The following is a 70,938-nucleotide window of genomic DNA, read 5'->3' as shown; positions in this document are numbered from 1 at the left end:
AACCATTAGATCATAAACCTACAATAATATGTAACAAGTGGAAGACACAGATAGGCCTGATTTACAGAGGTGACAAACACCCACAGTCTGCAAGTCGAGTTGTAGGCATCATTGTCCATTAGATCCGTGGTGAATCTCTATCTTGTCATCCCCTGATTGTTTCTCATTCCATGGATGGTTTTTCTGGGTTTAACATGGCCCACAGTTCCCACGGTTGAATCCAGAATATCCTCCCCCAGAAATGCTACGATATGACTTCCTGATATAACCACGTGAGCCCCCACAACCATATGAGCCTCCATAACCAGCCCCATAACCACCCCCAGCTCCTCCGCCATAACCACCCCCGGCTCCACCCCCATAAACAATACTGCTACCTCCCCCATAGCCTCCACTGTAACCTCCTCCCAAACCACCACCGTAACTACCCCCAGAAGTGATTGAGCCACTGAAACCTCCACCGGAACCATATGAGGCCCCAGCTCTAATTGGCATATTTGGTAAGGAGCTTCCTACGAAGCTGTCTTGAGGACAAGTAGCCATAGTTGGTCCCGGGAATCTCACAACAACTGGTGGCGCAAAGACCACTGCAGTCGAATCTCCACATGATGAGATACACGGCTCGTTGCAGACGTCAATGTATGGACGTGGGCATATATCGGGAATACAGTCCTGTGGTGGGCAGTAAGACATCTTCTGTGATGGAGGGAATCCTGAAAAAACAGGCGGGAGTAAAGAAACCATGAGATACAGTTGAGATTGGAATAAGAGATTCACGGTTTGAGTTTTAGAGTAAGGGGGAGCGAGATCGGTAGGAGGGCTTTGTTGAAGGCCACATATCTGCTCCGGTTTCTTCCTTCTATTCCTTTTCACCCATTCCCCTTAGGCTTCAAACGCACACACATACACACACACAACTCCCAACAATTTCAAAACGTTAACTTTTCACTGCTTCATGCAACCATTAAGCTGTACAACACCCTGTGAAGTCAGTGAGAGCTACTTTTAATTCAGATCTGCTATTTCAGCTTGTATCAGCTAAAGATCTGGATTGAAGATGAAAAGTTCTACCCATAAGACTTTAAGTTTTGCCATAGTGGGTCCGCTCAGTGGTCCAACTCATCCAGTGTCCCATCTCTAATGCTGTGCAGCACGACACTCTTCAGAGAAAATGATAGGAGCCCTGATGTGGCCCATTATGGAGGAAACTGCTCATAAGGAGAATTTCTTCTTACTGTCACTAACCTAGGGGCTAAATTTGCCCTGAAGGGAAATTCATATAAAGCACTTCCAGCTTCTCAAACTTTTCAAGGTCTTGATCGTCCACTAAACTGAAAAGAACAATCAAGCTGCTATTCAATTGTTATATTTCAAAACTGATCTCCAGCCTTTTATGGTAACAGCAGGGTCAGATGATCATCTTGGACAAACAGCTGTGAGTCAGTGAAGTCAGCTGATGGGCTGGCAATTGTATTTGTCAATGAAGAGTCAGAATAAAACTGTCCATTGCTAAAGTAGCCTAACGCTGAGATTTTTCATAATTTTCTAATGGATTTACATGCACTGCCCCCTATTATATTTATTGCAAATGGGTGTCCCAATCCCATAAGTGGATTTGAAAATCCCAGCATGATATGTTTAAAGTCTGCCACCACCAAGGCCTGGAACTGACTAGTTACAGAGAGTCTCTTTTGGAAAGAAAGAACTAACCTCCTTAATATTGCTAAAATCACAGACTCTTGGTGCAGGTTCAATCCATAGTTAAACTATCTCTAAAGCAACAACTAGAGTAATTTGAATTCAGTAGACTTACCCAGTTCACCAAGGGGATGAAGTCAAGAGAAGTGGATACAACAACCCAGAGTTGCAAGCACTTTTATATGCTTTCTTAGCCAATGGGAAGGATAGGAGACACCCTTTCAAAAACCAAACAAAGTGTTTTCTTGCTTAGTATGATTATTATCATCTTCTAATTATTTTAATGGCTTTGCTATGGTTGATCAGTTACTCAATTTTCAATCCCACATATGGATGACATGCATATTACACCATGAAGTTCCTTTAATCTGAAAGTTTTATGGGCAACATACCTTCCTGGTATCATCTCAGTAATCTCCTTGGTGTTGACAGAGGTATAAATCCAGTTCCATTGCATTACTTCTTCACTGAATAACTTCAAAATATGAAGGTGACTCAGAGGTGTATCAATATTACAATCTGCTGGGATGTGCAGGATTCCGTGTTGTTCTTTAAATCTCGACTAGTATCTAATTAGCAGCAAGGTGGAATTCTTGTGGGGTGCAAGACATTATTCGGCAGGTGTACATTCTCACCCTTAGCTGTACACTTTGTGTTTGAGCCAACACCCTTTGGAACTGTATGAAAGTCTCTCCAATCTCTTCAATGGCCTTAGAAAGAGACCTTCTGGGTTACAATACTGTGCTGGACATATAACCAGGACAATAGCACAAACTCATATATTAAATCGTAATAAGTCTCCAGGACCAGATGGTATTCACCCAAGAGTTCAGAAAGAACTCAAATATGAAATTGCCTAACTACTAACTGGTAAGAAGTCTATCGCTTACAGCAGCCTCTCTATCCGATGATTGGCAGATAACTAATATGACGCCGATTTTTAAAAATGTCTCAAGTTCAGTACAAGGTAAATTGGTTGAAACTGTAGTAAAGATCAGAATTATCAGCCATATAGAGGACCATGATACGCTGGGGAAGAGTCAATATGGCTTTTGTGAAGGGAAGTCATGGCTTACTAATCATTAGAATTCTTTGAATCAGTCCACAAATATATGGACAAGGGTGATCCAGTGGAGAATGTGTAGTTGGACTTTCAAAAAGACTTTGACAAACTCCCACACCAAAGGCTCTTAAACAAACTAAGGAGTTACGGGGTAAGAGGGAAGGTTCTCTCATGGATCAGTAACCGGTTAATATATAATGGGAAAGGGGAAGAAAGGAAACTTTTAGTTTTCAAAGTGGAAAGAGGTAAACAGTGGGCTCCCTCAAGGCGTTGTACTGGGACCAGTGCTCTTCAATGTATTCATAAATGATCTGGAAAAAGAGGTAAACTTTGAATTGGCCAAGTTTGCAGACCACACAAAATACTTATGATAGTTAAGTGCAAAGCGTACTGCAAAGAGTTACAAAGAGATCTTACAAAACTGGGTGACTGGGGAAGAAAATGGTAGTAGAATTTCAAGTTGACAAATGCAAAGTAATACAGATTGGAAAATATAATCTCAATTATACACTAACAAGGATGGGGTCTGATTTAGTTGTTGATGTAGGAATGTGTTGCTCCCTAATCACAAGCCTTGAAGAACGGCAAACTGTTCCCTTGGCAATGAGGCAGGAGTGAGCTTGTTCTAGCGCCTATGTTTGGGAAACTTATTTGGCTGATTTGATTGTTTCCTCACAGCTCAAGAGATGGGTTTGTTATCTTATGTGCATGTATACTGCCTGGCCTTTTTATGCGCAGGAATGTAACCACTAAGAAGTGTTGTAAACAAAGTAAGTAAAGAATAAAAGCCCCAGGAAAAGTTCCTGGAGGTAGAGGGGCTTTTCGGCTACCACAGACCTGGTGTTCTGTTTCCTTTCCTGCTTCGTCACCACATGTTGCCACTCAAGAAAGGTCTTGGAGTTATTGTGGAGAGTTTTCTGAAAACATCCGCTCAGTCGTAGACTCAAAAAAATGTAGGACTGGAAGGGAGCTTAGGAGGTCATCTAGTACAGTCCCCTGCACTCATGGCAGGACTAAGTTTTATTTAGACCATCCCTGACAGGTGTTTGTCTAACCTGCTCTTAAAGATCTCTATTGACGGAGATTCCACAACCTCCCTGGGCAATTTATTCCAGTGCTTAACCACCCTCGCAGTTAGGGAGTATTTCCTAATGTCCAAACTCAATCGCCCCATCTGCAATCTAAGACCATTGCTTCTCGTTCTATCCTCAGAGGTTAAGGAGAACAAGTTTTCTCCCTCCTCCTTCTAACAATCTTTTATGTGCTTGAAAACTATTATCATGTCCCCTCTCAGTCTTCTCTTCTCCAGAGTATACAAGCCCAATTTCTGCAATGTTCCCTTATAGGTCATGTTTTCTAGTCTTGTAATCATTTTTGTTGCTCTTCTCCGGACTTTCTCCATCTTGCCCATATCGTTCCTGAAATGCGGCGCCCAGAACTGGACACAATACTCTAGTTGAGGCCTAATCAGCATTTCTTGCTTACAACACTCCTGATATTACATTCCAGACTGATGATTGGTTTTTTTAATCTAGCTTGTGATCCACTATGATCCCTAGATTCCATTCTTCAGTAGGCAGTCAGACTGTCTGAGGCAGTCATTTCCCATTTTGTATGTGTGCAACAGATTGTTCCTTCCTAAATTGAGTACTTTGCATTTGTCCTTATTAAATTTCATGTTATTTACTTCAGACCATTTCTTCAGTTTTTCCAGATCATTTTGAATTTTAATCCTATCCTCCAAAGCACTTGCAAGCCCTCCCAGGTGGATATCATCCGCAAATTTTATATGTTTACTCTCTATACCATTGTCTAAATCATTGATGAAGATATTGAACAGAACTGGACCAAGAACTGATCTCTGTAGGACCCCACTCATTATGCCCTTCCAGCATGACTGTGAATCACTGATAGCTACTCTCTGGGAACGGTTTTCCAACCAGTTATGCACCCATCTTATAGTAGCTCCATCTAGGTTGTATTTCCCTAATTTGTTTATGAAAAGGTCATGCAAGACATTATCAAAAGACTTACTAAATCAAGATATACTAGGTCTACTGCTTCCCCCTACCCTGTCAAAGAAAGATGTTAGTTTGATTTGACATGATTTGTTCTGGAAAGCTCCATGCTGACTTCCACTTATCAGCTTGTTATCGTCTAGGTGTTTGCAAATAGATTCCTTACTTATTTGCTCCATTATTTTTCTGAGTACTGAAGTTAAGCAGACTGGTCTGTAATTCTCCGGGTGATGCTTATTTCCCTTTGTATACCTGGGTACTATATTTGGCCTTTCCTAGTCCTCTGGAATCTCTCCCATCTTCTGTAATTTGTCGAAGATGATCACAAATGGCTCAGATACCAACTCAGTCAGCTCCTTGAGTATTCTAGAATATATTTCATCAGGCCCTGGTAACTTGAAGACATCTGAATTGTCTAAGGGTATGTCTACACTACAAATTAGGTCAATTTTATAGAAATTGCTTTTTAGAAATCGATTTTATACAGTCAGTTGTGTATGTCCTGACTAAGCGCATTAAGTCAGTGGAGTGCATCCTCACTACTGTGACTAGCATCGACTCACGGAGCGGTGCACTGTGGGAAGCTATCCCACAGTTCCCGCTGTCTCTGCTGCCCATTGAAATTATGGGTTAAGCTTCCAATGCCTGATGGGGCAAAAACATTATCGCAGGTGGTATTGGGTACATGTCGTCACTCTCCACTCCCTCCCTCCCTCCCTTCATGAAAGCAACTCCAGACAATCATTAGTCGCCTTTTTGTCTGGGTTACCCGTGCAGATGCCATAGCATGGCAAGTAGGGAGCCCAGCTCACCGCTGCTGTTGCAAGCATTGTAAACACCTCACGCATTATACTGCAGTATGTGCAGAACCTGACCAAGAGACGGCAGCACGAGGACGATTGTGATGAGGACCTGGACACAGATGTTCCTGAAAGCACGGGCTGTGGCAATTGGGACATCATGGCGGCAGTGGGGCTGATTGATACAGCGGAACGCCGATTCAGGTCCTGGCAAACAAGCACAGACTGGTGGGACCGCATAGTGTTGCAGGTATGGGATGTTTCCCAGTGGCTGTGAAACTTTCGCATGCGTAAGGCCACTTTCCTGGAACTCTATGAGTTGCTTTCCCCCACCCTGAAGTGCCGGAATACCAAGATGAGAGCTACCCTGACTGTTGAGAAGTGAGTGGCCATATCCACGTGGAAGCTTGCAATGCCAGACTGCTACCGGTCAGTCGGGAATCAATTTGGAGTGGGCAAATCAACTGTGGGGACTGCTGTGATTCAAGTAGCCAATGCAATCACTGACATTCTGCTATCAAGGGTAGTGACTCTGGGAAATGTGCAGGTCATAGTGGATGGCTTTGCTGCAATGGGATTCCCTAACTGTGGTGGGGTGATAGACGGAACTCATATTCCTATCTTGGCACTGGACCACCTTGCCAACCAGTACATATTATGGCTTGCTGTGTGCTCCACAATATTTGTGAGAGTAAGAGGGAGACGTTTATGGCGGGGTGGGTGGTAGAGGCAAATTGCTTCACCACTGATTACGCGCAGCCCGACATCAGGGCAGTTAGAAGAGCACAGCAGGGCGTGCTGCACATCAGAGAAGCTTTGAAAACCAATTTCATGACTGGCCAGGCTACAGTGTGAAAGTTCTGTTTGTTTCTCTTTGTTGAAAACCCGCCCCCTTGGTTCACTCTACTTCCCTGTAAGCCAACCGCCCTCCCCTACCCCCTTCGATCACCGTGGAGTGGTTGGAGTCCGGAGGCCCCCTCCCACCCTGTGTTCTTGGGCGTCTGGGTGAGGAGGCTATGGAACTTGGGGAGGAGGGCGGTTGGTTACACAGGTGCTGCAGCGGCGGTCTGTGCTCCTGCTGCCTTTCCTGCACCTCAACCATACGCTGGAGCATATCAGTTTGATCCTCCATTAGCCTCAGCATTACTTCCTGCCTCCTCTCATCACACTGATGCAACCTCTCCTCCTGCTCCCGCCACCTGTCCTTGCGTTCATTTTGTGCTTTCCTGTACTCTGACATTGTCTGCCTCCACGCATTTTGCTGAGCTCTTTCAGTGCGGGAGGACTGCATGAGCTCAGAGAACATTTCATCGCGAGTGCGTTTTTTTTCGCCTTCTTATCAGTGCGAGCCTCTGGGACGGAGATGATAGTGGTAGCGTTGAAACATTTGCAGCTGCAGGAGGAAAAAAGGGAGAGTTGGGTTGACCATTTAAAATAGGTTGGCCATTTGAAAGGAGGGGCTGCGGTTTTTGGGTTAACGTGCAGCACAAACCCAACTAAACCGCCCCTCACACCCAATTCTCTGGGATGATTGCTTCACAACTCCCCGCACCATGTGGCTAACAGCGGGGATGATTTCTTCTCAGCCACAGGCACAGAGCCCAGCAGGAATGGCCACCCCTAAATGTCCCCTTAATAAAATTCCTCTATTTCAATCTGGTGACCATGAATGATATCACTCTCCTGAGAGAGATAAAGAACGGATGTTGCTTGACTGCATTCCAGTATCTTTACTGGCGGCAAATACATCCCAAGTCTTCAGGGCAAATAATCATTAAACACTCTTGCTTTTAAACTATGTATTATATTTACAAAGGTACAGTCACCAGAGGGGCCTTCTCTGCCTTCAATATCCGTGAGCCCGGGTTGGGAGGGTAATGTCTCCAGGGTGATAAACAGTTCCTGGCTGTCGGGGAGAACGGTTTCTCCACTTACCTGCTGTGTACTAACTTCAACCTCCTCTTCCTCCGCATCTTCCTTCTCCCCAAAATCCTCATCCCTGTTGCGTCAGATGCCCTTGCAGGAGTCCATGTCCAGGGGTGGGGTCGTTGTAGGGGCACCCCCTAGAATTGCATGCAGCTCATGATAGAAGCGGCATGTCTTTTTGTTTTTTTGGTAGGCTTGCCTGAGCTCCTTAAGTTTCATGCGGCACTGCTGGAGGTCCCGGTTATAGCCTCTGTCCTTCATGCCCTTGGAGATTTTTTCAAATATTTTGGCATTTCGTCTTTTGGAACGGAGATCTGATAGCATGGATTCATTTCCCCATACAGCGATCAGATCCAGTACCTCCCGTTCGGTCCATGCTGGAGCTCCTTTGTGATTCTGGGACTCCATGGTCACCTCTGCTGATGATCTCCGCATGGTCACCTGTGCTGATCAGCTTGCCACGCTGGCCAAACAGAAATAAAATTCAAATGTTTGCCGGGGATTTCCTGTCTACCTGCCCAATGCATCTGAGTTGAGAGTGCTGTCCAGAGCGGTCACAATGGAGCACTCTGGGATAGCTCCCGGAGGCCAATACTGTCAAATTATGTCCACAATAACCCAAATTCAACCCGTCGATGTAGATTTCAGTGCTAATCCCCTCATCGGGGGAGGAGGACAGAAATCGATTTTAAGACCCCATTAAGTAGACAAAAATGGCTTTGTTGTGTGGAGGGGTGCAGAGTTAAATCGATCTAACGCTGCTAAATTCAACCTAAACTCGTAGTGTAGACCTTAACCTGCAATTCCTATAATGAGGGGAATAGGAAGAACAAAAGGATATATGAAATTTACTAGAGAACATTTCATGGGAATTCCAGAACACAGGAATTGCTCTGTGATTCCTCGAATCCTATATCCATTGTGCAATAATATCCAGGATCACCTCTTTCAGACAAGTTCAACTTGGAAAGCTCCTCATGCTGTGATACTCGGGACTATGCAACATGCTCAACTAAATAAATATATAGTAATCCTCCCAGTGTAAATGATTTAATCCCACCACCTTTTTTACATATGGGGAGAGGAGAGAGGAGAGAGGATATTGATTTACCAAAGATCATTCAAGACATCTATGGCTAACCACAAGGCCAAGATTTTCAAAAGCAACTGGTGATTTTGGTGCCCAACTTCAGACATCTTGAAAAATCCTGGCTTTTAGAAGTACTCACTGTCTATTCTCTGGACCACTGTTCCCATGAATATGTCTCAAGCACAATCTAGGACCACGCACTTTTGAAATTCTTAATTTTCAGTTCCTCTGTGAATACATTTTGCAGGAACAGAGAATTAGAAATTTTCAGCATGAAACAGGCAAAGTGCTTCTAATATAGTAAGTAGGTGCTGTGACGGGTTCGGTCACAGAGATCCCCTTGGGACTGTCACCTGATGTGCTGAAATTACCTCTGAGCCAGTTTTCCCTGCCAGCTTGGGACTTCCAGAACCCTGCCTTGTTGAGCCAGACATGCTAGCCTGCTGCAACACAGACTCAGGGTTTGGTCCACGCCCCCAAAGCTGCAGACTTAACTGAAAACAGCTCAGCAAGTTACCTGTCTCCAGCACCCAGTCACCCAACTCCCAATGGGATCCAAACCCCAAATACATCCGTTTTACTGTGTACAAAGCTTATACAGGGTAAACTCATGAATTGTTCGCCCTCTGTATCACTGATAGAGAGATATGCACAGTTGTTTGCTCCCCCAGGTATTAATCACTTACTCTGTGTTTATTAATAAACAAAAGTGATTTTATTAAGTATAAAAAGTAGGAGTTAAATGGTTTCAAGTAATAACAGACAGACCAAAGTAAGTCACCAAGCAAAATAAAGTAAAAACACGCAAGTCTAAGCCTAATACATTAAGAAACTGATTGCAGATAATATCTCACCCTCAGAGATGTTCCAATAAGCTCCTTTCACAGACTAGACTCCTTCCTAATCTGGGCCCACTCCTTTCCCCTTGTACAGTCCTTGTTAGTTCCAGCAGACATCTCAGGTGGCAAGCAGGGGTTTTCTCATGACCGGTAGCCCCCTTTGTCCTGCTCCACCCCGTTTTATAGCTTTGGCACAAGGCGGGGATCTTTTGTCTGTGCTTGTCCCCACCTCTGCCTCATCAATGGAAAAGTACAAGGATTAAATGGATTCCAGTATCGTGTGACATGGTCACATGTCACAGGAAGACCCCTAGTCTCCATTCTTCCTGGGTTGGCCCACACCTACACAGGAAGGTGTGCAGGTAAATAAACCATTTACAACCAATTGTCCTAGTCAATGGGAGCCATCAAGATTCTAAACCCCCATTAATGGCCCACACATTGCATAATTACAATCGGACCTCAGAGTTATAATTCATATTTCTAGCTTCAGATACAAGAATGATACATGCATCCAAATAGGAGAGATATATTCCTATAGGTTGTAACGTTTGATATGATACCTTACAAGAGACCTTTTGCACGAAGCATGTTCCAGTTACATCGTATTCACACTCAAAAGCACATTTCCATAAAACATATGGAGTGCATTGACACAGGGTCAGCTGAAGAAAATTCATTCTTCAACTAAAAATCCTTTCCCTCATATTCACTTAAAGGTTATCATAAATTAACTGGAGGGAAATTACCTAGGATGCTATACCTAGGGGAATGGGGGGTAGCCAGTGGAGATTATCCTGGGTCTTTTACTCTTCAGTATTTTCTCTAATAACTTGAATAATGGAGTGGACAGTTCACTGATAATATTTGCAGAGGACACCAAGCTGAGAGGGGTTGAAGCACTTTGGAAGACAGGATGAGAATTCAAAATGAGCTTCACTAATTGGAGACTTCATCTGAAATCAACAAAATGAAATTCAGTAAAGGCCTCAGCTGGAATTTTGTCCCCAGTTTTGCCCAGCGCACTTCAATGGGGAAGATGTGGACAAACTGGAGAGAGTCCAGAGGAGAGCTAGTAAAATGACAAAAGTTTCAGAACCCTGACCTCTGAGGACAAATTGAAAACACTGGGCATGTTTAGTGTTTAGAAAAGCAGACTGACGGGGGACTGGATAACAGTTTTCAAGTATGTGTAGGGCCATTTTAAAGAAAATGGTGATCAATTGTTCTGTATCCACGGAAGATAAGATGAGATGTACTTGGCTTAAAGTGCATGATGGGAGATACAGGTTAGATATTAGCAATGACTTTCTAACGGTAATGATTGTAAAGTGTTGATTTCAGGCATTCATGGGAAGTTGTGGAATCTCCATCATTGAAGGAGAGGTTAGACAAAGACCAGTCAGGTCAGGTCCTGCTGTCACACATGGGGCTGAACTTGGTGACCTCCCAAGGTTCCTTTCAGCCCTATAGTTCAAGGATTCTACAATTTTATGTAATATTTAGAACAGGGAAATATATTCTAATTCCCTTCTGAGACTTTTGGATCAAGGGGGAATATCTTCTTCTTACCACAGTTAGTACTTATCTCCCCTGGGCAGATGGCCAGCACCATGGTATTGACCAGTTAATGTACTTTGCTGCTTAGGTATTCTCTTGAGTTGGAGGGATGTAGTGCAGGGAGCATGTACAGAGCACCATCACCGTGGTGAATTTCACCCAAACTGCTTGGGATAGAAAGAATGGAGGAGAAAGGAAAACCAGGAGGCCAATGCTATGATGCAGAATAATTTTTAATGGGAATGAGCAGTGGAGTACACACTTGCAGAATGAATTAATGCAGAGTACAAAGAATGTATTTTCAGGGTTATAATCCAAGCAAGAACCAATCACCCGCTCCAAAGTGAGGCTTTTCACACAAGATCATCTGCTTTCTGCCTTGAAGCTGTTGAGTTTGAAAATCATGTCCCTTTTTCAACCAAGTGACTTGTTTTAGCCAGTTCAACGTCAAATAGCACAAAGCATAAGACTAAGCGGCAAAACCTGTAGATCATAAAGCTACAATAATATGTACCAAGTGGAAGACACAGATAGGCCTGATTTATAGAGGTGATGAAAACCCACAGTCTGCAAGTCGAGTTGTAGGCATCATTGTCCATCAGATCAGTGGTGAATCTCTATCTTGTCATTTCCTGATTGTTTCTCATTCCTCGGATCGTTCTTCTGGGTTTAAGATTGCACACAGTTTCCACGGTTGACTCCAGAATATCCTCCTCCAGAAATGCTACGATATGACTTCTTGCTATAACCACGTGAACCTCCAGAACCATATGAGCCTCCATAACAACCCCCATAACCACCCCCGGCTCCACCCCCATAACCACCCCCATAACCACTCCCGGCTCCACCTCCATAAACTCCCCCATAACCAGTTGAGCCTCCGAATCCTCCACCAGAACCAACAACACTGTTACCTCCCCCGTAACCACCACCATAACCTCCCCCATAACTAATTGAGCCACCATATGAGCCCCCAGGTCTAATTGGCAAATTTGGTAAGGAGCTTCCTACGAAGCTGTCTTGAGGACATGTAGCCATAGTTGGTCCCGGGAATCTCACAACAACTGGTGGCGCATAGACCACTGCAGTCGAATCTCCGCATGATGAGATACACGGCTCGTTGCGGACGTCAATACATGGACGTGGGCATATATCGGGATAACAATCCTGGGGTGGGCAGTAAGACATCTTCTGTGTTGGAGGGAATCCTGAAAAACAAAGGAGGGAGTAAAGAAACCATGAGACACAGTTGAGATTGGAATAAGAGATTAACGGTTTGAGTTTTAGAGTAAGAGGGGCGAGATAGGTAGGTAGGTTTTTTGAAGGACACATATATGCTCCCGTTTCTTCCTTCTATTCATTCGCACCCATTCCCCTTATGCTTCAGACACACACACACAAAATCCCAGCAATTTCAAAACAAGTTACCTTATGAGGAAACTGCTCATAAGGAGAATTTCTTCTTACCAACACTAAACTAGAGGCTAGATTTGCCCTGAAGGAAAATTCATATAAAGCACTTCTAAATTCTGAAACTTATCTAGATCTTCATCATCCACTAAACTAAAAAGAACAATCAAGTTGCTGTTCAATTGTTATATTTCAAAACGGATCTCCAGCATTTTATGGAAGCAGCAGGGTCAGGTGATCATCTTGGACAAATAGCTGTAAGTCCAGTGAAGTCAGCTGACGGTCTGGCAATTGTATTTGTCTATAAAGAGTCAGAATAAAGCTGTCCATTCCTAAAGTAGCCTAAAGCTGAGATTTTTCATAATTGTCTAATGGATTTACATGCACTGCCCCCTATTATATTTATTGCAAATGGGTGTTCCAATCCCATAAGCAGATTTGAAAATCCCAGCATGATATTTTTAAAGTCTGCCACCACCAAGGCCTGCAACTGACAAGTTACAGAGAGTCTCTTTTGGAAAGAAAAACTACCCTCATTATAATTGCTAAAATCACACAGTATTGGTGAAGGTTCAATCCATAGTTAAAACTATCACTAAAGAGACCACTGGAGTAATTTGAATTCAGTAGACTTACCCAGTTCACCAAGGGGATGAAGTCAAGAGAAGTGGATACAACAACCCAGAGTCGCAAGCCCTTTTATATGCTTTCTTAGCCAATGGGAAGGATAGGAGACACCCTTTCAATAAGCAAACAAAGTGTTTTCTTGAATGCATTACCAGTGATAGAACAAAATGTTTTCTTACTTAATATGATCATTATTATTATCTTATTATTTTAATGGCTTTCCTATGGTTGATCAGTTACTCAATTTTCAATCCCACATATGCATATTACACCCTGAAGTTCCTTTAATCTGAAAGTTGTATGGGCAATATACCTTCCTGGTATCATCTCAGTAATCTCCTTGGTGTTGACAGAGGTATAAATCCAGTTCCATTGCATTACTTCTTCATTGAATAACTTCAAAATATGAAGGTGACTCAGAGGTGTATCAATATTACAATCCGCTGGGATGTGCAGGATTCCGTGTTGTTCTTTAAATCTCGACTAGTATCTAATTAGCAGCAAGGTGGAATTCTTGTGGGGTGCAAGACATTATTCGGCAGGTGTACATTCTCACCCTTAGCTGTACACTTTGTGTTTGAGCCAACACCCTTTGGAACTGTATGAAAGTCTCTCCAATCTCTTCAATGGCCATAGAAACAGACCTTCTGGGTTACAATACTGTGCTGGACACATGACCAGGACAATAGCACAAACTCATATATTAAATGGTAATAACTCTCCAGGACCAGATGGTATTCACCCAAGAGTTCAGAAAGAACTCAAATATGAAATTGCCTAACTACTAACTGTGGTAAGAAGTCTATCGCTTACAGCAGCCTCTCTATCCGATGATTGGCAGATAACTAATATGACGCCGATTTTTAAAAATGTCTCAAGTTCAGTACAAGGTAAATTGGTTGAAACTGTAGTAAAGATCAGAATTATCAGCCATATAGAGGATTATGATACGCTGGGGAAGAGTCAATATGGCTTTTGTGAAGGGAAGTCATGGCTTACTAATCATTAGAATTCTTTGAATCAGTCCACAAATATATGGACAAGGGTGATCCAGTGGAGAATGTGTAGTTGGACTTTCAGAAAGACTTTGACAAGCTCCCACACCAAAGGCTCTTAAAGAAACTAAGGAGTTACGGGGTAAGAGGGAAGGTTCTCTCATGGATCAGTAACCGGTTAATATATAATGGGAAAGGTGAAGAAAGGAAACTTTTAGTTTTCAAAGTGGAAAGAGGTAAACAGTGGGCTCCCTCAAGGAGTTGTACTGGGACCAGTGCTCTTCAATGTATTCATAAATGATCTGGAAAAAGAGGTAAACTTTGAATTGGCCAAGTTTGCAGACCACACAAAGTATTTATGATAGTTAAGTGCAAAGCGTACTGCAAAGAGTTACAAAGAGATCTGACAAAACTGGGTGACTGGGCAAGAAAATGGTAGTAGAATTTCAAGTTGACAAATGCAAAGTAATACAGATTGGAAAATATAATCTCAATTATACACTAACAAGGATAGGGTCTAATTTAGTTGTTGCCACTCAAGAAAGGTCTTGGAGTTATTGTGGGGAGTTTTCTGAAAACATCCGCTCAGTCAAAGACTCTCAGGGTATGTCTACACTACGAAATTAGTTCGAATTTATAGAAGCCGGTTTTATTGAAATCGGTTGTATACAGCCGATTGTGTATGTCCACACATAAAATGCTCTAGGTGCTCTAGTCGGCAGACCGCGTCCACAGTACGAGGCTAGCGTCGACTTCCGGAGCATTGCACTATGGGTAGCTATCCCACAGCTATCCCACAGTTCCCGCAGTCTCCGCCGCCCCTTGGAATTCTGGGTTGAGATCCCAATGCCCGGATGATGCAAAACAGTGTCGCGGGCGGTTCTGGGTACATGTCGTCAGGCCCCTCCCTCCCCCGTTACAGCAGCGGCAGACAATAGATTCGCGCCTTTTTATCTGGGTTACCTGGGTTACCTGTGCAGACAACATGGAGCCCGCTCAGCACAGCTGAGCTCACCGTCACCATATGTCCTCTTGGTGCCGGCAGACGTGGGACTGCATTGCTACACAGCAGCAGCTGCTAACTGCCTTTTGGCGGTAGACGGTGCAGTAGACTGGTAGCCTTCATCGGCGATCTGGGTGCTGGCAGCCGTGGGGCTTGCCTTTTGGCAGTAAATGGTGTATTATGACTGTTAGCCGGTCTATTACAAGTCGGGTCATCGCACGTTAGCAGAGTCTTCCCCGAGCAGCCGATTGTGCAATAGGCCTGAAGACCATCGTCATACACCGCCCCGTATTTGCTGCCAAGCACCCAGAAAGATGCCGAGGGCTATCAGTCACGCTGCACCGTCGTCTTAAGATGTAAAAAAATAGATTTTCTCTGTATTCATTTGCTTCCCCCTCCCTCCGTCAAATCAACGGCCTGCTAAACCCAGGGTTTTCAGTTTAATCTTTGGGGGGGACCAGTCTGTGACAGTTGTTTGTGTCTCTCCCTGATGCACAGCCACCGTTCTTTATTTTAATTCCCTGTGCCTGTACGCCATGTCGTCACTCGGCCCCCCTCCCTCCTTCCCCTAGGCCGTCAGATACTACGTTTGCGCAACAGCTCGAGCCGAGAAGCGGTTCGCGCCTTTTCTTTGAATTCTGGGTTGAGATCCCAATGCCCGGATGATGCAAAACAGTGTCGCGGGCGGTTCTGGGTACATGTCGTCAGGCCCCTCCCCCCTCGTCACAGCAACGGCAGACAATAGATTCGCGCCTATTTACCTGGGTTACCTGTGCAGACAACATACCACGGCAAGCATGGAGCCCGCTCAGCTCAGCTGAGCTCACCGTCACCATATGTCCTCTGGGTGCCGGCAGACGTGGGACTGCATTGCTACACAGCAGCAGCTGCTAACTGCCTTTTGGCGGTAGACAGTGTAGCATGAGTGATAGCCGTGGGGCTGGCAGCCGTAGTGCTGCATTGCACCAGCCCCTTCCAGGCGATGGTATATTATGACTGGTACCCATCGTCGTCATACTGGTATGGCTGTCAATCATGGCCACCTGGGCAGACATGCTACTGTTTTGATGATGACGGTTACCAGTCATAATATACTATTTTCTGCCAATTGCCCAGTATTGTCTGCTAAGCACCCAGAAGAGGCCGAGGGCGATGCTGGGTGCTGGCGGACGTGGGGCTGGCAGACGTGGGGCTGCATTGCTACACAGCAGCAGCCCCTTGCCTTTTGGCAGATGATGGTATTTTATGATTGGTAACCATCATCGTCGTATTGGTATGGCTGTCACTCATGCTGCAGCGTCGGCTGCCACCTTAAGATGTAAAAAATAGATTTGTTCTGTGTTCATTTGCTTCCCCTTCCTCCGTGAAATCAACGGCCTGCTAAGCCCAGGGTTTCCAGTTTAATCTTTGGGGGCACCATTCTGTGTGACAGTTGTTTGTGTTTCTCCCTGTTCCTGTACCTGTACGCCATGTCGTCACTCGGCCCTCCCTCCCTCCCTCCCGCCCTCCTTCTCCTGGTCCATCAGATACTACTTTCGCGCCTTTTTTCTGACCAGGCGCCATAGCTAGCACTGGGATCATGGAGCCCGCTCAGATCACCGCGGCAATTATGAGCACTATGAACACCACGCGCATTGTCCTGGAGTATATGCAGAGCCAGAACATGCCAAGGCGAAACCCGGACCAGGCGAGGAGGCGATTGCAGCGCGGCGACGAGAGTGATGAGGAAATTGACATGGCCATAGACCTCTCACAAGGCACAGGCCCCAGCAATGTGGAAATCATGGTGTTACTGGGGCAGGTTGATACCGTGGAACGCCGATTCTGGGCCCGGGAAACAAGCACAGACTGGTGGGACCGCATCGTGCTGTAGGTATGGGACGATTCCCAGTGGCTGCGAAACTTTCGCATGCGTAAGGGCACTTTCATGGAACTTTGTGACTTGCTTTCCCCTGCCCTGAAACGCCAGAATACCAAGATGAGAGCAGCCCTCACAGTTGAGAAGCGTGTGGCGATAGCCCTGTGGAAGCTTGCAACGCCAGACAGCTACCGGTCAGTCGGGAATCAATTTGGAGTGGGCAAATCTACGGTGGGGGCTGCTGTGATCCAATTTGCCAGGGCAATGAAAGACCTGGTGATAGCAAGGGTAGTGACTCTGGGCAACGTGCAGTCAATAGTGGATGGTTTTGCTGAAATGGGATTCCCAAACTGTGGCGGGGCCATAGACGGAACCCATATCCCTATCTTGTCACCGGAGCACCAAGCCACCGACTACGTAAACCGCAAGGGGTACTTTTCAATGCTGCTGCAAGCCCTGGTGGATCACAAGGGACGTTTCACCAACATCAACGTGGGATGGCCGGGAAAGGTACATGATGCTCGCGTCTTCAGGAACTCTGCTCTGTTTCGAAAGCTGGAGGAAGGGACTTTCTTCCCGGACCAGAAAGTGACCATTGGGGATGTTGAAATGCCTATCGTGATCCTTGGGGACCCAGCCTACCCCTTAATGCCATGGCTCATGAAGCCGTACACAGGCAGCCTGGACAGGAGTCAGGACCTGTTCAACTACAGGCTGAGCAAGTGCCGAATGATGGTGGAATGTGCATTTGGACGTTTAAAAGCGCGCTGGCGCAGTTTACTGACTCGCTCAGACCTCAGCGAAAAGAATATCCCCATTGTTATTGCTGCTTGCTGTGCGCTCCACAATATCTGTGAGAGTAAGGGGGAGACCTTTATGGCGGGGTGGGAGGTTGAGGCAACTCGCCTGGCCGCTGATTACGCGCAGCCAGACACCAGGGCGGTTAGAGGAGCACAGCAGGGTGCGGTGCGCATCAGAGAAGCTTTGAAAACGAGTTTTGTGACTGGCCAGGCTACTGTGTGAAACTTCTGTTTGTTTCTCCTTGATGAACCCTCCAACCCCCCCCCCCGACCCGGTTCACTCTACTTCCCTGTAAACCAACCACCCCACCCCACCCTCCCCTCCCCTCCCGCTTGCAGAGGCAATAAAGTCATTGTTTTTTCACATTCATGCATTCTTTATTAGTTCCTTACAGAGGTAGGGGGATAATTGCCAAGGTAGCTGGGATGGGTGGGGGAGGAGGGATGGAAAAGGACATACTGCATTTTAAAACTTTAACTCTTATTGAAGGCCAGCCTTCTGATGCTTGGGCGATCATCTGGGGTGGAGTGACTGGGTGGACGGAGGCCCCCCCACCGTGTTCTTGGGCGTCTGGGTGAGGAGGCTATGGAACTTGGGGAGGAGGGCTGTTGGTTACACAGGGGCTGTAGCGGCGGTCTCTGCTCCTGCTGCCTTTCCTGCAACTCAACCATACGCTCGAGCATATCACTTTGATGCTCCAGCAGACGGAGCATTGCCTCTTGCCGTCTGTCTGCAAGCTGACGCCACCTATCGTCTTCAGCCCGCCACCTCTCCTCTCGTTCATGTTGGGCTTTTCTCATCTCCGACATTGACTGCCTCCACGCATTCTGCTGTGCTCTATCAGCGTGGGAGGACATCTGCAGCTCCGTGAACATCTCGTCCCTCGTCTTACGTTTTCTCTTTCTAATGTTCACGAGCCTCTGCGAAGGAGAAACATTTGCAGCTGGTGGAGGAGAAGGGAGAGGTGGTTAAAAAAGACACATTTTTGGGAACAATGGGTACACTCTTTCATTACAAGGTCGCATATTTCGGCTTGCAGGCAGCCATCGTAGGCCACAGTGTTTTGGCTATTTTAACCTTCTTAGCATGCGGGAAAGGTTGCAAACAGCAGCGCATTTCCCATATCAAGGATGAATTGGGTTGTCCATTTAAAATGGGGTTTCAATGTAAAAGGAGGGGGCTGCGGTTTCCCGGTTAACATGCGGCACAAACACAAGTAAAGCCCCCCCACACACACACACGATTCTCTGGGATGATCACTTCACCCCTCCCCCCCACCGCGTGGTTAACAGCGGGGAACATTTCTGGTCAGAATAGCAGGAACGGGCGCCTCTAAATGTCCCCCTTAATAAAATCACCCCATTTCAACCAGGAGAGCTTTCTGGAGATGTCCCTGGAGGATTTCCGCTCCATCCCCATACACGTTAACAGACTTGCTTGCTTTTTTTTTGTAATGTTTACAAATATTTACAAAGTTACACTCACCAGAGGTCTCCTGTGTGCCCTGAGGGTCTTGGGTGAGTTCGGGGGTTACTGGTTCCAGGTCCAGGGTCACAAACATATCCTGGCTGTTGGGGAAACCGGTTTCTCCGCTTCCTTGCTGCTGTGAGCTACCTACAGTACCTCCATCGTCATCTTCCTCGTTCCCCGAACCGTCTTCCCTGTGTGTTTCTCCAGTGAGAGAGTCATAGCACACGGTTGGGGTAGTGGTGGCTGCACCCCCTAGGATCGCATGCAGCTCCGCGTAGTAGCGGCAAGTTTGCGGCTCTGCTCCAGACCTTCCGTTTGCTTCTCTGGCTTTGTGGTAGGCTTGCCGTAGCTCCTTAATTTTCACGCGGCACTGCTGTGTGTCCCTGTTATGGCCTCGGTCCTTCATGGCCTTGGAGATCTTTTCTAATACTTTTCCATTTCTTTTACTGCTACGGAGTTCAGCTATCACTGCTTCATCTCCCCATATGGCGAGCAGATCTCGTACCTCCCGTTCGGTCCATGCTGGAGCTCTTTTGCGATCCTGGGAGGACTCCATGACGGTTACCTGTGCTGATGAGCTCTGCGTGGTCACCTGTGCTCTCCACGCTGGGCAAACAGGAAATGAAATTCAAACCTTCGCGGGTCTTTTCCTGTCTACCTGGTCAGTGCATCTGAGTTGAGAGCGCTGTCCAGAGCGGTCACAATGAAGCACTGTGGGATAGCTCCCGGAGGCTAATAACATCGAATTCCGTCCACACTACCCCAATTCCGACCCGCAAAGGCCGGTTTTATCGCTAATCCCCTCGTCGGAGGTGGTGTAAAGAAACCGGTTTAAAGGGCCCTTTAAGTCGAAAGAAAGGGCCTCGTTGTGTGGACGTGTCCAGGCTTAATTCGGTTTAACGCTGCTAAAGTCGACCTAAACCCGTAGTGTAGACCAGGCCTCAGAAATGTAGGACTGGAAGGGAGCTTAGGAGGTCATCTAGTCCAGTCCCCTGCACTCATGGCAGGACTAAGTTTTATCTAGACCATCCCTGACAGGTGTTTGTCTAATCTGCTCTTAAAGATCTCTATTGATGGAGATTCCACAACCTCCCTGGGCAATTTATTCCAGCACTTAACCACCCTGGCAGTTATGAAGCTTTTCCTAATGTCCAATCTAAACCACCCAATCTGCAATCTAAGACCATTGCTTCTCGTCCTATCCTCAGAGGTTAAGGAGAACAAGTTTTCTCCCTCCTCCTTCTAACAATCTTTTATGTGCTTGAAAACTGTTATCATGCCCCCTCTCTGTCTTCTCTTCTCCAGAGTATACAAACCCAATTTCTGCAATTTTCCCTTATAGGTCATGTTTTCTAGTCTTGTAATCATTTTTGTTGCTCTTCTCCGGACCAAGCAAAATAAAGTAAAAACACGCAAGTCTTAGCCTAATACGTTAAGATACTGATTGCAGATAATATCTCACCCTCAGAGATGTTCCAATAAGCTCCTTTCACAGACTAGACTCCTTCCTAATCTGGGCCCAATCCTTTCCCCTCGTACAGTCCTTGTTAGTTCCAGCAGACATCTCAGGTGGCAGGCAGGGGTTTTCTCATGACTGGTAGCCCCCGTTGTCCTGCTCCACCCCGTTTTATAGCTTTGGCACAAGGCGGGAATCTTTTGTCTGTGCTTGTCCCCACCTCTGCCTCATCAATGGAAAAGTACAAGGATTAAATGGATTCCAGTATCGTGTGACATGGTCACATGTCAGAGTAAGACCCCTAGTCTCCAGTCTTCCTGGGTTGGCCCACACCTACACAGGAAGGTGTGTAGGTAAATAAACCATTTACAACCAATTGTCCTAGTCAATGGGAACCATCAAGATTCTAAACCACCATTAATGGCCCACACTTTGCATAATTACAATCGGACCTCAGAGTTATAATTCATATTTCTGGCTTCAGATACAAGAATGATACATGCATCCAAATAGGAGAAATATATTCCTATAGGTTATAACGTTTGATATGATACCTTACAAGAGTCCTTTTGCACGAAGCATGTTCCAGTTACATCATATTCACACTCAAAAGCACATTTCCATAAAACATATGGATTGCATTGACACAGGGTCAGCTGAAGAAAATTCATTATTCAACTAAAAATCCTTTCCATCATATTCACTTAAAGGTTATCATAAATTAACTGGAGGGAAATTACCTAGGATGCTATACCTAGGAGGATGGGACGTAGCCAGAGGAGATTATCCTTGGTCTTTTACTCTTCAGTATTTTCTCTAATAACTTGAATAATGGAGTGGACAGTTCACTGATAATATTTGCAGAGGACACCAAGCTGAGAGGGGTTGAAGCACCTTGGAAGACAGGATGAGAATTCAAAATGAGCTTCACTAATTGGAGACTTCATCTGAAATCAACAAAATGAAATTCAGTAAAGGCCTCAGCTGGAGTTTTGTCCCCAATTTTGCCAAGCACACTTCAATGGGGAAGATGTGGACAAACTGGAGAGAGTCCAGAGGAGAGCTAGTAAAATGACAAAAGTTTTAGAACCCTGACCTCTGAGGACAAATTGAAAACACTGGACATGTTTAGTGTTAAGAAAAGCAGACTGATGGGGGACTAAATAACAGTTTTCAAGTATGTGTAGGGCCGTTTTAAAGAACATGGTGATCAGTTGTTCTGCGTCCACTGAAGATAAGATGAGATGTAATTGGTTTAATCTGCATGATGGGAGATACAGGTTAGATATTAACAATGACTTTCTAACGGTAATGATTGTAAAGTGTTGATTTCAGGCATTCACGGGAAGTTGTGGAATCTCCATCATTGAAGGAGAGGTTAGGCAAAGACCAGTCAGGTCAGGTCCTGCTGCCGCACAGGGGGCTGAACTTGGTGACATCCCAAGGTTCCTTCCAGCCCTATAGTTCAAGGATTCTACAATTTTATGTAATATTTAGAGCAGGGGAATATATTCTAATTCCCTTCTGAGACTTTTGGAGCAAGGGGGAATATCTTCTTCTTACCACAGTTAGTACTTATCTCCCCTGGGCAGATGGCCAGCACCATGGTATTGACCAGTTAATGTACTTTGCTGCTTAGGGATTCTCTTGAGTTGGAGGGATGTAGTGCAGGGAGCATGTACAGAGCACCATCACCGTGGTGAATTTCACCCAAACTGGTTGGGATAGAAAGAATGGAGGAGAAAGGAAAACCAGAAGGCCAATGCTATGATGCAGAATAATTTTTAATGGGAATGAGCAGTGGACTACACACTTGCAGAATGAATTAACGCAGAGTACAAAGAATGTATTTTCAGGGTTACAATCCGAGCAAGAACCAATCACCCGCTCCGAAGTGAGGCTTTTCACACAAGATCATCTGCTTTCTGCCTTGAAGCTGTTGAGTTTGAAAATCATGTCCCTTTTTCAACCAAGTGACTTGTTTTAGCCAGTTCAACGTCAAATAGCAGAAAGCATAAGAGTAAGCTGCAAAACCTTTAGATCATAAAGCTACAATAATATGTACCAAGTGAAAGACACAGATAGGCCTGATTTATACAGGTGATGAACACCCACAGTCTGCAAGTCGAGTTGTAGGCATCATTGTCCATCAGATCAGTGGTGAATCTCTATCTTGTCATTTCCTGATTGTTTCTCATTCCTCGGATCGTTCTTCTGGGTTTAACATGGCCCACAGTTTCCACGGTTGACTCCAGAATATCCTCCTCCACAAATGCTACGATATGACTTCTTGCTATAACCACGTGAACCTCCAGAACCATATGAGCCTCCATAACAACCCCCATAGCCACCCCCGGCTCCGCCCCCATAACCACCCCCAGCTCCACCCCCGTAACCACCCCCATAACCACCCCCGACTCCACCTCCATATACTCCCCCATAACCAGTTGAGCCTCCGAATCCTCCACCAGAACCAACAACACTGTTACCTCCCCCATAACCACCACCATAACCTCCCGCATAAGTAAGTGATCCACCATATGAGCCCCCAGGTCTAATTGGCAAATTTGGTAAGGAGCTTCCTACGAAGCTGTCTTGAGGACATGTAGCCATAGTTGGTCCCGGGAATCTCACAACAACTGGTGGCGCATAGACCACTGCAGTCGAATCTCCGCATGATGAGATACACGGCTCGTTGCGGACGTCAATACATGGACGTGGGCATATATCGGGATAACAATCCTGGGGTGGGCAGTAAGACATCTTTTGTGTTGGAGAGAATCCTGAAAAACAAAGGAGGGAGTAAAGAAACCATGAGACACAGTTGAGATTGGAATAAGAGATTCACGGTTTGAGTTTTAGAGTAAGAGGGGCGAGATAGGTAGGTAGGTTTTTTGAAGGCCACATATATGCTCCCGTTTCTTCCTTCTATTCATTCACACCCATTCCCCTTATGCTTCAGATACACACACACAAAATATCCCAGCAATTTCAAAACAAGTTACCTCTTCACTGCTTAATGCAACCATTAAGCTGCACAACACTCTCTGAAGTCAGTGAGAGCTACTTTTAATTCAAAACTGCTATTCCAGCTTGTACCAGCTAAAGGTCTGTATCGGAGATTACAACTTCTACACATAAGACTTTAAGTTTTGCCATAGTGGGTCAGCTCAGTGATCCAACTCATCCAGTGTCCTGTCTCTAATGCTGTGCAGCACGACATTCTTCAGAGAAAATTATAGAAGCCCTGACATAACCCATTATGGAGGAAACTGCTCATAAGGAGAATTTCTTCTTACCATCAGTAAACTAGGGGCTAGATTTGCCCTGAAGGGAAATTCCTATAAAGCACTTCTAAATTCTGAAACTTATCTAGATCTTCATCATCCACTAAACTAAAAAGAACAATCAAGTTGCTGTTCAATTGTTATATTTCAAAACGGATCTCCAGCCTTTTATGGAAACAGCAGGGTCAGATGATCATCTTGGACAAATAGCTCTGAGTCCAGTGAAGTCAGCTGACCGTCTGGCAATTGTATTTATCAATAAAGTGTCAGAATAAAACTCTCCATTCCTAAAGTAGCCTAAAGCTGAGATTTTTCATAATTGTCTAATGGATTTACATGCACTACCCCCTATTATATTTATTGCAAATGGGTGTCCCAATCCCATATGTGGATTTGAAAATCCCAGCATGATATGTTTAAATTCCTCCACCACCAAGGCCAGCAACTGACTAGTTGTATAAAAACTACCCTCATTATTATTGCTAAAATCACACAGTATTGGTGAAGGTTCAATCCATAGTTAAAACTATCACTAAAGCGACCACTAGGGTAATTTGAATTCAGTAGACTTACCCAGTACACCAAGGGGATGAAGTCAAGAGGAGTGGATACAACAACCCAGAGTTGCAAGACTTTTATATGCTTTCTTAGCCAATGGGAAGGATAGGAGACACCCTTTCAATAAGCAAACAAAGTGTTTTCTTGCATGCATTACCAGTGATAGAACAAAATGTTTCCTTGCTTAATACGATAATTATTATTATCCTCTAATTATTGTAATGGCTTTGCTATGGTTGATCAATTACTCAATTTTCAATTCCACTTATGGATGACATGCATATTACACCCTGAAGTTCCTTAAATTTCAAAGTTTTATGGGCAACATACCTTCCTGGTATCATCTCAGTAATCTCCTTGGTGTTGACAGAGGTATAAATCCAGTTCCATTGCATTACTTCTTCATTGAATAACTTCAAAATATGAAGGTGACTCAGGGGTGTATCAATATTACAATCTGCTGGGATCTGCAGGATTCCATTTTGTTCTTTAAATCCCGACTAGTATCTAATTAGCAGCAAGGTGGAATTCTTGTGGGGTGCAAGACATTAATCTGCAGGTGTCCATTCTCACCCTTAGCTGTACACTTTGTGTTTGAGCCAACACCCTTTCGAACTGCATGAATGTCTCTCCCATCAGTTCAATGGCCTTAGAAACATACCTTCTGGGTTACAATACTGTGCTGGACACATGACCAGGACAATAGCACAAACTCATATATTAAATGGTAATAAGTCGCCAGGACCAGATGGTATTCACCCAAGAGTTCAGAAAGAACTCAAATATGAAATTGCCTAAGTACTAATTGTGGTAAGAAGCAGCCCCTCTATCGGATGATTAGCGGATAACTAATGTGACACCAATTTTTTTAAATATCTCAAGTTCAGTACAAGGTAAATTGGTTGAAACTATAGTAAAGATCAGAATTATCAGCCATATAGAGGACCGTGATACGCTGGGGAAGAGTCAATATGGCTTTTGTGAAGGGAAGTCATGGCTTACTAATCATTAGAATTCTTTGAATCAGTCCACAAATATATGGACAAGCGTGATCCAGTGGAGAATGTGTAGTTGGACTTTGAGAAAGACTTTGACAAGCTCCCGCACCAAAGGCTCTTAAACAAACTAAGGAGTTATGGGGTAAGAGGGAAGGTTCTCTCATGGATCAGTAACCGGTTAATATATAATGGGAAAGGGGAAGAAAGGAAACTTTTAGTTTTCAAAGTGGAAAGAGGTAAACAGTGGGCTCCCTCAAGGAGTTGTACTGGGACCAGTGCTCTTCAGTGTATTCATAAATGATCTGCTAAAAGAGGTAAACTTTGAATTGGCAAAGTTTGCAGACCACATAAAGTATTTATGATAGTTAAGTGCAAAGCGTACTGCAAAGAGTTACTAAGAGATCTTACAAAACTGGGTGACTGGGCAAGAAAATGGTAGTAGAATTTCAAGTTGACAAATTCAAAGTAATACAGATTGGAAAATATAATCTCAATTATACACGAACAAGGATGGGGTCTAATTTAGCTGTTGCCACTCAAGAAAGGTCTTGGAGTTATTGTGGGGAGTTTTCTGAAAACATCCGCTCAGTCATAGACTCACAGAAATGTAGGACTGGAAGGGAGCTTAGGAGGTCATCTAGTCCAGTCCCCTGCACTCATGGCAGGACTAAGTTTTATCTAGACCATCCGTGACAGGTGTTTGTCTAACCTGCTCTTAAAGATCTCTATTGACGGAGATTCCACAACCTCCCTGGACAATTTATTCCAGTGCTTAACCACCCTGGCAGTTAGAAAGCTTTTCCTAATGTCCAAACTCAACCGCCCCATCTGCAATTTAAGACCATTGTTTCTCGTCCTATCCTTAGAGGTTAAGGAGAACAAGTTTTCTCCCTCCTCCTTCTAACAATCTTTTATGTGCTTGAAAACTGTTATCATGCCCGCTCTCTGTCTTCTCTTCTCCAGAGTATACAAACCCAATTTCTGCAATGTTCCCTTATAGGTCATGTTTTCCAGTCTTGTAATCATTTTTGTTGCTCTTCTCCGGACTTTCTCCAACTTGCCCATATCGTTCCTGAAATGCAGTACCCAGAACTGGACACAATACTCTAGTTGAGGCCTAATCAGCATTTCTTGCTTACAGCACTCCTGATACTACATTCCAGAAAGATGATTGGTTTTTGTTTTGGTTTGGTTTTTGCAACAGTGTTACACTGTTGACTCATATTTAGCTTGTGATCCACTATGATCCCCAGATCCCTTTCTGCAGTAGGCAGTCAGGCAATCTGAGGGAGTCATTTTCCATTTTGTATGTGTGCAACTGATTGTTCTTTCCTATATGGAATACTTTGCATTTGTCCTTATTAAATTTCATGTTATTTACTTCAGACCATTTCTTCAGTTTGTCCAGATCATTTTGAATTTTAATCCTATCCTCCAAAGCACTTGCAAGCCCTCCCAGCTGGATATCATCCGCAAATTTTATATGTGTCCTCTCTATACCATTGTCTAAATCATCGATGAAGATATTGAACAGAACTGGACAAAGAACTGATCCCTGTAGGACCCCACTCATTATGCCCTTCCAGCATGACTGTGAACCACTGATAGCTACTCTCTGGGAACGGTTTTCCAACCAATTATGCACCCACCTTATAGTAGCTTGTTTGCCGGGACCAGAATCGGCGTTTCCCTAATTTGTTTATGAAAAGGTCATGCAAAAGACTTACTAAATCAAGATATACTAGGTCTACTGCGTTCCCCCAAAGAAAGATGTTAGTTTGATTTGACATGATTTGTTCTGGACAACTCCATGCTGACTTCTACATATCACCTTGTTATCGTCTAGATTCCTTACTTATTTGCTCCATTATTTTTCTAAGTACTGAAGTTAAGCAGATTGGTCTGTAATTCACTGGGTGGTCCTTATTTCCCTTTGTGTACCTGGGTACTATATTTGGCCTTTCCTAGTCCTCTGGAATCCGTAATTTGTCGAACATGATCACAAATGACTCAGATACCAACTCAGTCAGCTCCTTGAGTAATCTAGGACGTATTTCATCAGGCCCTGGTAACTTGAAGACATCTGACATGTCTAAGGGTATATCTACACTAAGAAGTTAGGTCGATTTTATAGAAGTTGATTTTTATAAATCGATTTTATACAGTTGATTGTGTATGTCCCCACTAAGCGCATTAAGACAATGGAGTGCATCCTCACTACCGTGGCTAGCATCGACTCACGGAGCGGTGCACTGTGGGTAGCTATCCCAGAGTTCCCGCTGTCTCTGCTGCCCATTGGAATTATGGGTTAAGCTTCCAATACCTGATGGGGCAAAAACATTGTTGCGGGTGGTTTTGGGTTCATGTCGTCACTCTCCCCACCCTCTGTGAAAGCAACTCCAGACAATCATTTCACGCCTTTTTGCCTGGTGCAGACGCCATAGCACAGCAAGCATGGAGCCCGCCCAGCTCACCGCTGCTCTTGCAAGCATTGTAAACACCTCACGCATTATCCTGCAGTATGTGCAGAATCTGGCCAAGAGACGGCAGCACGAGGACGATTGTGATGAGGACATGGACACAGACGTTCGTGATTCAAGTAGCCAATGCAATCACTGACATTCTGCTATCAAGGGTAGTGACTCTGGGAAGATTTTTTCAAATATTTTGGCATTTCGTCTTTTGGAGCGGAGTTCTGATAGCACGGATTCATCTCCCCATACACCGATCAGGGGCAGTACCTCCCGTTCGGTCCATGCTGGAGCTCTTTTGCGATTCTGGGACTCCATGTCACCTCTGCTGATGAGCTCTGCATGGTCACCTGTGCTGATCAGCTTGCCACCCTGGCCAAACAGGAAATAAAATTCAAAAGTTCGCCGGACTTTTCCGGTCTACCTGGCCAATGCAGCTGGGTTGAGAGTGCTGTCCAGAATTGTCACAATGGAGCATTCTGGGATAGCTCCCGGAGGCCAATACTGTCAAATTATGTCCACAATACCCCAAATTCAACCCGGTGATGTCGATTTCAGGGGTAATCCCTTCGTCAGGGGAGGAGTACAGAAATTCATTTTAAGACCCCCTTAAGACGACAAAAATCGCTTTGTCGTGTGGAGGGGTGCAGAGTTAAATCGATCTAACGCTGCAAAATTTGACCTAAACTCGTAGTGTAGACGAGGACTTAGTCCTGGGAGTCGAGGATGGTTCAAGAAAGAAGAAATCAGAGTCCAACAAACTTTACCACTGTATAGAAGGCCCTTCACTTTCAACAAAATACCTCACCATTACCAGGGTGGATTTTAAGTTGCTATAGAGACCTACACTTCCTCTTATGAGGGGAATAGGAAGAACAAAAGGGTATATGAAATTTACTAGAGAACATTTCATGGGAATTCTGGAACAAAGGAATTGCTCTGTGATTCCTCGAATCCTATATCCATTGTACAATAATACCCAGGATCACCTCTTTCCGACAAGTTCAACTTGGAAAACTCTTCATGCTGTGATACTGGGGACTATGCAACATTCTCAACTAGATAAATAGATTGTAATCCTCCCAGAGTAAATGATTTAGCCCCACCACCTTTTTTACATATGGGTAGAGGAGAGAGAATATTGATTTACCAAAGATCAATCAAGACATCTATGGCTAACCACAAGGCCAAGATTTTCAAAAGCAACTGGTGATTTTGGTGCCCAACTTCAGACATCTTGAAAAATCCTGGCTTTTAGAAGTATTCACTGTCTATTCTCTGGACCACTGTTCCCATGAATATGTCTCAAGCGCAATCTAGGACCACGAACTTTTGAAATTCTTAATTTTCAGTTTCTCTGTGAATACATTTTGCAGGAACAGAGACTTAGAACTTTTCAGCATGAAACTGGCCAAGTGCTTCTAATATAGTAAGTAGGTGCTGTGACAGGTTCGGTCACAGAGATCCCCTTGGGACTGTCACCTGATGTGCTGAAATTATCTCTGAGCCAGTTTTCCCTGCCAGCTTGGGAATCCAGAACCCTGCCTTGTTGAGCCAGACATGCTAGCCTGCTGCAACACAGACTCAGGGTCTAGTCCATGCTCCCAAAGCTGCAGATTTAACTGAAAACAGCTCAGCAAGTTACCTGTCTCCAGCACCCAGTCACCCAGCTCCCAATGGGATCCAAACCCCAAATACATCTGTTTTATTCTCTATAAAGCTTATACAGGGTAAACTCATGAATTGTTCGCCCTCTAGATCACTGATAGAGAGATATGCACAGCTGTTTGCTCTCCCAGGCATTAATCACTTAGGCCTGGTCTACACTACGGGTTTAGGTCGACTTTAGCAGCGTTAAATCGATTTAAGCCTGGACACGTCCACACGACGAAGCCCTTTCTTTCGACTTAAAGGGTCCTTTAAACCGGGTTCTTTACACCTCCTCCGACGAGGGGATTAGCGATAAAACCGGCCTTTGCGGGTCGGAATTGGGGTAGTGTGGACGGAATTTGACGTTATTGGCCTCTGGGAGCTATCCCACAGTGCTTCATTGTGACCGCTCTGGACAGCACTCTCAACTCAGATGCACTGACCAGGTAGACAGGAAAAGACCCGCGAACGTTTGAATTTCATTTCCTGTTTGCTCAGCGTGGAGAGCACAGGTGACCACGCCGAGCTCATCAGCACAGGTAACCGTGATGGAGTCCCAGGATCGCAAAAGAGCTCCATTATGGACCGAACGGGAGGTACGGGATCTGCTCGCATATGGGGAGATGAAGCAGTGATAGCTGAACTCCGTAGCAGTAAAAGAAATGGAAAAGTATTAGAAAAGATCTCCAAGGCCATGAAGGACCGAGGCCATAACAGGGACACACAGCAGTGCCGCGTGAAAATTAAGGAGCTACGGCAAGCTTACCACAAAGCCAGAGAAGCAAACGGAAGGTCCGGGGCAGAGCCGCAAACTTGCCGCTACTACGCGGAGCTGCATGCGATCCTAGGGGGTGCAGCCACCACTACCCCAACCGTGTGCTATGACTCTCTCACTGGAGAAACACACAGGGAAGACGGTTCGGGGAACGAGGAAGATGAGGATGGAGGTACTGTAGGTAGCTCACAGCAGCAAGGAAGCGGAGAAACCGGTTTCCCCAACAGCCAGGATATGTTTGTGACCCTGGACCTGGAACCAGTAACCCCCGAACTCACCCAAGACCCTCAGGGCACACAGGAGACCTCTGGTGAGTGTACCTTTGTAAAAATTTGTAAACATTACACGTGGTTTAAAAGCAAGCGTGTTTAATGATTAATTTGCCCTGGCAATCGCGGCCAGTACATCTACTGGAAAAGTCTGTTAACGTGTATGGGGATGGAGCGGAAATCCTCCAGGGACATCTCCAGAAAGCTCTCCTTTATGTACTCCCAAAGCGTTTGCAAAAGGTTTCTGGGGAGGGCTGCCTTATCCCGTCCGCCATGGTAGGACACTTTACCACGCCAGGCCAGTAGCACGTAGTCTGGAATCATTGCATAACAAAGCATGGCAGCGTATGGTCCCGGTGTTTGCTGGCATGCAGACAATATCCATTCCTTATCTCTCTTTGTTATCCTCAGGAGAGTGATATCATTCATGGTCACCTGGTTGAAATGGGGTGATTTTATTAAGGGGACATTCAGGGGCGCCCGTTCCTGCTCTTCTGAACAGAAACGTTCCCCGCTGTTAACCACGCGGTGGAGGGGAGGGGTGAAGTGATCATCCCAGAGAATCCTGTGTGTGTGTGTGGGGGGGTGGTTTACTTGTTTGTGCCGCATGTTAACCGGGAAACCGCAGCCCCTCCTTTTACATTGAAAACCCATTTTAAATGGACAACCCAATTCATCCTTGATATGGGAAATGCGCTGCTGTTTGAAACCTTTCCCGCATGTTAAGAAGGTTAAAAAAGCCAAAACACTGTGGCCTGCCATGGCTGCCTGCAAGCCGAAATATGCGACCTTGTAATGAAAGAGTGTACCCATTGTTCTCTAAAATGTGTCTTTTTTTAACCACCTCTCCCTTCTCCTCCACCAGCTGCAAATGTTTCTCCTTCGCAGAGGCTAGTGAACATTAGAAAGAGAAAACGTAGGACGAGGGACGATATGTTCACGGAGCTGCAGATGTCCTCCCATGCTGATAGAGCACAGCAGAATGCATGGAGGCAGTCAATGTCGGACATGAGAAAAGCACAATATGAACGAGAGGAGAGGTGGCGGGCTGAATGGCGGGATGAAAAGAGCAAGTGGCGGGCTGAAGACGATAGGTGGCGTCAGCTTGCAGACAGACGGCAAGAGTCAATGCTCCGTCTGCTGGAGCATCAAACTGATATGCTCGAGCGTATGGTTGAGCTGCAGGAAAGGCAGCAGGAGCAGAGACCGCCGCTACAGCCCCTGTGTAACCAACAGCCCTCCTCCCCAAGTTCCATAGCCTCCTCACCCAGACGCCCAAGAACACGGTGGGGGGGCCTCCGGCCACCCAGTCACTCCACCCCAGATGATCGCCCAAGCATCAGAAGGCTGGCCTTCAATAAGAGTTAAAGTTTTAAAATGCAGTGTGTCCTTTTCCATCCCTCCTCCCCCACCCATCCCAGGCTACCTTGGCAATTATCCCCCTACTTCTGTGAGGAACTAATAAAGAATGCATGAATGTGAAAAAACAATGACTTTATTGCCTCTGCAAGCGGTGCTCGAATTGGGGAGGGGAGGGTGGGGTGGGGTGGTTGGTTTACAGGGAAGTAGAGTGAACCGGGACAATGCGCGTGGTGTTCATAGTGCTCATAATTGCCGCGGTGATCTGAGCGGGCTCCATGATCCCAGTGCTAGCTATGGCGCCTGGTCAGAAAAAAGGCGCGAAACTAGTATCTGATGGACCAGGAGAAGGAGGGAGGACGGGAGGGAGGGCCGAGTGACGACATGGCGTACAGGTACAGGAACAGGGAGAAACACAAACAACTGTCACACAGAATGGTCCCCCCAAAGATTAAACTGAAAACCCTGGGCTTAGCAGGCCATTGATTTCACGGAGGAAGGGGAAGCAAATGAATACAGAACAAATCTATTTTTTACATCTTAAGCTGGCAGCCGACGGTGCAGCATGAGTGATAGCCTCTCCAGTACGATGATGATGGATACCAATCATAATATACCATCGTCTGCCAAAAGGCAAGGGGCTGCTGCTGTGTAGCAATGCAGCCCCACGTCTGCCAGCCCCACGTCCGCCAGCACCCAGCATCGCCCTCGGCCTCTTCTGGGTGCTTAGCAGACAATACTGGGCAATTGGCAGAAAATAGTATACTACGACTGGTAGCCATCATCATCGAAACAGTAGCATGTCTGCCCAGGTGGCCATGATTGACAGCCACTCCAGTACGACGACGATGGGTACCAGTCATAATATACCATCGCCTACCAAAGGGTAAGGGGCTGGTGCAATGCAGCCCTACGGCTGCCAGCCCCACGGCTATCACTCACGCTACACCGTCTACCGCCAAAAGGCAGTTAGCAGCTGCTGCTGTGTAGCAATGCAGTCCCACGTCTGCCGGCACCCAGAGGACATATGGTGACGGTGAGCTCAGCTGAGCTGAGCGGGCTCCATGCTTGCCGTGGTATGTTGTCTGCACAGGTAACCCAGGTAAAAAGGCGCGAATCTATTGTCTGCCGTTGCTGTGACGGGGGGGGAGGGGCCTGACGACATGTACCCAGAACCGCCCGCGACACTGTTTTGCATCATCCGGGCATTGGGATCTCAACCCAGAATTCCAAGGGGCGGCGGAGACTGAGGGAACTGTGGGTTAGCTGTGGGATAGCTACCCATAGTGCAATGCTCCGGAAGTCGACGCTAGCCTCGTACTGTGGATGCGGTCCGCCGACTAGAGCACCTAGAGCATTTTATGTGGACACACACAATCGGCTGTATACAACCGATTTCAATAAAACGGGCTTCTATAAATTCGAACTAATTTCGTAGTGTAGACATACCCTAACTCTGTGTTTATTAATAAACAAAAGTGATTTTATTAAGTGTAAAAAGTAGGAGTTAAATGGTTTCAAGTAATAACAGACAGACCAAAGTAAGTCACCAAGCAAAATAAAGTGAAAACACGCAAGGTTAAGCCTAATACATTAAGAAACTGATTGCAGATAATATCTCACCCTCAGAGATGTTGCAGTAAGGTCCTTTCACAGACTAGACTCCTTCCTAATCTGGGCCCAATCCTTTCCCCCCGTACAGTCCTTGTTAGTTCCAGCAGACATCTCAGGTGGCAGGCAGGGGTTTTCTCATGACTGGTAGCCCCCATTGTCCTGCTCCACCCCTTTTTATAGCTTTGGCACAAGGCGGGAATCTTCTCTCTGTGCTTGTCCCCACCTCTGCCTCATCAATGGAAAAGTACAAGGATTAAATGGATTCCAGTATCGTGTGACATGGTCACATGTCACAGTAAGACCCCTAGTCTCCATTCTTCCTGGGTTGGCCCACACCTACACAGGAAGGTGTGCAGGTAAATAAACCATTTACAACCAATTGTCCTAGTCAATGGGAGCCATCAAGATTCTAAACCACCATTAATGGCCCACACTTTGCATAATTACAATAGGACCTCAGAGTTATACTTCATATTTCTGGCTTCAGATAGAAGAATGATACATGCATCCAAATAGAAGAAATATATTCCTATAGGTTATAACGTTTGATATGATACCTTACAAGAGACCTTTTGCACAAAGCATGTTCCAGTTACATCATATTCACACTCAAAAGCACATTTCCATAAAACATATGGAGTGCAATGACACAGAGTCAGCTGAAGAAAATTCATTATTCAACTAAAAATCCTTTCCCTTATATTCACTTAAATATTCATATTATCATAAATTAACTGGAGGGAAATTATTTTAAAGTCCTACCTATATCTTGATGTTAGGAAAGTTTTTGACACAGTCACACCAGACATTCTTATAAGCAAACTTGGGAAACATTTCCCTCAACCACATGGTTCAGACAAAATTATTATCACGTGGCTATATAACTGGTTGAAAGACTGGACTCAAAGATTGGTTATCAATGGTTTGCTGTCAATCTAGGATGCTATACCTAGGGGGTGGGGGGTAGCCAGAGGAGGTTGTCCTGGGTCTTTTACTCTTCAGTATTTTCTCTAATAACTTGAATACTGGAGTGGACAGTTCACTGATAATATTTGCAGAGGACACCAAGCTGAGAGGGGTTGCAAGCACTTTGGAAGACAGGTTAAGAATTCAAAATGAGCTTCACTAATTGGAGACTTCATCTGAAATCAACAAAATGAAATTCAATAAAGGCCTCAGCTGGAGTTTTGTACCCAATTTTGCCCAGCACACTTCAGTGGGGAAGATGTGGACAAACTGGAGAGAGTCCAGAGGAGAGCTAGTAAAATGACAAAAGTTTTAGAACCCTGACCTCTGAGGACAAATTGAAAACACTGGGCATGTTTAGTGTTCAGAAAAGCAGACTGACGGGGGACTGGGTAACAGTTTTCAAATATGTGTAGGGCCGTTTTAAAGAACATGGTGATCAATAGTTCTGCGTCCACTGAAGACAAGATGAGATGTAATTGGCTTAATCTGCATGATGGGAAATACAGGTTAGATATTAGCAATGACTTTCTAACTCTAATGATCGTAAAGTGTTGATTTCAGGCTTTCACGGGAAGTTGTGGAATCTACATCACTGAAGGTTTATAAGGAGAGTTTAGACAAAGACCAGTCAGGTCAGGTCCTGCCGCCTCCCAGAGGTCTGAACTTGGTGACCTCCCAAGGTTCCTTCCAGCCCTGGAGTTCAAGGATTCTACAATTTTATGTAATATTTAGAGCAGGGAAATATATTCTAATTCCCTTCTGATACTTTTGGAGCAAGGGGGAATATCTTCTTCTTACCACAGTTAGTACTTATCTCCCCTGGGCAGATGGCCAGCACCATGGTATTGACCAGTTAATGTACTTTGCTGCTTAGGGATTCTCTTGAGTTGGAGGGATGTAGTGCAGGGAGCATGTACAGAGCACCATCACCGTGGTGAATTTCACCCAAACTGCTTGGGATAGAAAGAATGGAGGAGAAAGGAAAACCAGAAGGCCAATGCTATGATGCAGAATAATTTTTAATGGGAATGAGCAGTGGACTACACACTTGCAGAATGAATTAACGCAGAGTACAAAGAATGTATTTTCAGGGTTACAATCCGAGCAAGAACCAATCACCCGCTCCGAAGTGAGGCTTTTCACACAAGATCATCTGCTTTCTGCCTTGAAGCTGTTGAGTTTGAAAATCATGTCCCTTTTTCAACCAAGTGACTTGTTTTAGCCAGTTCAACGTCAAATAGCAGAAAGCATAAGACTAAGCGGCAAAACCTGTAGATCATAAAGCTACAACAATATGTACCAAGTGGAAGACACAGATAGGCCTGATTTATAGAGGTGATGAACACCCACAGTCTGCAAGTCGAGTTGTAGGCATCATTGTCCATTAGATCAGTGGTGAATCTCTATCTTGTCATTTTTCTGATTGTTTCTCATTCCTCGGATCGTTCTTCTGGGTTTAGCATGGCCCGTAGTTTCCACTCTTGACTCCACAATATCCTCCCCCAGAAATGCTACGATATGACTTCTTGTTATAACCATATGAACCTCCAGAACCATATGAGCCTCCATAACAACCCCCATAGCCACCCCCGGCTCCGCCCCCATAACCACCCCCAGCTCCACCCCCGTAACCACCCCCATAACCACCCCCGACTCCACCTCCATATACTCCCCCATAACCAGTTGAGCCTCCGAATCCTCCACCAGAACCAACAACACTGTTACCTCCCCCATAACCACCACCATAACCTCCCCCATAAGTAATTGATCCACCATATGAGCCCCCAGGTCTAATTGGCAAATTTGGTAAGGAGCTTCCTACGAAGCTGTCTTGAGGACATGTAGCCATAGTTGGTCCCGGGAATCTCACAACAACTGGTGGCGCAAAGACCACTGCAGTCGAATCTCCGCATGATGAGATACACGGCTCGTTGCGGACGTCAATACATGGACGTGGGCATATATCGGGATAACAATCCTGGGGTGGGCAGTAAGTCATTTTCTGTGTTGGAGGGAATCCTGAAAAACACAGGAGGGAGTAAAGAAACCATGAGACACAGTTGAGATTGAAATAAGAGATTCATGGTTTGAGTTTTAGAGTAAGAGGGGCGAGATAGGTAGGTAGGTTTTTTGAAGGCCACATATCTGCTCCCGTTTCTTCCTTCTATTCATTCGCACCCATTCCCCTTAGGCTTCAGACACACACACACACACACAAAATCCCAGCAATTTCAAAACAAGTTACCTCTTCACTGCTTCATGCAACCATTAAGTTGCACAACACCCTGTGAAGTCAGTGAGAGCTACTTTTAATTCAAAACTGCTATTCCAGCTTGTACCAGCTAAAGGTCTGGATCAGAGATTACAACTTCTACACATAAGACTTTAAGTTTTGCCATAGTGGGTCAGCTCAGTGATCCAACTCATCCAGTGTCCTTTCTCTAATGCTGTGCAGCACGACACTCTTCAGAGAAAATGATAGGAGCCCTGACATGGCCCATTATGGAGGAAACTGCTCATAAGGAGAATTTCTTCTTACCATCAGTAAACTAGGGGCTAGATTTGCCCTGAAGGGAAATTCCTATAAAGCACTTCTAAATTCTGAAACTTATCTAGATCTTCATCATCCACTAAACTAAAAAGAACAATCAAGTTGCTCTTCAATTGTTATATTTCAAAACGGATCTCCAGCCTTTTATGGAAACAGCAGGGTCAGATGATCATCTTGGACAAATAGCTCTGAGTCCAGTGAAGTCAGCTGACCGTCTGGCAATTGTATTTATCAATAAAGAGTCAGAATAAAACTCTCCATACCTAAAGTAGCCTAAAGCTGAGATTTTTCATAATTGTCTAATGGATTTACATGCACTACCCCCTATTATATTTATTGCAAATGGGTGTCCCAATCCCATATGTGGATTTTAAAATCCCAGCATGATATGTTTAAATTCCTCCACCACCAAGGCCTGCAACTGACTAGTTGTATAAAAACTACCCTCATTATTATTGCTAAAATCACACAGTATTGGTGAAGGTTCAATCCATAGTTAAAACTATCACTAAAGCGACCACTAGAGTAATTTGAATTCAGTAGACTTACCCAGTACACCAAGGGGATGAAGTCAAGAGAAGTGGATACAACAACCCAAAGTTGCAAGCACTTTTATATGCTTTTGTAGCCAATGGGAAGGATAGGAGACACCCTTTCAATAAGCAAACAAAGTGTTTTCTTGGATGCATTACCAGTGACAGAACAAAATGTTTTCTTACTTAATATGATAATTATTATTATCCTCTAATTATTTTAATGGCTTTGCTATGGTTGATCAATTACTCAATTTTCAATTCCACTTATGGATGACATGCATATTACACCCTGAAGTTCCTTAAATCTGAAAGTTTTATGGGCAACATACCTTCCTGGTATCATCTCAGTAATCTCCTTGGTGTTGACAGAGGTATAAATCCAGTTCCATTGCATTACTTCTTCATTGAATAACTTCAAAATATGAAGGTGACTCAAAGGTGTATCAATATTACAATCTGCTGGGATCTGCAGGATTCCATTTTGTTCTTTAAATTCCAACTAGTATCTAATTAGCGGCAAGGTGGAATTCTTGAGGGGTGGGAGATATTATTCTGCAGGTGTATATTCTCACCCTTAGCTGTACACTTTGTGTTTGAGCCAACACCCTTTGGAACTGCATGAATGTCTCTCCCATCAGTTCAATGGCCTTAGAAACAGACCTTCTGGGTTACAATACTGTGCTGGACACATGACCAGGACAATAGCACAAACTCATATATTAAATGGTAATAAGTCGCCAGGACCAGATGGTATTCACTCAATAGTTCAGAAAGAACTCAAATATGAAATTGCCTAAGTACTAACTGCGGTAAGAAGCAGCCCCTCGATCCGATGATTAGCGGATAACTAATGTGACACTAATTTTTTTAAATATCTCAAGTTCAGTACAAGGTAAATTGGTTGAAACTATAGTAAAGATCAGAATTATCAGCCATATAGAGGACCGTGATACGCTGGGGAAGAGTCAATATGGCTTTTGTGAAGGGAAGTCATGCCTTACTAATCATTAGAATTCTTTGAATCAGTCCACAAATATATGGACAAGCGTGATCCAGTGGAGAATGTGTAGTTGGACTTTCAGAAAGACTTTGACAAGCTCCCGCACCAAAGGCTCTTAAACAAACTAAGGAGTTACGGGGTAAGAGGGAAGGTTCTCTCATGGATCAGTAACCGGTTAATATATAATGGGAAAGGGGAAGAAAGGAAACTTTTAGTTTTCAAAGTAGAAAGAGGTAAACAGTCGGCTCCCTAAAGGAGTTGTACTGGGACCAGTGCTCTTCCGTGTATTCATAAATGATCTGGAAAAAGAGGTAAACTTTGAATTGGCCAAGTTTGCAGACCACACAAAGTATTTATGATAGTTAAGTGCAAAGCGTACTGCAAAGAGTTACTAAGAGATCTTACAAAACTGGGTGACTGGGCAAGAAAATGGTAGTAGAATTTCAAGTTGACAAATGCAAAGTAATACAGATTGGAAAAAATTATCTCAATTATACACTAACAAGGATGGGGTCTGATTTAGCTGTTGCCACTAAAGAAAGGTCTTGGAGTTATTGTGGGGAGTTTTCTGAAAACATCCGCTCAGTCATAGACTCACAGAAATGTAGGACTGGAAGGGAACTTAGGAGGTCATCTAGTCCAGTCCCCTGCACTCATGGCAGGACTAAGTTTTATCTAGACCATCCCTGACAGGTGTTTGTCTAACCTGCTCTTAAAGATCTCTATTGATGGAGATTCCACAACCTCCCTGGACAATTTATTCCAGTGCTTAACCACCCTGGCAGTTAGGAAGCTTTTCCTAATGTCCAAACTAAACCACCCAATCTGCAATCTAAGACCATTGCTTCTCGTCCTATCCTCAGAGGTTAAGGAGAACAAGTTTTCTCCCTCCTCCTTCTAACAATCTATTATGTGCTTGAAAACTGTTATCATGCCCCCTCTCTGTCTTCTCTTCTCCAGAATATACAAACCCAATTTCTGCAATGTTCCCTTATAGGTCATGTTTTCTAGTCTTGTAATCATTTTTGTTGCTCTTCTCCGGACTTTCTCCAACTTGCCCATATCGTTCCTGAAATGCAGCGCCCAGAACTGGACACAATACTCTAGTTGAGGCCTAATCAGCATTTCTTGCTTACAGCACTCCTGATACTACATTCCAGAAAGATGATTGGTTTTTGTTTTGTTTTGGTTTTTGCAACAGTGTTACACTGTTGACTCATATTTACCTTGTGACCCACTATGATCCCCAGATCCCTTTCTGCAGTAGGCAGTCAGGCAATCTGAGGGAGTCATTTTCCATTTTGTATGTGTGCAACTGATTGTTCTTTCCTATATGGAATACTTTGCATTTGTCCTTATTAAATTTCATGTTATTTACTTCAGACCATTTCTTCAGTTTGTCCAGATCATTTTGAATTTTAATCCTATCCTCCAAAGCACTTGCAAGCCCTCCCAGCTGGATATCATCCACAAATTTTATATGTGTCCTCTCTATACCATTGTCTAAATCATCGATGAAGATATTGAACAGAACTGGACAAAGAACTGATCCCTGTAGGACCCCACTCATTATGCCCTTCCAGCATGACTGTGAACCACTGATAGCTACTCTCTGGGAACGGTTTTCCAACCAGTTATGCACCCACCTTATAGTAGCTCCATCTAGTTGTATTTCCCTAATTTGTTTATGAAAAGGTCATGCAAGACAGTATCAAAAGACTTACTAAATCAAGATATACTAGGTCTACTGCGTTCCCCCAAAGAAAGATGTTTGTTTGATTTGACATGATTTGTTCTGGACAACTCCATGCTGACTTCTACTTATCACCTTGTTATCGTCTAGGTGTTTGCAAATAGATTCCTTACTTATTTGCTCCATTATTTTTCTAAGTACTGAAGTTAAGCAGATTGGTCTGTAATTCACTGGGTGGTCCTTATTTCCCTTTGTATACCTGGGTACTATATTTGGCCTTTCCTAGTCCTCTGGAATCTCTCCCATCTTCCGTAATTTGTCGAAGATGATCACAAATGGCTCAGATACCAACTCAGTCAGCTCCTTGAGTATTCTAGGACGTATTTCATCAGGCCCTGGTAACTTGAAGACATCTGACATGTCTAAGGGTATGTCTACACTAAGAAGTTAGATCAATTTTATAGAAGTCGATTTTTATAAATCGATTTTATACAGTTGATTGTGTATGTCCCCACTAAGCGCATTAAGACAATGGAGTGCATCCTCACTACCGTGGCTAGCATCGACTCACGGAGCGGTGCACTGTGGGTAGCTATCCCAGAGTTCCCGCTGTCTCTGCTGCCCATTGGAATTATGGGTTAAGCTTCCAATACCTGATGGGGCAAAAACATTGTTGCGGGTGGTTTGGGGTTCATGTCGTCACTCTCCCCACCCTCTGTGAAAGCAACTCCAGACAATCATTTCGCGCCTTTTTGCCTGGTGCAGACACAGTAGCACAGCAAGCATGGAGCCCGCCCAACTCACCGTTGCTCTTGCAAGCATTGTAAACACCTCACGCATTATCCTGCGGTATGTGCAGAACCTGGCCAAGAGACGGCAGCACGAGGACGATTGTGATGTGGACATGGACACAGACGTTCGTGAAAGCACGGGCTGTGGCAATTGGGACATCACGGCGGCAGTGGGGCTGGTTGATACAGTGGAACGCCGATTCCGGACCCGGCAAACAAGCACAGACCGGTGGGACCGCATAGTGTTGCAGGTATGGGATGTTTCCCAGTGGCTGTGAAATTTTCGCATGCGTAAGGCCACTTTCCTGGAACTCTATGAGTTACTTTCCCCCACCCTGAAGTGCCGGAATACCAAGATGAGAGCTACCCTGACTGTTGAGAAGTGAGTGGCCATATCCATGTGGAAGCTTGCAATGCCAGACTGCTGCCGGTCAGTTGGTAATCAATTTGGAGTGGGCAAATCGACTGTGGGGACTGCTGTGATTCAAGTAGCCAATGCAATCACTGACATTCAGCTATCAAGGGTAGTGACTCTGGGAAGATTTTTTCAAATATTTTGGCATTTCGTCTTTTGGAGCGGAGTTCTGATAGCACGGATTCATCTCCCCATACACCGATCAGAGGCAGTACCTCCCGTTCGGTCCATGCTGGAGCTCTTTTGCGATTCTGGGACTCCATGTCACCTCTGCTGATGAGCTCTGCTTGGTCACCTGTGCTGATCAGCTTGCCATGCTGGCCAAACAGGAAATAAAATTCAAAAGTTCGCCAGACTTTTCCGGTCTACTTGGCCAATGCAGCTGGGTTGAGAGTCCTGTCCAGAATGGTCACAATGGAGCATTCCGGGATAGCTCCCGGAGGCCAATACTGTCAAATTATGTCCACAATACCCCAAATTCAACTCGGTGATGTTGATTTCAGTGGTAATCCCTTCGTCAGGGGAGGAGTACAGAAATTCATTTTAAGACCCCCTTAAGACGACAAAAATCGCTTTGTCGTGTGGAGGGATGCAGAGTTAAATCGATCTAACGCTGCAAAATTTGACCTAAACTCGTAGTGTAGACGAGGACTTAGTCCTGGGAGTCGAGGATGGATCAGGAAAGAAGAAATCAGAGTAATTCAGAGACAAACTTGATCACAGTACAGAAGGGCCTTCGCTTTTAACAAAATACCTCACCATTACCAGGATGGATTTTAAGTTGCTATAGAGACCTACACTTCCTGTTATGAGGAGAATAGGAAGAACAAAAGGATATATGAAATTTACTAGAGAACATTTCATGGGAATTCCGGAACAAAGGAATTGCTCTGTGATTCCTCGAATCCTATATCCATTGTACAATAATACCCAGGATCACCTCTTTCCGACAAGTTCAACTTGGAAAACTCTTCATGCTGTGATACTGGGGACTATGCAACATTCTCAACTAGATAAATAGATTGTAATCCTCCCAGAGTAAATGATTTAGCCCCACCACCTTTTTTACATATGGGGAGAGGAGAGAGGATATTGATTTACCAAAGATCACTCAAGACATCTATGGTTAACCACAAGGCCAAGATTTTCAAAAGCAACTGGTGATTTTGGTGCCCAACTTCAGACATCTTGAAAAATCCTGGCTTTTAGTAGTACTCAATGTCTATTCTCTGGACCACTGTTCCCATGAATATGTCTCAAGCGCAATCTAGGACCACGCACTTTTGAAATTCTTAATTTTCAGTTCCTCTGTGAAATTATCAGCATGAAACTGGCCAAGTGCTTCTAATATAGTAAGTAGGTGCTGTGACGGGTTCGGTCACAGAGATCCCCTTGGGACTGTCACCTGATGTGCTGAAATTACCTCTGAGCCCGTTTTCCCTGCCAGCTTGGGACTTCCAGAACCCTGTCTTGTTGAGCCAGAATCGCCAGCCTGCTGCAACACAGACCCAGGGTCTGGTCCATGTTCCCAAAGCTGCAGACTTAACTGAAAACTGCTCAGCAAGTTACCTGTCTCCAGCACTCAGTCACCCAGCTCCCAATGGGATCTAAACCCCGAATACATCCGTTTTACTCTGTATAAAGCTTATACAGGGTAAACTCATGAATTGTTCGCCCTCTATATCACTGATAGAGAGATATGCGCAGCTGTTTGCTCCCCCAGGTATTAATCACTTACTCTGCGTTTATTAATAAACAAAAGTGATTTCATTAAGTATAAAAAGTAGGAGTTAAGTGGTTTCAAGTAATAACAGACAGACCAAAGTAAGTCACCAAGCAAAATAAAGTAAAAACACGCCAGTCTAAGCCTAATACATTAAGAAACTGATTGCAGATAATATTTCACCCTCAGAGATGTTCCAATAAGGTCCTTTCACAGACTAGACTCCTTCCTAATCTGGGCCCAATCCTTTCCCCTCGTAGAGTCCTTGTTAGTTCCAGCAGACATCTCAGGTGGCAGGCAGGGGTTTTCTCATGACTGGTAGCCGTCTTTGTCCTGCTCCACCCCGTTTTATAGCTTTGGCACAGTAAGACCCCTAGTCTCCATTCTTCCTGGGTTGGCCCACACCTACACAGGAAGGTGTGCAGGTAAATAAACCATTTACAACCAATTGTCCTAGTCAATGGGAGCCATCAAGATTCTAAACCACCATTAATGGCCCACACTTTGCATAATTACAATAGGACCTCAGAGTTATACTTCATATTTCTAGCTTCAGATACAAGAATGATACATGCATCCAAATAGGAGAAATATATTCCTATAGGTTATAGCGTTTCATATGATACTTTACAAGAGACCTTTTGCACAAAGCATGTTCCAGTTACATCATATCCTTTCCCTCATATTCACTTAAATATTCATATTATCATAAATTAACTGGAGGGAAATTATTTGAAAGTCCTACCTATATCTTGATGTTAGGAAAGTTTTCGACACCGTCAAACCAGACATTCGTATAAGCAAACTTGGGAAACATTTCCCTCAACCACATGGTTGAGACAAAATTATTATCAGGTGGCTATATAACTGGTTGAAAGATGGACTCAAAAATTGGTTATCAATGGTTTGCTGTGAATCTAGAATGCTATACCTAGCGGGGTAGCCAGAGGAGGTTGTCCTGGGTCTTTTACTCTTCAGTATTTTCTCTAATAACTTGAATAATGGAGTGGTCAGTTCACTGATAATATTTGCAGAGGACACCAAGCTGAGAGGGGTTGAAGCACTTTGGAAGACAGGATGAGAATTCAAAATGAGCTTCACTAATTGAGACTTCATCTGAAATCAACAAAATGAAATTCAGTAAAGGCCTCAGCTGGAGTTTTGTCGCCAATTTTCCCCAGCACACTTCAATGGGGAAGATGTGAACAAACTGGAGAGAGTCCAGAGGAGAGCTACTAAAATGACAAAAGTTTCAGAACCCTGACCTCTGAGGACAAATTGAAAACACTGGGCATGTTTAGTGTTCAGAAAAGCAGACTGACGGGGGACTGGGTAACAGTTTTCAAATATGTGTAGGGCCGTTTTAAAGAACATGGTGATCAATAGTTCTGCGTCCACTGAAGATAAGATGAGATGTAATTGGCTTAATCTGCATGATGGGAGATACAGGTTCGATATTAGCAATAACTTTTTAACTATAATGATCGTAAAGTGTTGATTTCAGGCTTTCATAGGAAGTTATGGAATTTCCATCATTGAAGGTTTATAAGGATAGTTTAGACAAAGACCAGTCAGGTCAGGTCCTGCTGCCGCACAGGGGGCTGAACTTTGTGACATCCCAAGGTTCCTTCCAGCCCTATAGTTCAAGGATTCTACAATTTTATGTAATATTTAGAGCAGGGAAATATATTCTAATTCCCTTCTGAGACTTTTGGAACAAGGGGGAATGTCTTCTTCTTACCACAGTTAGTACTTATCTCCCCTGGGCAGATGGCCAGCACCATGCTATAGACCAGTTAATGTACTTTTCTGCTTAGGGATTCTCTTGAGTTGGAGGGATGTAGTGCAGGGAGCATGTACAGAGCACCATCACCGTGGTGAATTTCACCCAAACTGGTTGGGATAGAAAGAATGGAGGAGAAAGGAAAACCAGAAGGCCAATGCTATGATGCAGAATAATTTTTAATGGGAATGAGCAGTGGAGTACACACTTGCAGAATGAATTAATGCAGAGTACAAAGAATGTATTTTCAGGGTTACAATCCGAGCAAGAACCAATCACCCGCTCCAAAGTGAGGCTTTTCACACAAGATCATCTGCTTTCTGCCTTGAAGCTGTTGAGTTTGAAAATCATGTCCCTTTTTCAACCAAGTGACTTGTTTTAGCCAGTTCAACGTCAAATAGCACAAAGCATAAGACTAAGCGGCAAAACCTGTAGATCATAAAGCTACAATAATATGTACCAAGTGGAAGACACAGATAGGCCTGATTTATAGAGGTGATGAACACCCACAGTCTGCAAGTCGAGTTGTAGGCATCATTGTCCATTAGATCAGTGGTGAATCTCTATCTTGTCATTTCCTGATTGTTTCTCATTCCATGGATGGTTTTTCTGGGTTTCCACTCTTGACTCCAGAAGATCTTCCCCCAGAAATGCTACGATATGACTTCTTGCTATAACCACGTGAACCTCCAGAACCATATGAGCCTCCATAACAACCGCCATAACCACCAGCGGCTCCACCCCCATAACCACACCCGACTCCAGCCCCGTAACCACCCCCATAACCACCCCCAACTCCACCTCCATAAACTCCCCCATAACCACCCCCGACTCCACCTCCATAAACTCCCCCATAACCAGTTGAGCCTCCGAATCCTCCACCAGAACCAACAACACTGTTACCTCCCCCGTAACCACCACCATAACCTCCTCCGTAACTAATTGAGCCACCATTTGAGCCCACAGGTCTAATTGGCAAATTTGGTAAGGAGGTTCCTACGAAGCTGTCTTGAGGACATGTAGCCATAGTTGGTCCCGGGAATCTCACAACAACTGGTGGCGCAAAGACCACTGCAGTCGAATCTCCGCATGATGAGATACACGGCTCGTTGCGGACGTCAATACATGGACGTGGGCCATATATCGGGATAACAATCCTGGGGTGGGCAGTAAGACATCTTCTGTGTTGGAGGGATCCTGAAAAACACAGGAGGGAGTAAAGAAACCATGAGACACCGTTGAGATTGGAATAAGAGATGCACGGTTTGAGTTTTAGAGTAAGAGGGGCGAGATGAAGGCTGATGAAGGCCACATGTCTGCTCCCATTTTTTTTCCCTTCTATTCAGTCGCACCCATTCCCCTTAGGCTTCAAACACACACACAAGAAAAAGAAAAAAGAAGAAAAAAAATCCCAGCAATTTCAAAATGTTACCTTTTCACTGCTTATGCAACCATTAAGCTGCACAACACCCTGTGAAGTCAGTGAGAGCTACCTTTAATTCAAAGCTGCTATTCCAGCTTGTACCAGCTAAAGGTCTGGATCAGAGATTACAACTTCTACAACTTCTGCCATAGTGGGTCAGCTCAGTGATCTAACTCATCCAGTGTCCTTTCTCTAATGCTGTGCAGCACGACACTCTTCAGAGAAAATGATAGGAGCCCTGACATGGCCCATTATGGAGGAAACTGCTCATAAGGAGAATTTCTTCTTACCATCACTAACCTAGGGGCTAGATTTGCCCTGAAGGGAAAGTCATATAAAGCACTTCCAACTTCTCAAACTTATCTAGATCTTGATCGTCCACTAAACTAAAAAGAACAATCAAGTTGCTGTTCAATTGTTATATTTCAAAACGGATCTCCAGCCTTTTATGGAAACAGCAGGGTCAGATGATCATCTTGGACAAATAGCTCTGAGTCCAGTGAAGTCAGCTGACCGTCTGGCAATTGTATTTATCAATAAAGAGTCAGAATAAAACTGTCCCTTCCTAAAGTAGCCTAAAGCTGAGATTTTTCATAATTGTCTAATGGATTTACATGCACTGCCCCCTATTATATTTATTGCAAATGGGTGTCCCAATCCCATAAGTGGATTTGAAAATCCCAGCATGATATTTTTAAAGTCTGCCACCACCAAGGCCTGCAACTGACTAGTTACAGAGAGTCTCTTTTGGAAAGTAAAACTACCTTCATTAATATTGCTAAAATCACACATTATTGGTGAAGGTTCAATCCATAGTTAAAACTATCACTAAAGCAAAAAGTAGAGTAATCTGAATTCAGTAGACTTACCCAGTTCACCAAGGGGATGAAGTCAAGAGAAATGAATAGAACAACCCAGAGTTGCAAGCACTTTTATATGCTTTTTTAGCCAATGGGAAGGATAGGAGACACCCTTTCAATAACCAAAAAAATGTTTTGTTGCTTTGTATGATAATTACTATTATCCGTTAATTATGGTAATGGCTTTGTCATGGTTGATCAATTAATCGATTTCCAATCCCACATACGGATGGCATCCGTATTACACCCTTAATTCCTTTAATCTGAAAGTGTTTTGGCCAACATACGTTCTTGGCATCATCTCACTGATCTCCTTGATGTTGACAGTGGTATAAATTCAGTTCTGTTGCATTACTTCTTCATTGAAGAACTTCAAAATATGAAGGTGACTCAGAGGTGTATCAATATTACAATCTGCTGGGATGTGCAGGATTCCATTTCATTCTTTAAATCCCGACTAGTATCTAATTAGCGGCAAGGTGAAATTCACCCTTCTTAATTCTTGTGAGACACGAATGTCTCTCCAATCAGTTCAATGGCCTTGGAACCAGGCCTGCTGGGTTACAATACTGTGCTGGATACATGACCAGGACAATGGCACAAACAGATACATTAAATGGTAATAAGTCACCAGGACCAGATGGTGTTCACCCAAATGTTCAGAAGGAACCCAAATGTAAATTTGCAGAACTGCTAACTGTGATAACTATCCTGTCGCTTAAATCAGCCTCTCTATGAGATTACTGGCAGATATGATGCCAATTTTGAGACAAGTCTCCTAAATTCAGTACAAGGTAAATTGGTTGAAAGAAATATCAGCCATATAGAGGACCGTGATACGCTGGGGAAGAATCAATATGGCTTTTGTGAAGGGAAGTCATGGCTTACTAATCATTAGAATTCTTTGTGTTGGTCAACAAATATGTGGAGAAGGGTGTTCCAGTGGAGAATGTGTATTTGGATTTACAGAAAGTCTTGGATAAGCTCCTGCACTAAAAGCTCTTACATAAACTAAGGAGTATACTAAACTTCTACCAACCTGCAGCAGCACCCTCTGCCGTGGCACCACAATCCTAGCTCTGACCTGATGAGGAGGGGATACCCATGGGGGCAAGGAAGAGAGTGCCAGCTTTGGGATAAGAGGGAAGGTCCACTCATGAATCAGAAACTGGTTAAAACAGAGGGAGGAAAGGGGTACCAAGAAAATGTTCAGTTTTCAAAGTGGAAAGCAGTAAATAGCTGGCTCCTTCAAGGAGCTTTACTGGGACCAGTGCTGTTCAGCGTACTGAGAAATGATATGGAAAAGTGGGGCATACTGTGAGTTGGCAACGTTGGCAGAGCACACAAAATTACTCAAGATAGTTAAGTTGAAATCATTCTGCAAAGAGTTACAAAGGCATCTTACAAAACTGGGTGACTGGCAAGAAAATGGCAGATTAAATTGCATGTTGGTACATGCAAAGTAATGCACATTGGAAAACATAATCCCAGTTATACATACACAATGATGGGGTTTAAATTAGCTGTTACCCATCAGGAAAGAGATTTTAAACTCACTGCAGGTAGTTCTCTGAAAATATCTGCTCAATGTCCAGCAGCCGTCAAAAAAGCTAAGAGAATGTTAGGAATCATTATGAAACGGATAGGCTCCTAAAACAGAAAAACATTGTAATGCCACTATAGAAATCCATGGTATGCCACCCCTGGAATACTGCGTGCAGTTCTGGTCACTCCATCTCAGAAAAGATCTAGAGAAAGCCCAGAGAAGGGCAACACAAATGATTAAGGGTATAGAACAGCTTCCATATGAAGCGAGATTAAAATGACTGGAAGTGTTCAGCTTGGAAAAGAGAGGATTGAGGGGGGACGTGATAGAGGTCTATACAATCATGAACCATGTAATGCTATTTACCCTTTCACATAACACATGAACCAGGGGTCATCCAAAGAAATGAATAGGCAGCAGGTTTAAAACAAACATGAGGAAGTACCTCTTCATGCAACACACAGTCAATTTCTGCAACTTGTTCCCAGGGGACAAGGCCCAAATTATAACTGAATTCAAAAAAGAATTCGGTAAGTTCACAGAAGATAGGTCCATCTATGCCTAGTAGCCCAGCTGGACAGGAAGGCAACCCCATGTTCTGGGTGTCCCTAAACCTGTGACTTCTAGAAGCTGGGCCTGGATGACAAATTGTCCATTTCTGTTCTCTCTTGCTGAAGCATCTGGCACCAGCCCCTATTGAAAGATAAGAGCATACGCTTTCGTGGGCTACAGCCCACTTCATCGGATGCATAGAATGGAACACACAGAAAGAAGCTGCCATACCAACTGTGTGTATAAATATCTGTATGTATAAATATCTTCTTTCTGTGTGTGTTCCATTCTATGCATCCCATGAAGTGGGCTGTTGCCCATGAAAGCTTATGCTCAAATAAATGTGTGAGTCTCTAAGGTGCCACAAGTCCTCCTGTTCTTTTTGCGGATACAGACTAACACAGCTGCTACTCTGAAACCTGTTGGAAAATAGGATACTGGGCTAGATGGACCATTGTTCTAACCCTGCAGGCCATTCTGATGTTCATGACTTATCCACAACTTAAATCCCTCCATAGCCTTCAAAGTAGAGCTGAAGCAGGATTGGAGTGTTGCGATAATGTTTTGTGCTCTCGCTCTGCTCAGTAGTGACTTTCAGCCTAATGCAATTGGACTTTCCAGTCTGAAGAGATGTCCAGTTAAGTGATCATTAGTTTAGGGACAGGAATACAGGTGACGATCATAACAGGACACCCAAGGGCTACCTACAGCCGGCTTGCTCCTGGGTTGCAGTGAAAAGTGGCAGTAGGAGAAAGGAACGAGTGCAGTTGTATAAAGGCTTGTATGAACTCTGGAACCTGTAACAAGACACTTGTTACAATGGGACAATGTAACTGACAAAGGACAGGAAGAATCACATGAGCGATGGAAGTAAAGCCTACTTACTCAGGGGCAGAATGGTTGAGGAATAACGTTCTAGAGCAAAGTAGACTAATCCAGTGTATGACCAGCTTCAGCCCAGGATGCAAGATCCTCCTTTTTCAAAGAAGTACCCTATCCCTGCTGGAATGATTTTTAAATTGCTATATACAGCCCATGACCATAGGCGCCGACGGAAAAAAATTGGTGGGTGCTCAGCACCCACCGGCAGCTCCCTGTGGCCCTGCCCCGCTGCTCCAGCTCGCCTTCACCTCCTCCATGAGCGCGCTGGCGTGTCCTGCTTCTCCCCCTTCCCTCCCAGCGCTTGCGCCGCGAAACAGCTGATTCGCGGGGCGAGGAGGGGGAACGTGGCGCGCTGGGGGAAGAGGCGGGGCGGGGGCGGGGATTTGGGGAAGGGATCCAATAGGGGCAGGGAGGGAGTGGAGTTAGGGTGGGGACTTTGGGGATGGGGTTGGAATGGGGGTGGGGCCAGGGGAGGGGGGTGCGGGTACCCACCAGTGCCGGAGAAAGTTGGCACATATGCCATGACCTGAAGAAGTGCTCAGTGTAGCTCAACTGCTTGTCTCTCCACAACAGACGTTGATCCAATAAAAGATATTCCCTGACCCTCCATGTCTCGCTAATATACAGTCCAAGCATAGCTTCCTATCACGAGTGAAGTAGGAAGAACAAAAGACTCTGTGAAGCTTACTGGGGAACTCTCTGTGAATATTTAGGAAGAGAGGAATTGGTCAGTCGTTCCTCTGGTCCTAGATCATTTGGTCAATAATACCCAGTGGCACCTCTTTCAAAGAAGTTCATCTAGGAAAGGTTTAATATATTGTGCTAGTGGGGATTATAGGACAATGTCCGATAGATAAATGTTCTTCATACTTTATACTAAAGCACATGGGAGCCTTCAACTAGGCTCAGAACAGCCTGGAAAAGAAATGTATAGACATGCTTAAAGAGACGGAGCATGCTTTTCCTACAAAGGAGAATACACATCACTAGCGGAGCTGGAGTGTCCTAGGAAAATATTACTTGAAATATAGGGCCAAATCCTCAGCTGGTGTAAACTGGAATAATATCATTGGTGTTGACTCAAGTCTCACATGACTGGAAGTCCCTTCAGAGATGAATTTATAATAATAGAATCATAAAAATGTGGGGCTGGAAGGGACCTTGAGAAGTCATCAAGCCCATGCCCCTGAACTGAGGCAGGACCAAGTAAACCTAGACCATCCCCAATAGGTGTTTATCCAACCTGTCCTTAAAAACCTCCAGTGATGGGGATTCCACCGCCACCCTTAGAAGCCTATTCCACAGCTAAATTACCCTTAGCGCCAGAAAGATTTCCTAATAGCTAATCTAAATCTCCCTTGCTGCATTTTAAGCCCCATTACTTCTTGTCCTATTTTCAGTGGACATAGAGAACAGTTGATCGTAACTACCCTGAACATATTTGAAGACATGTATCAGGTCACTTCTCAATCTTCATTTCTCAAGACTAAACATGCTCCGTTTTTTTTTTAACCTTTTCTTATAGGTCAGGTTTTCTAAACCTTTTGTCATTTTGGTTTCTCTACTCTGGCGTCTCTCCCGTGTGTCCACAACTTTTAGAGTATGGTGCCCAGAACTGGACATGATGTTTCAACTGAGGCCTCACCTGAGCCAAATGGAGCGGGACAGTTACCTCCTGTGTCTTACATACAACACGCCTGTTAATACAGCCTAGAATGATATTATCCTTTTTCACAACTGCATCACACTGTTGACTCGCATTCAGTTTGTGATCCACTATAGCCCCCAGATCCTTTTCAGCAGTACTACCACCTTGCCAGTTTGCTGAGGAGGAAAATGCAACCCACAGGGGCATATTAGAAGGGAACTCAAGTTATTGGATTTCAATGGGCATTGTATCAGCCCCAGACTGTATTAAAAACCTTGCCCTTAATCTCTCTATTCAGGACCTCCCTATCATTCATATGGGGATAATGATTCATGGGTTTATAGATTCCAAGGCCATAAAAGGGACCATTGTGATCATTCATGTTGATCACTTGTATAATGCAGGCCATTGAATGTCCCTGAAAAAAATCCTAGAGCATGTCTTTTAGAAAAACATTCTGCGGGACCTTGGGCAAGTCAGTTCATTGCCTCCCCATCTGCAAAATGGTCATGATTGTCCTTCCTCCCACCCTTTCTCAGCCATGTCTTGTCAACTCTTCAAGATGGGGACTGTCTCAGACTCTGGGCCTGTAATGTGAGCAGCACACTGGGGCCCTGATCTCAGCAGAGGCATACAGGAGATCCTGGAGTTCAAATTATAAATGATAACATTAATAGTAATTAGGTGGGGCGGTATTCTAGTTCTAGTCTTTCCACTGAAGTGGCCTTGGGCAACTCAGTTAGGATGTGTGCCTCAACGGTCTCTTCATTAGGTAATAAAATAATAATTACCTGCTTCATACGAGTGCGGTGCCATGAAGGGTGAAAATGTAAGCTGCTATAAAAGTTATAGTCAGACTTATTTTTATGGTCTGAAGCTGTAAAAGGAAGGATTAGCAGCTGCAGGGCGGAACGGTCAGGAAACGGAGGGCAGGAGGCCAAGAGAAGTGGAAGGAAGAGGATGGTAGACGGTCAGAGCTGTGGGATCGCTACAAATGGTCCCCGGTAAAGGCTTTACAAAAGAAGAGCATTTCAGTGGCAGGTCCCAAAGAAACTGAGGGGGGCGGGGCGGGGGCGGGGGATGCGTGAGAGTGAGGAGATAAAGAGTATGAGAAGGATTCAAAAAGATTGGTTAGAAGGTAGTCTATGGGGAAAAGAGTATGAGGACCAAAAGGAGAAAATGGGCCAGAGATATGGCCAAGAACTAAAGGACAGAGTCATCAACACCCTTTCTTTAATTAGCTATATATGCAAGTTCCTACATAGCCCCTATTACAGAGTTGGCCAACCTGAGCCTGAGAAGGAGCCAGAATTTGCCAATGTACATTGCCAAAGAGCCACAATAATACATCAGCAGCCCCCCATCAGTCCCCCCCACCTCCTGCCTGCCGGCAGCCCTGCCGATCAGCACTTCCCCCTCCCTCCTTCCCGCCACGATCAGCTGTTTTGCAGTGTACAGGAGGCTCTGGGATGGAGCAGGGAGGAGTCAGGGTGCAGCAGGGGAGGGGGCGGGAAGGGGCGGGGGCCTTGGGGCAAGGGGTGGAGTGGGGGCAGGGCCTGGGGTTGAGCAGTGGAAAGTTGGCACCTGTAGCTCCAGCCCCGGAGCCAGCGCCTATGCAAGGAGCCGCATATTCACTTCTGAAGAGACGCATGTTGGCCACCCCTGGGCTATTATAATATTAGTGGATCATTGGAACTTCTATTCTTACTCTACTCTCCACAGTGTGATCTGGGTTTACCTCCATCACAGAGACGTGTCTTCCTACTGACAGCTTGTTTGCCCTGTTTTTGTAGCCAGGTTGGTCCTGGGATATTAGAGACAATGTGGGTGAGGTCATACCTTTTATTGGACCCACTGCTGTTGAGGAAAGAGACGAGCTTGTGAGCCACACAGAGCTACGCCACCTTGTGATGTGCTATTTCCCCAACGATATGTTAACCTCTGCAATGAGCCCTGGTGGCACATCATGTGGCGACACAAGAGCGGTGGTCTATGTACTACCAGTTGTAGTCACATTCCGGGACCAATTCTCAGCACTTGCTCTCAGGGAATAAGGAATGTGTATGGTTCCGGGGGCTCCTATGAGTGTGGGGGCTCCAAAGGTTTTGGTACCTCCGACGGTTCCAGGGGATCATAGAGTTCTGGGGTTCTCTATAAGGGTGTAGATACGGCTGTGGAAGTTGTGGGCCGTGTTAAATCCAGAAGAAATTTGCACAGAACAAGGAAACACCAGGAAATGAAAAGCAAGATACAGTTTCACAACTAAGCTTATGGGCATGGCTTTCAGAAGTGCTGACTATCCATAACTCCGAGGGAAGTCAAAGGGAACCAGGAAAGCGCAGCACCTCTTTAAATCAGATCTACATATGTTTTTCCCTTGTTATGCTTTTCCTTATATTAATAGCTATTTTGTTTTATAATGTCTCAGCTTAAGCCCCTGTTTATATCATATGTGGTCCTTTTTTGACATCAGGTGAGGTAAAACAAGTAATCTAAAATGTTGAAATTAGGACTGGACTGTCAAACTCTACAGATGCAACCAAGAACAAAGCACATCCTGTGTTAAATGCCGTGAAACCCTGGAATTATATTTGCTCTACTCTGCATCACTTTGTTCTGAAAGTATAGACTTGACTTCTCATTTGCTTTAAAATTCTGTTGCATCGTAATATCGGCCTTCTGGTTTTCCTTCCTCCTGCATTATGTACAGACCGCTTGGTAAAACTCATGCCTGTGCAAGGGACCTGCATTAGGCCTATGTACTATTTAAGCCTCACTCAGGTAAGATGAGAATCTGGCCTGTGAAGTGATCATTAGCACTGTGCACAGCCTTTGGACATGGGTCAGTTTCATTATTGTTACATACATCTGCCAAAGAGGGTTCAGATTCAGAGTCCTTGGGTTGAAAGGCTATATGTCTCTTCACTAACGCCACTTGTGGAGAACAGGAGAGCTGCCTGTAATATGTTTATGAGTATTACATATCCATCCATTTGTTTAGTAGCTATTAAATTGCTTGCTAGGTGACTACCAAAGAGTTAATTCTGCGAGAGCTAGCTACAGTTGGCTGACAAGCAGACAGTGGCTCCAGATAACCCCTAAAGCTAGTACACAAAAGCCTACAGAGCTTTCAAATCCTTCGAAGTTTTACCTCTACTTTGCTTAAGGCACTGCCGTGCGAGTGATTCCAAGGGAGACGTGATCCAGACAGAGAACCTATCAAAGAGCTTTGAAACTCTTTAAAGCACAGGCTCTGATGAGATGGAGATGGAGGATCTGCATGAGGCATTCTGCTCTTTGGACTCCAGAAGTGTGCAGGGAGGGAGGAGGGCCTGGGATAAGCTAGGGCCATGTAAGATACAGGTAAGACATAGGCTCATAGACTCCAAGGCTAGAAGGAACTCTTTTAATCATCTAATCTGACCTCCTGGATATCACAAGCCATAGAACTTCCTCCAAAATAATTCCTTATGAAGTAGAGCATATCTTTTAAACAAAACATCCAATTACCAGTGACGGCCTTGGTAAATTGTTCCAATGGTTCATTACCTTCACTGTCAATATTTTACATCTGATTTCCAGTCTGAATTTGTCTAGCTCCAAGTTGCGACAGTCGATTCTTGTTTACCTTTGTATAAAAGTGTGTAGACTGTCTAATATAGTAAGGTATGTTTCTCTGAAAGACCTGGTTTCTAACAGCACTTTAAAAGAGTAGCGGGGGTCTATTATAATCCGGCAGCAGCAGCTTTGGTAAAACACTGTGCAAACCATACTTTGTTTTAAGTACTCACTCGGTCACTGTAATAATCTCTAGTCATTGCTCCCAATTGGAAGTTGACAGGAAGGGCCAAAATGCAGCTAAGGAATCAGAGATGGGACATAAAGGACTGCAGCCAAAGTCCTGGTCAGAAAGTGGGGGAGAGAGGTGGAGGTAACGAGACCTGTCACCTGAGGGAATGGACTTGAGGAGATCATGCAGGGTCAGGGGTGTAGTTAACCCAGTGACCATAATGAGCTCACCAATGATCTCCTGAAGAGACAATATCCCCCAGTGGCTATTTGATTTTCATTAGGATTTTACTAGTATTTTCATTAAAAAAAATACTTGTTAGAATTGACTGGCTAGAGCCACAGCTGGTGTTAACCAGCGTCAGATTCCACTGGCATATTCAGATGGTCCTAGACAGGGCTGTACCAGGTAAGGGGCTGGGGTGGAGGTAGTGAATCATGTTTGGTGTTATTCAGGCTGGAGGTTCCCAAGAGCTCCACCCCACCAAGTAAGCCCTTTTCAAGATGGCCTGATTCTTATGACATCTTTCGATCACAGCCATGCAAAAATCTATGGATAGCATCAATGTAATCTTATATATCTGCACCGCCTATTAGCTCATCTAGGGTGTGGTACCATTATTCAGCTTCAGAACCAAATAATTCCAAGGGTGTTAATTAAATCTTCGTTCTGGAGCATTAAAGCAGGGTGTATACTAATTCCAGCAAGAAAAACTAGCAATCTTGGCTTTCATTTCTTCAGGCTCCCTACTGAAGGCTAAGAGAGCCTGCTAAACAAATTTACAGACATGCCTAAAGATAGAGAAGGTTGTTCTACCATAAAGAAGAAGTGTGTACATGTCACTGAGAGAGCTGGACTGTCCTGCGGTAAAATACAGCACTAGCGCCTCTTCTGGTATCTTAGCACACAGCTGAATACAAATTTTCAGACTAATGGTTTGTTTGACGCAAAATGCGGTTTCAGTCGCCCCAAAACTTGACACAAATGGTTTCAGCCATTCACAAGATGTCTGGAGGAAGAAGAAGGCTGTCAATAAAGAAGTGGTAATAGTGGGATGCCGCCCGACCCCGTTATAACCTATAGCCTGGCAGATAGAGCATTCACCTTAGACACGGGTTCAAGCCCCTGCTCTGGAACATCTCAAGGTGAAACAGATTGGTCAGAGCACAGAACAGCTCAAGACAGACTTTTTCAATTAACCAAAAATTCCAGAGAATTTAAGATTCAGTTTGACCCAAGTTGATTTTTTTTTTCTTTTTGTTTGCAGTGTTGTAGTAGCGTGTTGGTGTCAAGATATTAGAGAGACAAAGTGGGTGAGTTCATATCTTTTATTGGACCAAGTTCTGTCGAGGAGAGAGACAAACTTTCGAGTTATGCTGAGCTCTTCTTCCATGCTGGGAAAGGTACTCAGGGTGTCACAGCTAAATACAAGGTGGAACAGATGGTTTAGCATAAGTAGTTAACACATATTCTAAGAGACCATTCAAGGTAAAGTGGCCCATTGAGTTGTGCAGTCACAGAACAAAAAAGGGGGATTAGTGGGTTATAATAAGCCACAAATCCAGTGTCTCTGTTCAGTCCATGATTTTTAGTATCTAGCAAAGTTGTAAATTTAAACACCCAGCCTTGTGATTTGAAGGTGTTAGGTTACTTCACCTTGAATGGTCTCTTTGAATATGGGTTAGCTACTTATACTAAACAATCTGTTCCACCTTGTATTTAGCTGTGATGCTCCGAGTCCCTTTCCCAGACCTGCAGAAGAGATCTGTGTGGCTCGAAAGCGTGTCTCTTTCACGAACAGTTGGTCCAAGAGAAAAATATTACCTCACCCACCGTATCTTTTTTTTTCTTTTATTTATTTCTTTTATTAATTATTATTATTTATGTATTTATTGATTTATTGATTTATTTATATTTGGAACTGCCACTAAACTGAAAAATCAGTTATTTCTCCTGCTGCAGTAGTGACCGTCAATGAGTCACATGACTGGCGGTCCTTCAGAGCTGAATTTCTAATCCTTTTACAATGAAATTGGCCCCAGGGCAGAGGGCCAGCCCAAAGTTCTATGCTCCACTTCCGTCCCACTTAAACCCTAGTTTGAAAGTTTAATAGGGATTTAAATGGTGCATATGCCTTCTGCCAGAACTGTGTCCAGGAGATAACTTCAACCCACAGAGCCATATTTGAAGGCCATTTAACTCATTGAAAAGATGTCTATTGGTTTCCTTCCAGTTACCTGCCTTTGCAGGAGCCTCAAGCATTGGTAGAACTTGGTCCCTTCCATTCTCTGCCTGTGGCAGACAATAGTTTAGACTCCTGTGGACTGTAATATTTTATTTCATTTAGGTTGGTGAGAGTGATTGTGTGGGCGCCGGGTAGTTTTGGTGGCCTGTGAAATACCTTAAACTCTATTAATCCATTTCAAAGGGCCCCGCGAGAATAGTTAGGGGTAGGAATCTGAAACATACAGAATCAAATCTCCCATCCTCTTAGAAGTTACAAGGGTAAATTCCACCATACCCCCAAATAGATACTCGTCTGGATTTAAAAAAAGAAAAAACTAACCTAGACTCCTGTGCACAACAGCAGATTGTGCTACTGATACATATCTGAGCCAGCGCATATTATCAGGTTATTAAATTCTCATTTTGACACCAATGAAGTCAGTGGAATGAAACAAGGAAAGAATATGGTACGTAACGATTTATGATTAAAGCAATTTGCAGGGTGCAATGTGCGTAGCCTACAATCTGGGAATGCCTCATAACCATAAACAATTATTAAAACAATTACCAAAATTAGAGGTGTTACCCGCGTGAAAATTTAATTTGGTAAGTGACAAGGACTTCCTTCACAAAGGGCTTCTCTTGATGGTTTAACAAAACCACAATAAAGTGTTCACAACTCAGAGCTCTTCTAACCACTGCTCTTGACTTATTTTCCTCGGCGAACTTGGTAAAAGTGATTTGACTCAAAACTCCTTATTAGTATTAAAATGTTGCTTTAGTGTTAGTTTTAACATAGAATTGAAACCTGCACAAACATTCTGGAATTCTAAGCCATGTTAGCGAGTTTCCTTCCATTAAAGAGGTGGGGGTTTTTTAGTTTGTTGTACAGCTAAGTGAATAATTCAATTATTGGTTTGTTTTTGAGTGCTTTTTACCCTTTTAAAAAATTAAAACTTGCTAAAGCTTGAAACAAAAGATTTTTTTAAATGACAAGTAATAATGCCTTTTTCAAAATATTTTTTCCATTTTTTTTTCAGCTGAAACTATTTGTGACATGCACCCCAAATTCACAAACGGTTTCAGTTAACTCCAAATTCAATGAACAAACAATTCATCCCAAAAATGTTGCCCAGTCAGATGCAGGCAGTGGTGGAGTCCAGATTCAGGTGGAAAATATAAGGTGGGTAATTTCAAAACCACAGAGAGATTTGGGACTCCGAATTCTGGTTAAATTTAAATTGGATATTCATAAGCCTTAGACAGCTTTCAAAAAATATCAGCCTAAAAGGTACTTGGCTACTAGAGAGTATTATTTTGGCATGTTTTAAATATATACATAAATGGCCAAATCCTCGTCTGACTTACGGGAGACAGTGTTTCTGTAGCCGGGTCGGTCCCAGGATATTAGAGAGATAAGGTGAGTGAGGTGATATCTTTTACTGGACTAACTCCTGCTGATGAGAGAGACAAGCTTTCAAGCTACACCAAGCTCTTTTTCAGGCCCCAAAGAGCTCTATGTAGCTCTAAAACTTGTCTCTCTCAAAATATTTTCTTGACCACCTTGTTTTACTAGAGTCAGGACAAAATACACCTGGAGAGGATCTGGCCCTACTAATTCCATCAGGCTGTGGTGATCAGCTTTCATAGATATTTTGAAGTGGAACTAGCTAGCTGGCTAGACTCCAAAGTTTGCATATCCTCCTTTTTCAGGGAAAAGCTCACCTGTATCTTACTTGTATAAGGGACAAACTCTCCCGATGGGAAGATTATTCTATAATGGACCATTCCAGGGTTCTTATCATTTTTTCTGCAGTATCTGGTGCTTAACACTATAAAGGACAGAATAATGAACTAGCTGGAAAAGTGGGCTGATTTGGTCTAGAAATTCCTGAGTTCTAATGTGTACAACTAACATTTTTAGATCCAGCTTCTTGGCAGGTAAAAGTTAGTGTGGGTCCACTGAAAGAAAGTGAATTGTGACCATTTATATAATCTGTGGGTTTTCTTTTCACAAAAGAATATTTTCTGCTTTTTCATTTGCATGTATTGCTGACTCACAAGCTTCAGAAACCTGTTACTGCACAGAACAGGTTTGCACACTGAGATTAAATCTTAAAAAAGGAGGTGGAATTATTAGCATTATCTCCACCCTGCTCTGCCCTATAATTTTCTAAACTGGTTTGAAAATAACATAGACTCTCAGATTCCAAGGCCAGAAGGGACGATTGTGATCATCTAGTCTGACCTCCTCTATAACATAGGCCATAGAAATTCCCCCAAACAATTCCTTCTGAACTAAAGCATATCATTTAAATAAAACCCAGTCTTGACTTAAAAGCTGCCAGTGATGGAGAATTCACTATGACCCTTGGTAAATTCTTCCAAGGGTTAATTATTCTCACTCTTAAAATTTTACATCTTATTTCCAGTCTGTATTTGTCTAGCTTCAACTTCCAGCCATTGGATTTTGCTATAATTTTGTCTGCTCGACTGACGAGCCCATTATCAAATATTTGTTCCCCATCTAAGTAATTATAAACTGGGATCAAGTCACCCTTAACCTTGTCTTTGTTAAGCAGAATAGACTGAACTCTTTGAAGGTTTGTTTTCTAATCATCTCATCCTTCTTGTGCCTCTTCTTTGTCAATGATAGAATGTTTGTATATAATGTGCTTACTTATTACAATCAGAGAGTTTAACCAAACCATCATCCTTAGCCTTCCTTATTCTGTGGGTTTTGTCAGAACAATTCTAGGGCACTGCAAGAAATGGGGTTCAAAAGCGAATAACAAACAATACGAAGTATCCCAAGGACAGGGACATGGGAGCGAATGAATGGTCTCGAGGTTGAGGCATTGTATTGGAACACAGGAAATCATGAAGGGTGTGGAGAAAGTGAATAGGGAAGGGTTATTTAGTCCTTCACATTACACAAGACCTAGGGGTCACCCAATGAAATTATTAGGCAGCATATTTGAAACAAATGTAAGGAAGTACTTCACACAACACACAGTCAACCTGGGGAACTCTTTGCCAGGGGATGTTGTGAAGGCCAAAAGTATAACTGGGTTCAAAAAAGAAGTAGATAAGTTCATGGAGGATAGGTCCATCATCAAGATGGTCAGGTCTCATAAATAAACTAGGGAAATGCAACCTAGATGGAGCTACTATAAGGTGGGTGCAAAACCGGTTGGAAAACCATTCCCAGAGAATAGTTATCAGTGGTTCACAGTCATGCTGGAAGGGCATAACGAGTGGGGTCCCACAGGGATCAGTTCTGGGTCCGGTTCTGTTCAATATCTTCATCAGTGATTTAGATAATGGCATAGAGAGTACACTTATAAAGTTTGTGGATGATACCCAGCTGGGAGGAGTTGCAAGTGCTTTGGAGGATGGGATTAAAATTCAAAATGATCTGGAGAAACTGGAGAAATGGTCTGAAGTAAATAGGATAAAATTCAATAAGGACAAATGCAAAGTGCTCCATATAGGAAGAAACAATCAGTTGCACACATAAAAATGGGAAATGACTGCCTAGGAAGGAGTACTGCGGAAAGGGATCTGGGGGTCATAGTGGACCACAAGCTAAATATGAGTCAACAGTGTAACGCGGTTGCAAAAAAAGCGAACAGCATTCTGGGCTGTATTAGCGGGAGTGTGGTAAGCAAGACACAAGAAGTAATTCTTCCCCTCTACTCTGCTCTGATTAGGCCTCGATTGGAGTATTGTGTCCAGTTCTGGATGCCACATTGCAGGAAAGATGTGGACAAATTAAAGAGAGTCCAGAGAAGAGCAACAAAAATGCTTAAAGGTCTAGAAAACATGACCTCTGAGGGAAGATTGAAACAATTGTGTTTGTTTAGTCTGGAAAAGATAAGAGTGGGGCATGATAATACGTTTTCAAATACATAAAAGGTCGTTACAAGGAGGAGTAAGAAAAATTGTTTTTCTTAAATTCTGAGGCTATGTCAGGAAGCAATGGGCTAAAATTGCAGCAAGGGCGGTTTAGGTTGGACATTAGGAAAAACTTCCTAACTGTCAGGGTGGTTAAGCACTGGAATAAGTTGCCTAGGGAGGTTGTGGAATCTCCATCATTGGAGATTTTTAAGAGCAGGTTAGACAAACACCTGTCAGGAATGGTCTAGATAATTAGTCCTGCCATGAGTGCAGGGGACTGGACTAGATGACCTCTCGAGGTCCCTTCCAGTTCTATGATTCTACGATGCTGTGAATGCAACCCCATGCTCTGGGTGTCCCTAAATCTCTGACTGCCAAAACCTGGGACTGGACAACATGGGATGGATCACTCAATAATTGCCCTGTTCTGTTCATTTCCTCTGAAGCATCTGGAACTGGCCACTGTCACAAAACAGGACACTGAGCTAGATGGACGGTCTGACCCATCATGGCCATTCTTATGTTCTTACAGAAAATCTGAATTCTCCCACAGATTTCCTGTGTGACTTTTGGCAGATCAGTTGGGGACACATATTCGCAAGAGCTCGGCACTCAGTATGTTTAGCAACATTGAAAACATATCCCTTAATTACTCTGTGCATCAGTTCCCAGCTGTCAAATGGGGGTAATGATCCGTCTGTTCACTGTGTCTCTGTCTTGTCTAGTTAGTTGGTCAGCTCTTCGTGACAGGGGCCATCTCTCACTTGTGTTTGCACATTACTCAGCACCAATGTGGCAACCAGGAGATACTGAAATTCAAATGATAAGTAATAATAATAATTAGGTGTGTGTGAGTACTAGTTCTAGTCTTTCCACTGGCTCATGAAGTTTCCTTGGGCAACTCAAGTAGACTCAGGGCATCAATTATCCCTTTATTAGATAATAAGAAAATAATTACCTGCTTGATATGGGTGTTGAGAGAATTCATAGTTGCATGAAGCTGTGAAATCGTAACTCGCTATGAAAATGATAGGCAGCCTTCTTGTTAATGTCTAAAGCTATGAAAAGAAGGATTTGACTCTGCAGGGGGAAAGGCTCCAGCAACCAGGCAGGAGGAGGGATGGGGTTGGTGCAAGCTCAAATCAATGGGACCTCTACAAAAGTTCATCAATTCAGTGCTTTACAGAAGAAGTGCGTTTCAGGAGCAGGTCTGAAAGAAAGAGGGAGGTTGCTTAGTGTCTCCGAAAGGGAGACAATGAAAGTGAGAGAGGTTCATAGGTGTTGGTTTGGAGGGAAGCTAAGGGGGAAAGAGCAAGAAGACCATGAGGAGAAAATGGGAGCAGTGTAAATTTGGCTGAAAATTGGAAATCCCTGAAAAAAAATTTACATTTTAAAAAAAAAATCTCAAATTTTGATGAAAAATAAAAAATCTGCAATAGGTGCAGCTATGGAAACTGTGAAACATGAAAATCCACAGAACAAGGACCAGGAAATGAAAAGCAAGATAAAGGGTCACATCTGAGTTTATGGGCATGACTTTTGGAGGTACAGAACAGTGAGTACCCACAATCGCAGTCAAAGGAAGTGTCACTAATTGTTCGCCTTTTTAAAATACCCTTGAATGATGTGTGACTGCCGCTCTTCGGCGTAAAAGCTAAAAGGTTGGAACTCAAGGGGGCTAACCACATGGTGAAAGATAAGCACTCGTGAAAGTATCTGCAGGATCACAACCCAAGGCTGCACAAGTAAAAGAAAATTCTGCTCTGCTTTTGATGCCTTCATGTCTATGGGGCTTTGAGGAGTTCATATGCCAGGTGGAAGCAGCAAGGGGGAAGTGAGTGGTGGGGAAAAGTCTCCCAAAGTCCCTACTCTATGTCAGGGCCTAGTAGAGGGAGAAGAGGCTCCTACGGCAACCAGGAGGTTCTCAGAGGTGCAAAATGGCCCATTCATCTCAATGGAATGTACTTAGCTGAATGAGAATACCCCATTCAGACAAATACTGCCTGAAACTAAGATTATGTTTACACTGGCAATTGAATGACAAAACTTTTGTCTTTCAGAGGTGTTAACCCCCACCCAGAAAGACAAAAGTTTTGCCGCAACAAGCGCCAGTGTGAACAACGTGTTGTCGTCAGGAACACTCTCCTGCCAACAATGCAAATGCCGCTCGTTGGGGATGGAAGTTTTGCCGTGTCGCTAAAAGCTGTGTAGTGTCGACATAGCCTAAATCTCTGAGAAGCGTAGACTGCCACGCTCATTTCAACAGGTGTTTTCTTTCCCTTCTCCTGCCCACCAAAATGATGCGGAGCAGGACTCAGGCAGGCGGGTATATAATATTGGGGAATCCTTAGGGAATCCTGGCCTTCCTCAAAATTCTATACGCCCCTCATATTTTGAGAAGAATCCAATTCCACCCCCATAAACCAAGCAGAAGGCAGGCGAAGAGAGCAAAGATGTATGGAATGGGCAGAGACTGCACATTTCCCAAACGGAATTCAAGCTCAGAGTTCTTGGGTTGTGTGTCAAATGCCTCTTCCTTAAAGCCTTCCAACAAGGAGCTCCAGAGAGGGGAAAAAATCAGACAGTGCTTATTAAACTAAAACACTGTTGCTATAATAATAATAATTAATAATATTTATGTATTTATTTATTTTAAAGTTTATGGGACGAATCCTTAGCTGGTGTAAATTTGCTCCAAATACCACTTTCATACTCAGGTTGTCTTAAAAAGTGCCATACCAGTTAAGGGGATGGGATGGAGTTAAAGAATCAAGTTTGGGTTCATTTGGTCTAGTGATTCCTAAGAATCTCCTACCGTGTGACCGTAGTTTAAAATTTCCTGGTTCTTACAACAGCTGTTCACCACACCTATTCAAAGATTTATCGGCCAGATCAATATCACCTTCTCGTTTAGTTTTTAGCTTATCTCAGGTGTGCCACCAAGATCCACCTTCAATAATTTCATAATAACAAAGCTATTAATTAAACCTTTATTCTGGATCTATAAAGTAGGGAACATGCTAAGCGAAGCAAGAAAAACTAACATGCTGGTGCTCCCTGGGAAAGGCTGTGTGGTAATATTTCCATGCAAAGGCAGCTAAATTCATAGTGCTTTAAAATTCACACGCTCCTGTTCAACCTTATCTTTTTGAGCAACACCCCAATGAAAGAGATCATAGGCCGTATCCTTCCTGGGCGAGAGGGAGGAAGAGGAGTGTGAGCACACTCTTCAGCCTTCCTTTGATGAGGAAGACACTTGTTAAGCTTGCGTTAAATTCACCCACTTTTCCCAATGAAGAGAAATCCCCCTTGAAGTTTTCACACTTTCATCCTTGACCTAAGCAATTCTTCTGGGACACATCTTCACGTTCCTCTGACAGAGCTGGATGGAGTGCAGTAATGCTTGCTAACCCCTCATTGGAGCAATAACAGAGAACCTAGGACAGGGTGCAGATGTGGAGTTCTCTTGCCTGCTGGGAAAGTGGAAGGAGTTGTTAGAATGAGGCTCAGTTCTCTTATATTTCGTTTTCTTCTTGACATTCCCAGAGGAACCTCAGCTTCTGGTAGCAACTGTGAGAGCCATCCCGCCCACCTGCAAGTTCTCCTCAGATCCATAACACCACGTCTTAAGGGATAGTGCAATTACATGATCAGATAGATGCCATGGAGTTATGGAAGGCAAAGAGACTTCTTCGTTATCTGTACACCCTTTTGCCATCTCCACGGGGGCCGCAATAAGGTTGGGTGGGAATGTGCTGTGGCAGTTATTACCCAAACTCGTTATTTCCTGGTTATTAGAAGTTTTAAGTTTAGCCAAACACCACATTTGGAAGGCTATGAAGCAGGGCTGGGCAACCTTAAATCTATGTTAAGTCTTTGGCCCTGAATTTGTCTTTGCTGGTGCAAACTTGGATCTCTGCTTACAAAGACTTACGTGGTAGCTTAATGTTAACCACAGGAGTACTCACAGTGAGTTCAACCAGAAACCCCACCTGCCAAAAGCACAGCGTGTTCATAAGTCTTTGCAAAAACAGGGCTGTACAATTCCTTGTTGGGGGAAAGAGGGGGATGAAATCAAGCATATAATTATAGCATTTCAGTGGAGTGCGGCAGTGGAGAAACAAAGATGAACACCATAGTCAACGATCAGTGGAGGGTCATTTTGGCTAAGCCCCAAATAAATATTGTTTAGAGCAGGGGAATATTTTCAGGTTGAAAGTCATTGGTTTATTAATATTATGTCTGCCCTTTTGTTGCTTTGTAGCTAGAAGATGTCACCAGACCTCTCTGAGAAGGAAAATCGCTCCACAAAACCATCAGAACTGAAACATGTTTAACAAGAGTGAAAGTCACCTCCACCCCGATACAGAGGGCCTGGACAATGCTATTAACCACTTAAAGGACTTGATTCTCCTTTCACTTCTGAAATAAGCGGGACTTAAGCCTGCCCATGGCCCTGTGACTTTCAGTCAGAGTGGTTTGCGAGGAGGAGAAAAGATATACTGATATAATGATGCAGGATAATGTTTAATAGGAATGAGAAGCAGAGTTATAAAGTTGCAAAAAGAGATAATACAGATTAGTAAGGACATATTTCCAGGGTTTCAATCAGGGCTCAAACTATTCACCTGTTCCAAGGTGAAATATTTCACACAAGACATTTTTTCCTTTGGTCAAATAGGACAAAGCACAATACGAGCAGAAGACTAAGCAGTTTCCTCACAATGCACTTTCTGTAACCACATTAAAAGCCAAAAATGAATGGCACATCTGTATGGAAAGGCTAAAACTGACAGGGCGTAATTCTCATGGCTACTAAGACCCTTTATATGACTCTAGCCATGGAAAGGGGCCATAAAGCGTGTGTAAATCTAATTCATGGCTGCCTTAGTGTGCCTGCAAAAGGACTTCAGTATCAATGAAAATCAAGCCTCAACTGTTCTCGACTTTCTGTGAATACGTACTGGAATCAGCCTGACTGTGCTAATGGTAGCATAGTCACATTACTGGGAAGACATTGGAGGATTTAGTTATAAATCTAAGGTAAAAGCCTAATAAAAGAGAGACATATATGTCTGTCTTACAGAGGGCTTGAGCGTCCACAGCTGCCATTGACTTTAATCGGCACTGTGGGTGTTTGGCACCTGTGAAAACGATGTTCATGAGCACTGCTCTGCATCTTGCTTTTCATTTTGTTGTGGTTCCTCATTTCGCGGACATGCCTTCTGGACGTAAGATGACCGATAGTGTCCAGAGCCAGACGTATTGCCTGGATGTATCCAAGGGGAAGAATAAGTGTATGAATATTTCGGAGTGTACTGGGGCTCACTCCTCACAAAGACACTTTCAGCATACGGCTTTGAGCACCCAGTGACTCCCGGTGTCGAAGAAATCACAGAAGCTGACCCAGATATCCTGGAGCCAGATGCTGCTGAGGATCCCACGATGCTGTCTTGGGGACAAGTGCTGAGAATTGGTCCCGGGAAGGTCACGACCACCGGTGGAGGATAGATCACCACTCTTGAATCGCCACATGATACAACACAGGGCTGGTTGCTGCTGTTCACAATGGGTTGGGGGCATGTGACTTCACATGGGTTGTGGCACTGGTCATTGCATGGCACTCCATTGAAAGACATCTTTCAGAGATAGAGGCAAACCTGAAATAGAGAATAGGGAATGGAGTAAACATACACCACAAGTGCCAGTGGAATGATAAGCGCAAAACTCATATATGAGGGCAGGGGTAGGCAACCTCCGGCACATGTGCCAAAGGCGGCACGCGAGCTGATTTTCAGTGACACTCACACTGCCCGGGTCCTGGGGGGCTCTGCATTATAATTTAATTTTAAATGAAGCTTCTTAAACTTTTTAAAAACCTTATTTACTTTACATACAACGATAGTTTAGTTCTATATTATAGACTTGTAGAAAGAGACCTTCTAAAAACATTTAAATGTATGACTGGCACACGAAACCTTAAATGAGAGTGAATAAATGAAGACTCGGCACACCACTTCTGAAAGGTTACCGATCCCTGTAGTAGGGCAATGTGGACATATAGGAGTCTAGAGAGAGAGAGAGAAAAGCACAATAATGACTTGGTCTATTAGTTTCCAGCTAATTCTCTGCTTCTGTTTTCTCCTTCTAGTCATTTTGCTCCACTAGCATGGGGTCTCCATCTGAACCAACCCATTTGAACCTGTCTCATAGATTCATAGATTCATAGACTTTAAGGTCAGAAGGGACCATTATGATCATCTGGTCTGACCCCCTGCACGCTGCAGGCCATAAAACCGTCCCCGCCCCTTCCCTGGACTCTGCTGCTGAAGTCCCCAATCATGTTATTAGTGACCTCAATCGGCAGAGACCCTCCTGCTAGAGATCCCTGCCCCATGCTGCGGAGGAAGGCGAAAAACCTCCAGAGGCTCAGCCAATCTGCCCTGGAGGAAAATTCCTTCCCGACCCCAAATATGGCGATCAGTAAGACCCCGAGCATATAGGCAAGAGTCTCCATCCTGACCCCTTTTAGCCATTATGCTATTTACCTACCATTGCTTGGTTTTCCTTGACAACTATGTTTTACCATTAAACCATTCCCTCCATAAACTTATCTAACTTAATCTTAAAGCCAGACAAGTCCCTCGCCCCCACCGTTTCCCTCGGAAGGCCGTTCCAATATTTCACCCCTCTAACGGTCAGAAACCTTCGTCTAATTTCAAGCCTGAACTTCCCCACGGCCAGTTTATATCCATTCGTTCTCGTATCCACGTTAGTACTAAGCTGGAATAATTCATCTCCCTCCCTTGTATTAATCCCTCTAATATATTTAAAGATAGCAATCATATCCCCCCTCAGCCTTCGCTTTGTCAGACTAAACAACCCAAGCTCCTCTAGTCTCCTTTCATACGACAGGTTTTCCATTCCTCTGATCATCCTAGTGGCCCTTCTCTGCACCCGTTCCAGTTTGAGTTCATCTTTTTTAAACATGGGAGACCAGAACTGCACACAGTACTCCAAATGAGGTCTCACCAGCGCCTTGTACAACGGAAGCAGGACCTCCTTATCCCTACTAGATATACCTCGCCTAATGCATCCCAAGACAGCATTGGCTTTTTTCACCGCCACGTCACACTGTCGACTCATAGTCATCCTGCGGTCTACAAGGACCCCTAGGTCCTTCTCCTCTTCCGTTACTTCTAACCAATGCGTCCCCATCTTGTAACTAAAATTGTTATTGGTCATCCCCAAATGCATCACCTTACACTTTTCACTATTAAATTTCATCCTATTTCTGACACTCACTCGGTTCTCCCTCAGACAGCAACCAACATCCATTTTGTCTTTGGGCCATATCCATAAAACACACTTCATCTGTAAAGCCTTCACTGCCGTGCCTTCCTAGTCACCCCTACTGCTTTGAGCTCGCTCCATCTCCATCTCCATCCCTTCGCCGATCTCCTCCCACCCTCTGCGTCGTGACTCTGAGCTCTGGGAACTACCAATATCTCTTTTTTCCATTGCAGAATGCTGATCGTAGTGATGCCTATCTCATACAGAACATCTTCTCTCTGTGTTGCTTCATGCAGCCACAGATCTGCACAACACACATTCAAATTAGGAAGTTACGATCCCTGTTTTGCGTAATGGATAATTGAAGGCCAGAGGCCAGAGGCTCAGTGACCAGCCCAGTTTCACTTGGTGAATCAATGGGCAAATTGGGAGTGGAATCTGGGCACTCCTAATTGTTGCTAGTGTTATTATTTATCATTTGAATTCCAGTACCTCTTAGACGCCGCAACTCAGATTTGGGCCCCATTGTGCTGGGTCACTGTGACAGAGATGACAGTATCCGGCCTAGACAAACCTTACTGCATTAAGCTAAACTGTATTGAATTAAGTTTAATATCTTTGAAATTCATTGTATTAAATATGCACTATAGGGGGGTCATATGGAATTTCCTCAGCAGGAAGACAGGATCTATGCAATTATAAATAATAATAAATAAATAAATAATAAATTAATGGAGATATCCCATCTCCTAGAACTGGAAGGGACCTTGAAAGGTCATTGAGTCCAGCCCCCTGCCTTCACTAGCAGGACCAAGTACTGATTTTGCCCCAGATCCCCAAGTGGCCCCCTCAAGGATTGAACTCACAACCCTGGGTTTAGCAGGCCAATGCTCAAACCACTGAGCTATCCCTCCCCCCCAATATTCTGCGATATTAGGAACTTCAAAGGATTTTTGGGGACAATACATGTGAAGTCAATTTCCTAGGAAATCCTCGGGGATGCAAATGACCCACTTTGAATCCATCATTTGAAGTTATGCCCTGGGGAGGGAAATCAATTTTTTCCTGATTACCTGCCCTGAAAACTCCAGTTCAGAGGCCTCCAAAGTGTATAAAGGAGGAACTGAACTTTTCATGAGTGTGCTAGTTCTGAGCTAAGGAGGAAGGGGGATGTGGGTCTCCACCAAAGAAAGGAAATGGATAGACGTCTGGAAGCCTGAGAGTAGGTGCTCTTGCTGGACCACTAAAGGGAAATAAAGGTGCAGTTGCCCTGAATAGCAAACAAATAAAGAGTAAGTGACAGTCTCTGTCGCGAGTTTACGAACTAAACAGACAACACAGACAAAGGCTGGAAGGAATGATTATTGTCCCCATTTTTAATGGAGAGATGACGCACAAGAAGATTTAGGGCCAGGTTTCTATCCTTACTCCCAATCCAGGGCTTTAATCACAAGCTGAGCGTGGCAGGAATTGGTTTTCCCAGCTCAGGAGATTTTTCAAGATTTTGAAAACGTTTCCCTTCCCAAATCGAGATGAAAACTCAAATTTTCAACAACAACAAAAAAATTGCCAAATGAAAAGAAAAAAGAAAAACAAAATCAGATTGACTCAATCGAAACATTTCATTTCAATTTTGTTTTTTTTTTAATAATTGCACATGTTTTCGCTCTCAACTAACTTAATTTTCTAAATGAAAAGTCATTTCTAACTGAAAAATGGAACATTTTTGTTTAGGAAATGTCAAAACAGGACATTTTGATCG

At 44.0% G+C, this 70,938-nt stretch overlaps 6 protein-coding genes and 1 pseudogene across 6 annotated transcripts in view; 1 reads left to right on the top strand and 6 right to left on the bottom strand.

Moving 5' to 3' along the window:
• LOC112060070 (scale keratin-like) overlaps positions 1 to 1,852 on the bottom strand; it is a 2,128-nt gene extending 276 nt beyond the window's left edge. The window contains exons 1-2 of the mRNA XM_024108551.2: positions 1,814 to 1,852; positions 1 to 713 (exon numbers count right to left, since the gene is read on the bottom strand). The exon at positions 1 to 713 is cut by the window's left edge and continues 276 nt beyond it. Of these exons, the coding sequence (XP_023964319.1) occupies positions 190 to 693 (504 nt within the window). The 5' untranslated portion in view covers positions 694 to 713; positions 1,814 to 1,852 and the 3' untranslated portion in view covers positions 1 to 189. The remainder of the gene's footprint in view (positions 714 to 1,813) is intronic.
• Positions 1,853 to 11,209: 9,357 nt separating this feature from the next.
• LOC112060072 (scale keratin-like) lies at positions 11,210 to 13,061 on the bottom strand. Its single transcript, XM_024108553.2, has 2 exons — positions 13,041 to 13,061; positions 11,210 to 12,202 (listed from the first exon to the last, which is right to left on the bottom strand). The coding sequence occupies exon 2, from the start codon at positions 12,180 to 12,182 to the stop codon at positions 11,664 to 11,666; it is 519 nt and encodes a 172-aa protein (XP_023964321.1). The 5' UTR covers positions 12,183 to 12,202; positions 13,041 to 13,061; the 3' UTR covers positions 11,210 to 11,663.
• Positions 13,062 to 18,161: 5,100 nt separating this feature from the next.
• On the bottom strand, positions 18,162 to 20,105 carry LOC135976761 (myb/SANT-like DNA-binding domain-containing protein 2). Its single transcript, XM_065574096.1, has 2 exons — positions 19,174 to 20,105; positions 18,162 to 18,631 (listed from the first exon to the last, which is right to left on the bottom strand). Exons 1-2 carry the CDS (start codon positions 19,712 to 19,714, stop codon positions 18,162 to 18,164), a joined length of 1,011 nt encoding a protein of 336 aa, XP_065430168.1. The 5' UTR covers positions 19,715 to 20,105.
• A 2,275-nt stretch (positions 20,106 to 22,380) lies between these two features.
• LOC112060071 (scale keratin-like) lies at positions 22,381 to 23,392 on the bottom strand. The gene has a single exon (XM_024108552.2). The coding sequence runs from the start codon at positions 23,375 to 23,377 to the stop codon at positions 22,835 to 22,837; it is 543 nt and encodes a 180-aa protein (XP_023964320.1). The 5' UTR covers positions 23,378 to 23,392; the 3' UTR covers positions 22,381 to 22,834.
• Positions 23,393 to 30,206: 6,814 nt separating this feature from the next.
• LOC135976839 (uncharacterized) lies at positions 30,207 to 32,123 on the top strand. The gene is made up of 2 exons (XM_065574493.1): positions 30,207 to 30,663; positions 31,488 to 32,123. The coding sequence occupies exons 1-2, from the start codon at positions 30,273 to 30,275 to the stop codon at positions 31,988 to 31,990; spliced, it is 894 nt and encodes a 297-aa protein (XP_065430565.1). The 5' UTR covers positions 30,207 to 30,272; the 3' UTR covers positions 31,991 to 32,123.
• Positions 32,124 to 35,565: 3,442 nt separating this feature from the next.
• Positions 35,566 to 37,693, bottom strand: LOC112060073 (scale keratin-like). The gene is made up of 2 exons (XM_024108554.2): positions 37,665 to 37,693; positions 35,566 to 36,583 (listed from the first exon to the last, which is right to left on the bottom strand). The coding sequence occupies exon 2, from the start codon at positions 36,561 to 36,563 to the stop codon at positions 36,021 to 36,023; it is 543 nt and encodes a 180-aa protein (XP_023964322.1). The 5' UTR covers positions 36,564 to 36,583; positions 37,665 to 37,693; the 3' UTR covers positions 35,566 to 36,020.
• Positions 37,694 to 45,645: 7,952 nt separating this feature from the next.
• LOC135976689 (scale keratin-like) lies at positions 45,646 to 46,234 on the bottom strand (annotated as a pseudogene).
• Between the last annotated feature and the right edge of the window lie 24,704 nt (positions 46,235 to 70,938).

Source organism: Chrysemys picta, chromosome 20, assembly GCF_011386835.1.
Source record: "Chrysemys picta bellii isolate R12L10 chromosome 20, ASM1138683v2, whole genome shotgun sequence".
NCBI lineage: Eukaryota > Metazoa > Chordata > Testudines > Emydidae > Chrysemys > Chrysemys picta.
The sequence above is the reverse complement of the archived record's forward strand: the minus strand, read 5'-3'. Positions and strand labels throughout refer to the sequence as shown.

What these genes read in the sequence shown, in the direction of transcription:
- LOC112060072 (XM_024108553.2), bottom strand. Translation starts at nt 12,182, where the DNA reads ATGTCTTACTGCCCACCCCAGGATTGTTATCCCGATATATGCCCACGT.
- LOC135976761 (XM_065574096.1), bottom strand. Translation starts at nt 19,714, where the DNA reads ATGGAGTCCTCCCAGGATCGCAAAAGAGCTCCAGCATGGACCGAACGG. An exon ending in GGGCACACAGGAGACCTCTG is followed by an intron (nt 18,632 to 19,173) that starts GTGAGTGTAACT and finishes CTCCTCCACCAG; the next exon opens with CTGCAAATGTTTCTCCTTCG.
- LOC112060071 (XM_024108552.2), bottom strand. Translation starts at nt 23,377, where the DNA reads ATGTCTTACTGCCCACCCCAGGATTGTTATCCCGATATATGCCCACGT.
- LOC135976839 (XM_065574493.1), top strand. Translation starts at nt 30,273, where the DNA reads ATGAAGGACCGAGGCCATAACAGGGACACACAGCAGTGCCGCGTGAAA. An exon ending in GGGCACACAGGAGACCTCTG is followed by an intron (nt 30,664 to 31,487) that starts GTGAGTGTACCT and finishes CTCCTCCACCAG; the next exon opens with CTGCAAATGTTTCTCCTTCG.
- LOC112060073 (XM_024108554.2), bottom strand. Translation starts at nt 36,563, where the DNA reads ATGACTTACTGCCCACCCCAGGATTGTTATCCCGATATATGCCCACGT.